This window comes from Brassica napus, chromosome C7 (assembly GCF_020379485.1).
Source record: "Brassica napus cultivar Da-Ae chromosome C7, Da-Ae, whole genome shotgun sequence".
NCBI lineage: Eukaryota > Viridiplantae > Streptophyta > Magnoliopsida > Brassicales > Brassicaceae > Brassica > Brassica napus.
Window position 1 is genome coordinate 10,160,607 of NC_063450.1, and position 72,089 is coordinate 10,232,695.

Sequence of the window (72,089 nt, forward strand, 5' to 3'; positions counted from 1 at the left end):
GGAAATCTATCCATCGGAATTTCGTTAGAATTCTATCCGTCGGAGTTTCGTCGGAATTTTGTCAGAAATATGTCCGTCGGATTTCGTCGGAAATTCGTTAGAAACTTCGAAGAAATTCTGTCGAATTTTTTTATTTCAGACGAGTCATAACCGACGACTGTTTTCGTCGGAAAATTGTCGGAAATGGCTTATTCCGACGGATTTCCGACGAAATCGTCCGTAGAAAACTAGCTGTTTTCTTGTAGTGTATGATAAAGTTTCTCATCAAAATAAATATGCTTATTATTGTGTTGAAATGAACAAAAAACTCATATATTAGAAATATTTTAGAAAATATCTCTATACAAATGTTTGTGCTTGATTAATATTTAATTATAAATTTTTTATATTATTCTTTAACTTTTATAATATAAAATATTATTTCCAGATAAGACACAATATATAAGAAATATCTCAACTTTTTTAAAATATGCTTTTATTTTTGACAATTTATTATATTAATTTATAATCAATTATCTAATATAACACATATATGTTATTTTATTAATATAAATTTCATTTTAATTATATATAAAATTCATTAAGGGTTCAAAATAATTTTGCTTGATTAATATTTAATTATAAATCGTTTTTATCTTTTTTTTTTAACTTTTATAATAGAAAAATATATTTCCAAATAACAACACAATAAATAAGACTTATTTTTTAAAAATATATGTTTTCATTTTTGAAAATTTTACTATATTAATTTATAATCAATTATCTAATATAACATATAAATCTAATGTTATTGATAGAAAATTCACAAATATATTATTTTCAGATAACAACACAATTTATATATTATAATTATCTTATTTTTTAAAAAATATTTTATTTTTTTTAAAATTTTATTATATTAATTTATAATCATTTATTAATAATAAATAAAAATTCATTATGAATTTAAAGATCATCATGATAATTTATTATTTCAAAAATTCAAACCAAACATCAAATTATGTATATATGATTTTGTTTATCAAAAATATATATATACTGGTTATAATTTTTATGACTGGATAACAACACAATATATATATATGAATTATCCTATTATTTGTAAAATATGATTTTATTTTTTAAAATTTCTTTATCATATAATCAATTATCTTACCTATTAAAAATAAATTATTAAAATGTAATTTTTTTATTAATTATATAGATATATAGTTTTATAGCAAATTATATGTAATGATTATTAAAGGTATTAACAATTTTAACTATTATAACTTTTAACCAATCCTGAAAAAATGCTTTTAACCAAATAAATCCCCTATATATTATTTTAGCATTATTTAAAAAATAGTATTATATTTTTTAATATTTACAACTTAAGCTTACTGATGTGTAACTTTTTTATATCTCAATTTTGTTTACATGGAAGCACTAAAATTGATTTGAGAATATGTTAGTCCAACTTAATTTTGCTAGAAAGTTATATTATACACATACAAGTATATAATATATTCAGATTAATGAAATTACAACACATATGACAATGTGTTTTAGAACAATGACGTATAGTTCATATTATAATACTTCTTTTGTCTTCCTACCACATTTATTATTTCTTCCATTGAAAAGCATGCCCATAAAAAAAAGAATATGTCAATCAATCTTATATTAATATATGAACTCAATCATACGTATACTTTATAATCTCAATCTTATAAAGTGTGTTCATAAATCATCTTATCGTTTAAACAAAACGAATAAATTACTAACAAATTATACATCAAAGTCCATTGTTCCTTTCTTCTAATTGTTCACTGAACAACATGGTCAACATTTCCTTTAATCAATATTGCAGACACACCATGACACCAATAACATAGACATGTTCAATTGTTCCATTCTTCTAAAATAGCTGACACAACAATAACCTAAAAATGATGCACGAAGAAAACAGCAAGGTTCATTGTTCCAATTAGTATCTTGAAGAACCAAATCTGTGCTACTTGTTCATGTCTGTTCAAGGTACGTTCTACTATATCATGATCATTAAGAAGAACTAGGTCAAACACCCGCGCAACCGCGCGGGTTAAGATTTCAATTTTATAAACGTAAAAATTCTTTTTACATCATCCATACAAATATTCAAACATAATAATGTTATATTTTACATGTTTGTCATCTAATTTATTGTTTCACCATCACATTTATTTGTAGATTCTTATTATATATTTGTCTCATTGGATTTACGTTTAATTATAAGATGACTAAATATTTTTTTTAAATATGCAAAGTTTAACTGATTGATATACTTTTGTATTGAAATCATATATTATTTAAATATCATATCTAAAAGTATAATTAACAAAAAGTAATAAAAATAATTTATGAATTTAATGATTTATTGCATTTTATGACAATTTTACAATATTCAACTACATCATTTGATGAATAAATATTTTACTATTTTAGATTTTCTGGAAGTTGTAAAGGTAAATCTATATTCAATTTTTTTTTTGTCATCAACTTATACAGACTCATACTGACTCTCTAAATCACATCGGTAAATCTATATTCAATTAGTATGGATAATTAAAGGTTTGGAGTTTTTATTTAATGGAAAATCTAACTTGATTTTGTGTATCAAGATTTTTTAATTAATTATATGGAAACAAAATGAAGATTTTATGGTATTTTAAGATAGCATTTCTTTTATAGGTTAATCAATATTTTCTATGGTATATCATATTTTTCACTTAGGAGTGGACGTTTGGATATCCATTCGGGTTTAGTTAGGGTATATTCTAATTTTGGGTTTTTCGGGGTTAAAACTTTCAGTCTCATTCGAGTATTTATAAATTTTCATTTAGGTTTGGTTCAGGTTTAGATAAACCCATTTAAATTATTTTTTAAAAAATTAAAATTCATATATACTTTTAATTTTTAAAAATTAAAATTAAAATAATATATTACATATAAATGTTAAGAAACTATACTAAAATACCTAAATTTAACTTAAAATTGGTTTACCTTGAATATTTGGATAGAAAATCAATATATATTTCAAGTGTTTTTAGTGTTTTAAGTATTGTTCGACTATTTTAGAAATTTATTTTTGACTATTTATATATACTTTCAAATATTTTGAACAACTTTGAAATATGTTATATATTTTAGATATTTCTTTTATATACTAAATCTAAAAATAATTAATATATTTAAGTAAATACAATTATTTTGGATACCTAAAATATTTATGTTCGGGTCGGGTTTGATTTCAGTTTTCTAAATACCAAAATTTTGAACTCGTTCGGATATTTTGTGGTTTGATTTGGTACTATTTTTTCAGATCAGAATCTGTTCGGTTTTTTGGATTCGGGTATTTAGCCCAACCTTAGTTTCACTGGTATTTTTTTTATGTAAATAGATAAAAGATGTTTGAAGTTGTTATGGGAGATCTAAATTGAGTTCTTGTATCTCATTTTAACTTGTTAAGATTTGTTTTAAAATGTTTTAAATAGGAGATATGAAAGACTGATATTGCTTGATACATATACCAAAATTTTCTTGACTTGTTAACTGAATGTGGGTGACTGTTTTGATATTTTAATATTCTAAATGAAATTTCTATAATATAGTTTTTTATTTTGTTTATTCATCTAATCTGTTTGGTTTGATTTTACATTATTCTCATTTTGGACATGATATGTATACAATATAGTACAAATATGTTGAGCATGTAAGTTTTCCGAGTACTTAAAATAGTCATGATACGATACTGAGTATATAATATAAATAATCTGTACAAAAATATGAGTATGTTAAATCGTTCCCAAAGTTACCTTGAACCGATTTGTTCAGTAAATGAACAAAGGGTTAATAACTGGCATGTTTTTTTACACCGAATGACTTGCATTTTATAATTGTTTATAAACATATCTAATCTAATTTCTTATACTTGGTTTATATGTTTATAATTGTTTAGTTATTTAAGAATAAATCGTTCCCACTTTAGAGCAGTTTTTAATTAATGGTTAGTGACTTATTTAAATACAGTTCAGTGTTAAGGGGAAAAGAATATTATTTAGTATAATGGATAAGATCATAGGATGTTTTTCAGTTAATGATGATAATTATATGATATTTTTAAATTAATGACTTTCTAGTGAGGGTCTATTTTTAAATATCACACATGAAATGAAGTTGTGACTTTTATTTTAATAGATAAGATGAACGAAACAGTAAGACCCAGTGTTCCGTTGTTCAATTTGTTTTTTTTTTGTATTACCACTATACATGAAGGTTCATTCTACTTTTACACTTTTCAACCTAAACAATGTAAACACTAGTATATTTTAGGATATATCATAATAAGAATTTTGTTTTATTTAGGCGTTTGTGGTTTACTCTTGAATTGTATTCCTTTCTACTCGAGACGATAAAAGAAGAGTTTGGGTTCCCTATTTTGTTATTTTATATTATATATCTTTTTAAAAAGAAAAAAAATATAAGTATTTTCCAATTTATATTATGTTTTTTTAAAGTAAGAATAAATAAAAATAGTAGTAGTTGCAAAAAAAACATTAAAAAAAAATTTAACACCGTCAGGAAAACACTTAACCCTAAACCCTAAATACTAAACTTTTAGGTAAACCCTAAATCATTGGATAAATTAAATCCTAAATCATAAATACTAAATCATAAAGATACTAAACCCTTTGGAAAAATCATAAACCTTAGGGTTTATGGTCTACCCAAGGGTTTAGAGTTTAGTGTTTTGCTCAGACAAATTTTTATTATTATTAGTTTCTAAAATAATATAAAACATGAAATAACAAAATACTATTGGTTGGTAAACGTGTTAGTTCAACCTTTTTCCGGGGGATGAACCCAAGAAAATGTCATAAAAGAACGGAGGTAGATGAAGACCATCATAACTGAGTTGTAAATTAAGTTTTTATGGAAATAGTAAATCTTCCACTAAATTGTAATGTTTTTCAATAGTTATTGTAATTTTACATTCGAAGAATGGAACATTATCAAATATGGAAATTTTTATTGTTAAACTTATTTTGCACGTTTAATTCAAACTTTCCCTATTTATATATTCAAGTTTGGTAAGATCTTCGTGTGTGCATCAAGCAATACTTATAGAGTTAGATCATCTATTTTTATATAGAGTTAGAAAAGACATACAATAAAAAGAATTTGGAGAGTACTAATCGGTTAGATCTTCTATTCTTGAACCACCATAATCGATTTTGCAATAGAAACCCTAACCCCCTTTCCTGAAAGTCTCCACTCTCGACATCTTGATGACAAACATTTCTCATTATTCCAACAATTCATGTTCAGATTATTGGGCCCTACCATCAGTGTGTGTTACTGTTTTGTGTTAGCAAAGGATCAATGGTAAAATTATGTCTCGAGCGGCTATATATCCTGTTCAATAGAAGTCCAACCAAAAAGATGAATAGGGGTCTGTCATCTTTATCAAGATGGATTTACATTTTTGGATATTCATTCGAGTATCTGGAGCACAAAATAGATCAAACAGATCACAAAGTTTTCGAACTATGATTCATACTTAATACTCAGACCTCGTAGCCAGACTTCTTTTCGTTCTATCTTATGAATTTTAATAAATCACACTTTTTTTGCTTCTAAATTCTTATTTAGATCAAAGGTCAAACGTTTCTTCGTATTTTATGTTTTTAATCATTATAGATTCTTTTTTTATTGAATAAGTGATCCAGTGGTTCTCACTCAGTAAACTTTGGACTTTGAAGGTTTCATTGAATTTTTGTGGTTCTTGTATGAATTTGAGGTTTCAATTAATAAGTAGGTCTTAACAATAAAATTTCTATCAATAATAAAGAAAACAAGAAGAAATCCGCATTCTCATTCCATACAAATACCAAATAAAAAAAAAGACAATAACAATAGGTAATCTAGAAGATTCAAGAGGCATGTAACAATCAACACAACATAAATACGTATGAGCTGAATAGATGATCATCTTATTTATCCATCATTGGTTTAAAAATTCCAAATGTTTTTTTTTTTTAAGTTCGAAATGTTCATATACAAAATCAACATTTTATCATAGCTATGAGTATGACCCATGAATATGTTAAATGTACATAATTCGCAAGTCAAAGAATACAAAATGTAATATATAAACGTAACAAGCATGTATAATTGAAATAATGTAGCAAAATGTAATAAAATTTGTTTTTACACTTTTACCAACGCAAGTACCTAGTAAACATATAAATGAGGTTGAAACATAATTTGATGTCGGCTCCTAATTGCTATTTTCCGTTTATAAAAACTATGGACTTAAAGGGTTTTTAGTTATTTTGTATCTACGAAAACACCATCCAAGTTATTATTATGGTTTAGTTGAGTTACTAACATTGGTGACTGCGAAGATATTCATATTATAACAAATACCCATGTTTATAATATAAATATCAATTAATAATAATTGAATTATAAGTAAAAAAATTTTAAGGGTATCATTGACTTTAGATATAAGACCCGATCCTGGATTTCTCAATCCAACCAGACCGCAGCCTCACTTATGTTGTTTAATTCTGATTTAAAGTCCAATAGTTTCTAAGTATATTTCATTGATCTAAAGTTCATCTCGTACATACAAACATTCATGCTAAGATAAAGGGAAATCGTCATTGTATAGATATAGACATGTGATCCAATACAAGTCATTCATATCATTCAATTTGCACAATAGACTATCATAAGTTTATTCCTACACAAATCTACCCATACACCACACATCCTTCCACGGCTTGAGTCATCACGGTTCCTTAGCTTTACCATGATCCAAGTCAGATCCTGAAACCACACAATCACATCAATAAACACATATCTGATATCCTAACAAACAGTTCTAGTCATGCATGGTTCGGTTCCTTAGAATTCTACTCCAATCCTATCGTTTATCTATACATATCAATCGGCCATACTTGGCCTCGGGTCTAACCAAACCGTTCCCAAGGATTCCCATAAGTGGTTTACATCTAAAGCGATCCAGTCCATCAGACCGCCCCATAGTGTATCCGATCATGGTTAAGTCAGGCCAAAGGCCAATGACATCATTCCTGAACCGGCCAAGGCTTAGGTTTAGTGTTACCATATCTGATCAGTCAGATTCGATCACAATATAGAAGGAAAAGACGATTCAGTAAGTAAAAGAGAGAATGATGTAACTGTTACTAAACTGGCCTTATGCACAATCGGATCAACCACCGGCTAAGGCCGATGGTTCGCGGTTCACACCACTGACCTTAGGCGTTCGGTCCCCTGGGTTCATGTCCTTCTCCTTCTCTTTCTCCTTATCCTTCTGTCTGATATCCATCTCCACACGCCTTGTCCTCTACGGTCCGGTTCTCGCCGGAACAGATAAAACACCACCACATTCACGGTTTGCCTCCAACCGCCGGTCTCTCTCTCTCTTGCTTTCTCTCTCATGATTTTGTAAGAGTTTTCCCTAAAGGAATTGATGGCCTTGTATTTATAGAAGAAGAAGTCGGAACTGCCCTATGGCCGAACGGGTGCAAGTTGTGGCCGAACGGTTGCAACTTCCTTCCCTTGCATCCTTTCGCCTATAACTGCCCCTAACTACCCTTAACCGCCCCTAACTACCCTTAACCGCCCTTGTTCCTGTCGGACATAAGCCTGGCTCCTTGGCCAAGAGACTTACACTGATTGGCTTAACCCATGGACTCACCATCAAGCCAAGCCATCCCAACCGGTCCGGTAACCGCTCGGACTGTCCAACCATCCGAACACATGAACACTCAGTCCAGCTGAGTTGAGCTGATTGCTAGCTGCTCCAGCTGAGTAAGCTAGTCAATCCAGCTGATCCAGTAGACTTACACTGAGTGAGCTACCTCCGAGTTTCCCCGAGCTGACTCAGCTTCACCATTGCCTCGTCCAGCTACCGTAACACTCGCCCAGCTACCGTAACACTCGCCCAGCTCCTTTGAGCTTGTCCCTTCCTTGTCTTGGTTAAGTCTCAGTTGTCTGATGCCCTTAACCATGCTAATGGACCATGATACGATTGTCTTTCGGTCATGTGACCTGACTGGTGCGTCTCCTCGCACCATGGTCCGTTCGGACGATCCTATCTAGGATCGGGGACATGACAAGTCTGCCCCACTTGGAATGGATTCATCCTCGAATCCGCACTAATTGTTTCATCATTATCGAACTGACTATACCACTCAGGGTACTCAGTCTTCATCCCTGTTTCTGTTTCCCAAGTGATAATATCCTTGCCATTGTAATCCCACACCACCTTGATCATTGGAACTGTTTTCTTTCTTGTTGCCTTCTCTGTCTGATCTACAATTCGAACCAGCCTTGTTTCTAAGATTAGGTTCTTACCCAGATGAGCAGGAATCTCAGGCAACACAATGTCCTAGTCCGTCAAAAATTTACGGAGTTGGGACACATGGAACACGTTATGAAACGCCTACATTGCTGATAGCAAGTTCAACTTGTAAGCCACCGCACCCACTCTTTCTATGATTCTGAACGGACCCAAGTACCTAGGATCCAGTTTCCTCCTTCCAGATATCCTGGTCCTACCCTTGAACGAATCATCTTGAGATAGACCAAGTCATCAACCTCGAACTCAAGATGCTTTCTTCTCTTGTATGCATAGCTCTTTTGGCAATCCTGCGTCTCCTTCATCTTGTCCTTCAAGAACCTTATCTTTTCAGTAGTCTCCTCTACAATCTCAGGATCCAACATGCTACGCTCCCCCACTTGGGTCCAGCATAACGGTGTCCTGCAAGGCCGTCCATACAAAGCCTCATATGGCGACATGCCAATGCTTGTGTGGAAGCTATTGTTGTAGGCGAATTCAACCAGGGGTAAGTGCCTTTCCCAGGAGTCTCCCAGTCCAAGACCACCGCCCTGAGCATATCCTCCAACGTTTGGATTGTCCTCTCTGACTATCCATCCGTCTGAGGATGATAAGATGTGCTCATGTTCACTCTTGTTCCTAAGGCCTTTTGAAAAACCTGCCAGAAGTAAGAAGTGAACCTTGGATCTCTAACTGAAACAATACTGGCTGGCACTCCATGCAAGCGTACTATCTCGTCCAGGTAGATCCGAACGATCTGATCCACCCCATCCCTCTTTCGGATAGGTAGGAAGTGAGCCGATTTCGTCAACCGATCGACTACTACCCGTACTGCGTCCTTTTTTGGTTCCTGGTCGTGGGAAATCCGGTCACAAAATCCATCGTGATGTGATCCCATTTGCACTCCGGTATAGGAAGATTTTGAAGCATCCAACTGGGTACTTGATGTTCAGCCTTTACGAGTTGGCAAGTAGGACACTTAGCCACCCATTCAGCCATGTCCGTTTTAATCCTCACCCAATGGTAGTACCGCTTCAGATCCCTATACATCTTATTCAGCCCTGGGTGAACCGAGAACTTAGAATTATGAGCTTGCCTCATAATCTCTTCCTTGAGTTCCTTGTTGTTCGGAACACTAACTCTCCCATTGAACAAGATGGTACCATTGCTCGTCGTCTGGGACTCAGTCTTGTCACTGAGCGCAACCTTTTGCAGGTTCTCGTCCAACAGTTGCGCATGTTGAATCCTGGTAAGCAAATCGGTCTGATCCACTGCATCCAACCCCAATGGCTCATCTTTTCCATCTAAGGTGTTGAGATGCAAAGACAGAACCATTCCTTCCAGTTCGTCCGCTTCCCTTTCGGCCGATACCTCTGGTCGCCTCCGACTCAACGCATCGGCCACCAGGTTTGCCTTACCCGGATGGTAAGCTATGTCCAGATCATAATCGGCCACAAACTCCATCCACCTTCTTTGTCTTAGATTCAACTCAGGTTGAGTGAAGATGTACTTAAGACTCTTATGGTCAGTGAGGATCTGAACCTTGGCACCATACATGTATGATCTCCATCTATTCATGGTGAACACCACGGCCGCCGTCTCCAGGTCATGGGTCGGGTAATTTCCCTCATGCTTCCTCAACTGTCTTGAAGCATAAGCTATCACATTTCCGTGCTGATTCAGGACGCGTCCCAGTCCGGTAATGGAAGCGTCCGTATATACTACATAAGGCTGATCCGCCTCAGGCAGTACCATGACAGGTGCACAAGTCAACATGTCCTTCAATGCAGAAAAGCTCTTCTCGCATTCTTCCGACCATTCGAACTTCACGTCCTTGCATGTCAGTTGTGTCATAGGTTGCGCCAAACTTGCAAACCCCTTGACAAATTTCCGGTAGTAGCCGCCCAACCCCAAGAAACTTCTAAGCTCCGTAGCATTCTTAGGTTGCGGCTGTTCCCGTATAGACTTGATCTTTTCCGGGTCGACGGACACGCCTTGATCAGACACAATGTGTTCAAGGAACCCAGTGCTCTTCTGCCAAAAGCTGCACTTGCTTAACTTTGCAAAGAGCTGATGTTCCCTCAAGCGTCCCAGCACCGCCCTAAGATGCCTTTCATGGTCGTCCTTGCTTCTGGAGTATACTAAGATGTCATATATGAAGATGATTACAAATTCATCCAGAAAGTCTCGGAAGATACCATTCATCATCTTCATGAACGTTGCTGGTGCGTTGGTCAGACCGAAAGACATAACCACAAACTCATAGTGGCCGTACCTTGTCCGAAACACCGTCTTTCTGATGTCGTTTGGTTCGATCGGGATTTGATGGTATCCTGAAGCCAAATATATCTTGGAGAACCATTGAGCTCCAACCATTGAGCTCCCTTGAGCTGATCCAGTTGGTCATCAATCCGAGGCAATGGGTACTTGTTCTTCACAGTCACCCTATTCAACCCACGGTATTCAATACACAGCCTGAAGCTACCATCCTTTTTCTTTACAAAAAGAACTGGTGCTCCCCAAGACGAAACACTTGGGCATATGACCCCCTTGTCTAACAACTCCTCAAGTTGTTTATTTAGCTCGGCAATCTCAACAGGAGCCATGCAGTAGGGACTTTTTGACATTGGGGCCGTCCCTAGTTCAAGTTCTATTATGAACGGGTCAGCCCTATCAGGGGGAATGTCCTGTAGCTCCCGGAACACATCCTCAAACTCAATGACCAGCGGAATCCCGTCCGGATCACCACCCCTTACGACCTCCTTAGTGGTGATTGTGGCCAAATAAGCCTCACAACCCCTCTTAAGCATCCGTTCCGCATGGATCGTTGATACCACTAAGCATCCAGAGGCCGGTCTAATACCTTGGAACCTGATCGAAGGTCCACACCCACTCTCAAAGTGCACCCTTTCCCGGTGACAGTCCAAGGTGGCCCGATTCTTTCCAAGCCAGTCCATACCTAATATCACCTCATGATTCTTAAGGCGGACTACAACCAGATCCACAGGCATGACCCCGTCCTGGATCATCACTGGAATGTCCTTAACTAGCCCTAGTGAATGCATCACTTGCCCATCGGCAGCAGTCACTATGCACGGATCATCCCATGTTCTCAACTGGAACAATCCCTTTCCGATCAAATATGGACTCACAAAGCTATATGTAGCTCCAGCATCGAAAAGTACGAGTGTTTCTACACCACCAATACTTAAGGTCCCTACACAAGACCCACTCTAAGTATCTAATCCGTTCTAGATTTTGTACCATGCAATTCTACTGAATTGAAAAAGAATAGGTCAAGAATCGTTACCAGTGATCGCCTTCAATGGTCCAGCCCCGTCTCTGTCTTTGGACAGCTCGTACACCCGCAGTGTTGAGGTCTGGCCCTGGTTGTGGCTCGGCTTGCTTTTTTCACCACGACTCTTTCCTTGCTCAGCTTGCAGCTTAGGACACTCCCTACGGAAAGGCCCCGCTTACCACAATGGTGGCAACTCCTGGAATCACCACTCGAGCCCTGCCTTTGGCTCTGGTTCGGCCTTGGACAGTCCCGAGCTGAATGATCCATCTTACCACAACGGGTGCAAGCTCCCATAGCCCTCCAACACTCGCCGCCATGGTGTCTTCCACACTTAGGGCACTCAGGTCTACCACTTAAGGTTCTACCCTCCTCGACCTGATCCCTCTTGCGTTTCCGGTCGCCACCATGACCCGTAGAAGTCGTATGGCTCTTAAACTTCAGCTTGGCCTTCTAAGCGAGGTTAGACTCCAGCATTGCCATCGTCTCAACCAGCTCAGATACGAAGTGAAAGGTACGGACTGAGCAGTAGGTTCGGAGCTCGACCCTTAGGCCTCTGATAAACCGACGAACCTGGACTGTCTCATCCTCTAGCTCCTTTCCGACATAGCGCCTGAGTCGGTTGAACTCTTCCTTATACTCACGAACTGTCTTGCGACCCTGGACCAGGTCCAAGAGCTTAGACTCCAAACCGTCCCATGCTTCAGCTGAAAAGTACTTGTGGTTGAACTCCACTTCGAATTCTGAGAAGCGTTCAATGGAGCCATTGGTACGCTTGTCTAGAGCCAACCACTAGTTGTGCGCGTCACCTTCCAGGAAATGAACCGCAATGTCTTTCTTGTAGTCCTCTGGGCAACGGGTTGAGCTAAAGTTGTCGAACTAACCTGCTCCTCCACTCGTCTGCCTCAATAGGATCAACACTACCTGCGAATTGCTTTGTGACCAGATTGGATATGTGAGCCAGGACACTCAGATAATCCACTCTCCTAGCTGGCCTAGCTGGTGGATCGATCTCGACCACCTCCGCTACTGGCGCAGCTCGTCCATTAGCCGCCTGAGCAGCTGTCTGAACTTGTGTGACCTGACCCACTGAAGAATTCACCAATGGGGTGAACCCTTGAGTCAGTGCAAACATCTGAGTCCCCATCAGCTTCGCTGCTTCCAACACATCATTCATGGATGGCTCAGCTACCTCCCCTTGGTCGGCCTTTCCATTGGTTGCACCAATGGTCAGACCAGCTCGGTCTCCTGCATGGGAGGATTCAGCTTCCTCCTCATGCCTCAGCTCCTGCTGATGCTCAACATCCTCTACACGAACCTCAGTAGGAATGATCGGCTCCATTGGCAATCTGGTTTCATTGTTGACCAACCCCACCCGGGTTGGTAACACTTGGGACAGATTATTCCCATCCGCCTCCACATGTCCGGACGCTCCAGCCGCTTCCTTTCTTTTCCGAGACTTAGTTCTCTTAGTACCCTTAGGTTGAAAACAATATGTTAGTCCATATCATAACACATAAACCTCACACAATCCCTAAGGCTAAGTAATCAATCATACAACCTTACCATGAGACCCAATAGCCGAACGTGTGGTGAACCAACATAGCCCAAACAATCCTAGAATCAAGCATGCTTTGATACCAACTTGTAAGACCCGATCCTGGATTCCTCAATCCAACCAGACCGCGGTCTCACCTATTCACTTATGTTGTTTAATTTCGGTTTTAAGTCCAATAGTTTCTAAGTATATTTCATTGATCTGAGGTTCATCTCATACATACAAACATTCATACTAAGATATAGGGAAATCGTCATTGTATAAATATAAACATGTGATCCAATACAAATGATTCATATCATTCAGTTTGCACAATAGGCTATCATAAGTTCATTCCTACATGAATCTACCCATACACCACACATCCTTCCACGGCTTGAGTCATCACAGTTCCTTAGCTTTACCACGATCCAATTCAGATCCTGAAACCACACAATCACATCAATAAACACATATCCGATATCCTAACAAACGGTTCTAGTCATGCATGGTTCGGTTCCTTAGAATTCTACTCCAATCCTATCATTTATCTATACATATCCATCGGCCATACTTGGCCTCATGTCTAAGCAAACCGTTCCCAAGGATTCCCACAAGCGGTTTACATCTAAAGCGATCCAGTCCATCAGACCCCCCCCCCCATAGTGTATCCGATCATGGTTAAGTCCGGCCAAAGGCCAAGGACATCATTCCTGAACCGGCCAAGGCCTAGGTTCAGTGTTACCATATCTGATCAGTCAGATTCGATCACAATATAGAAGGGAGAAGGCGATTCAGTAAGTAAAAGAGAAAAGGATGTCACAGTTACTAAACCGGCCTTATGCACGATCGGATCAACCGCCGGCTAAGGCCGATGGTTAGCGGTTCACACCACTGACCTCCCCCACTGACCTTAGGCCTTCGGTCTCCTGGGTTCATGTCCTTCTCCTTCTCTTTCTCCTTATCCTTCTGTCTGGTATCCATCTCCACATGCCTTGCCCTCTACGGTCTGGTTCTCGCCAGAACAGATAAAACACCACCGCACTCACGGTTTGCCTCCAACCGCCGGTCTCTCTCTCTTGCTTTCTCTCTCACGATTTTGTCAGAGTTTTCCCTAAAGGAATTGATGGCCAAAACCAACCCCAAGGCCTTGTATTTATAGAAGAAGAAGAAATCGGAACTGCCTTGTGGCAGAACGGGTGCAAGTTGTGGCCGAACTGTTGCAACTTCCTTCCCTTGCATCCTTTCGCCTATAACTGCCCCTAACTACCCTTAACCGCCCTTGTTACTGTCAGACATAAGCCTGGCTCCTTAGCCAAGAGCCTTAGACTGATTGTCTTAACCCACGGACTCACCATCAAGCCAATCCATCCCAACCGGTCCGGTAACCGATCGGACTGTCCAACCGTCCGAACACATGAACACTCAGTCCAGCTGAGTTGAGCTGATTGCTAGTTGCTCCAGCTGAGTGAGCTAGTCTATCAAGCTGATCCATCTGACTTACACTGAGTGAGATACCTCCGAGCTTCCCCGAGCTGACTCAGCTTCACCATTGCCTCGTCCAGCTACCGTAACACTCGCCCAGCTCCTTTGAGCTTGTCCCTTCCTTGTCTTGGTTAAGTCTCAGCTGTTTGATGCCCTTAACCATGTTAATGGACCATGATACGCTTGTCTTTCGGTCATGTGACCAGACTGGTGCGTCTCTTCGCACCATGATCCGTCCGGACGATCCTATCTAGGATCGGAGCTATGACATTAGCCGTTCTAACTTTTGATGTGAGAGTTCGAATGCAAAAATAACTTCGAAAATAATAGTATAGATAACTAAACTATAACCAAAAAGAAACTGAATGGGTACCTAAATATATAAAATATGATTTATAAATATGTTTTAACAAATGTTCTGAATAGTCATTTTAGTTTTGTTCCCTAAATAACCCAAAAAATCAAAGTAACCAAATTATGTTTCATTAAAGGACAAATGATAGTTATATCCACAATTATAAATATAGTAAGTTATTTATTTATATATAAAAATAAATAATTTCTAAAAATTCAAAAAATAATAAAAATCAAAATTATATTTTTCAAACATAGTTTTCTCAAAAAATTTGGGAAACAATTTTTCTTTATAAAAATTTATGAAGACCTTTCTGTACATGTATGATATCATCAAATTTGTAAAAAACAAAACTCCTGAATTCAGGAATGTCTTTTTAAACATGTAACAAAACTTAATCAACTCTTTCAAATAAAATTGTCATAAGAGTATTTAAGGATCGAATCAACATCTTAAGGATCGAATCCACATGGACTAGAGATCACACAATAGTCTTGTGGTTTCATGCTAAGTTAAGCCAAAAAGTAAAATGCAAATAAAATAATCAGTAAATAGATAAGTAGTTTAGCAGATGATAAAGCATTAGATCTAGGGAAATCAAACTGGAGATTCAAATCATAAATAAATAGACGCCAAGTGTTTTGTTAACAACAATCCTAGAATACGAATTCGTAAGTAAGCTTTCCATCTCTCACTGTGATTTCAATCAGATGTCTAAAATATCAAACACCACTTTCGTAATTTCTTTGAGCTTTTTAATACTCAAACTTTTTTGTTCCCCATTTTTAATATCTTAACTAATTATTGTGCTCATTTTAATACACAAACTTTTGAAATTGTGCCCACTTTAATACCCGAGATGTGTTTATTTTAATCATAAATATCAATAAGTTTCAAACGAAATTTAAAAAATCTCTGAAATCTAAGAAACAAATTTAAAAACTTTTTACTTTTATTTTATGTTTTAGGAAGGAAAGTAACTAAATTATGAATACAATTTTAATTTATAAAAAACAATTTTGAAGGATAAACAAATAAATTTGTTTTCGATTTCAGAAAAAAAATTAAATTTGACACTTAAAAATTAAAAAATGTATTACACAGTTTAAGATTTTCAGTAACTTAGTTACTTTTATTCCTAAAATTAGAATAATAAGATTAATTTGGGAATTTTAGAGATTTTTAATATTTTGATTAAAATAAGGGGAATTTACCAAATATGACTCAAAACTTGATTTTTATTGCAAAAGTATACCCAAACTTGAATCAAATGCAAAAGTAACCCAAAAGCCTTGTGAAATTACAGTCAGTCCCTTGTGACCAAACAAAAAAACAGAACTCATTTTTACGAATATAGTCCCGCTAAGTCTTCTGAGTCTTCTGAGATTCTGTTAAGTCTTCTGGACGACGTCCACGTAAGTCGTCTGGTATAGTTGATCTTAAAAATAATTTATAAATTTTGTAAAAAATATTTTGGTAAGCGAAAAATCAAAATCATGTAATTATAAACAGTTTTAAGTGATATAAATTAAGATATAATAAAATTGAATTGTTTTCAACATAGATGAGTGAAAGTAGTGAATAATGATATTCTTTGGTCTAGGGTTTGACAACATATATTGTAGTATTGTATGTATTCTTATGGTTAGATTTTGGAAAGCTTAAATATTTTTTTGAAAAATTAAATTTTTACCTACATGTGATTATTTTTGTGTATAGTAAACACTTTTTAAGTTTAATTTGATTTTATGAAGTGTTTAGTTAGTTAATTTAGTTTAGGGGCTATGTTTAGGGTCTAGATGACTAACATGTAAGTCGTCTGACGATTAGAAGACTTCTCTGTAAGTCTTCTAACTCCCGCTAAAAATATTTTAGTTTCCCGCTAAAAATATATGAGTTTCCCGCTAAAAATATTGAAGTCTTCTGGGCGACTTACAAGTAAGTCGTCTAGTAAGTCTTCTTATCGAAAATATTTAACATTATTGGAATTTTTGTCTCCATATATAAAGAAAAATTTACACATTCTCTCTCCTCCTCTCAAATGGCTGCAACAAAAAAGGCATGTTCCTCATTCTAAAACTCTCCAACCTCTCTATAATCTCTTTGAACTTATAAACACCAAACTTTATTGTTTTTGTCTCATGTCTTTCTCACTAGTTTATCTTGTTCCGCAGGTTTTTCATCACATGGTTCAATTCTTCCAATCAATTAAAGGTAGATTTATTAATTTTATATATGTATTTTTTGTGTGTTCTATAAAGGTAGATCTATCTAATCTTTCACTCATTTTCTCTGTTTTTAAGCCATTTGAACGTTTTTGGAGATGCAGATTTTTCAGATCTGGATTTGGATATGCAGGTTTTTCAGATCTGGATTTGGATATGCAGGTTTTTCAGATCTGGAAGACTTCTCGCCTAGAAGTCTTCCAGACGACTTCCAGGAAGTCTTCTGACGGAGTCTTCTCTCATGTCTCCCTTTCATAATAGATCTGAGCGTTTTGGTAAGTTTTTATATCTGATTTTTCTTCATTTGTTAACCTCCTGTTGCATAAAGTTCATACATTTTACCCAAGCTAAAACTCTCCAAACCCACTCTAATCTCTTTGACTCGAAAACACTAAACTTTATATGAATTTTTCATTTTTGTCTCATGTCTTTCTCACTAATCTATCTTTTTGTTGCAGGTTTTTAATCAGATAGTTCTCATCTTCCACTTGGATATGTACTTTGTGTGTTCTATAAAAGTATGTATATCTAATTTTTCCACTTATTTCCTCTGTTTTTAAGTCATTTCAACGTTTTTTGATATGATATGCAGGTTTTTCAGATCTGGGTTTGATATACATGTTTTCAGATCTGGATCAGACTTTGGAAGACCTATGGGAAGTCTTCTCGGAAGTCTTCTAAAATATAATGCGCTAGAAGAGTTCCAGGAAGTCTTCCAGACGGCTTCAAAGAAGTCTTCCAGACGGCTTCAAAGAAGTCTTCCAGGAAGTCTTCTGACAGGGTCTTCTTCCATATCTAGTGGAGTTTAAGCTTGTCTTTGTAGAAGAATGATCCATAATAGTTTTGTTTGTGGTATGTTTTGTGATTTGCATGTGTACTCCTTTAGTTATGACTTTTTTTTTAATTTGAAAAGATATTAATGAAAAATTTTGGTAAATATGTTCATTTTCCACAATATTATCTTGCAAAAATTACTTGACATAATTAAAATTATTGATACAACTTTAATAGCAAAACACAATAACACAAAAAATTAATCAAATTTATTACAACTAAGGGAGAAGAATTCTCAAGAAAACTTAGTCAAATTCACAAAAGATAAAATATTACATAAGTTTAAAGCTAGAACATTTTCATTAGATACATAAGTAAAAAATATATCTTATGATCTGAAAATACACATTAAACCATGTTACTTGATATTTTTAAAGTTACTTAACAGTTTTGAAAATTAAATAAACATATCTTAAAGTTGCTTAACAAATTTACAAAAACTAACGTAGAAGACTTCCACAGAAGTCTTCTCAATTAGCTAGAAACTTTACTAAGCATGAATGTTGGTAACCTCATAAATATCACCAATTAAGTTATAAATTTCATTCAGTAGCCCTAATATTGACTAATATACATGAATTAACAAAAAAAATTAAAAAGTCTTTATAGTTTTAGAGAAAATGAAAGTTTATTAAACATTGACGCAGACGACTTCCACGGAGGTCGTCTGATAGACTTCTAGGAAGTCGTCCATTTAGGTTAGTTTTGCAATTGATTTTTAACCTAGATGACTTACATGGAAGTCGTCCATCTTTGTTTGTTAAGAAAAAAACTCGAGACGACTTACATGTAAGTCGTCTCGGGAAAACGGATTAGTTTTGCATTTGACCGGATTGTGTCAGAAATTTGACTTTTCCTAGACGACTTACACGTAAGTCGTACAAAAGAAAATTAAAAATCAATATTTTGTTATACCTAGACGACTTACATGAAAGTCGTCTCAGGTTAGTTTTGCAATTGAAAAATAAAACAAAAAAAATATTTTTTTCTAGACGACTTACACGGAAGTCGTCCGTCCGACGACTTACATTGAAGTCGTCCAATATAAGCATGGTTTGACCAGAACCTCGGAATAAAATCATGGACGACTTCAATGTAAGTCGTCGGACGGACGACTTCCGTGTAAGTCGTCTAGAAAAATTTAATTTTTTTTTTGTTTTATTTTTCAATTGCAAAACTAACCTGAGACGACTTCCATGTAAGTCATCTAGGTATAAAAAAATATTGATTTTTTAATTTTCTAAGGAAAAGTCAAATTTCTGACACAACCCGGTCAAATGCAAAACTAATCTGTTTACCCTAGACGACTTACATGGAAGTCGTCTCGAATTTTTTTTTTAACAAACAAAGATGGACGACTTCCATGTAAGTCGTCTATAAAAACACATTTAAAAGTCAATTGCAAAACTAACCTTTGCATTGACCATAAGGCTTCCATGTAAGTCGTCTACAGCCAGACGACTTGGACGAACAGATCTGGGAAAAAAGTTGATTTTGTAATTTCAACCAGTGAGATAACGTTTTTAGCACACATATGTCTTCTCCAAGCACCTAGAATCTCAAACAAAAGTGACCCACCAAGAATCGTAAGCTTCAATGGCTCTATGAGCCATAAAAAAATTTAGAATCAAAATCTTGAGTTTTTTGGATGAATATGGAGAGAAAGTGAAAGAGATGTTGTTTTTTAGTTCATACGAATTGAGAAAGAAAGAGTGTAAATCGATTTTTAGGTGCATTAAAAGCTTCAAATTGGTTGCTCATGGTGGTTGGTGTATTGATGGCAATGACAATATTGTGAATACTTAAGGAAGATGAAGGTGATAGAGTAAAATATGCATTTTCAAAAAAAAAAAAAAAAAAGTGATGGCATTTTCGTGAATAATCTGAATTTTGGGGATGAAAGAGGCAAGTCAAAGATCCAAAAAAAACATGAGTTAGTTTTGTTTTTGACTTCAAATTTTGAGTCATATTTGCAAAAACTCCCTTGCTATTTTGGCAAAATTTATATTATTGGGGTTTTCAGTTTTTTATCACCACATCGTATTTATCCATACTAACTTTGGTGTTTTTTATTTCTATAATCAGATTTTTTATATCATATTTATATTTCCACTTCACAAAAAAAAAAACTTTAATGAGTTTCTATCTTTACAATTTTCTATATATCAAGAAAAGGTTTACAAGATAGAAACTAATAGTGTACTTGTGTGTGGTGATTAATACAATTTTCTTTGTAAGTTCAGTTAAAGAGATAACTTCAACGAAAATATTCTGAAGAAGGAAGTAATTTTTGGGAAAATTAATAATTATTGTGAAAAAATTCTTCTAACACAAGATTAACAAAAAACAATATGTATCAATCAATAGAGAGGGACAAGCGCAACAAATGTGTGGAATTATATGTTATCAGAATAAGGTATGTGAAAGAAAAAAACACAAGCACATGTTTTAGTATTTATACTAGGCTAACACATGTGATTTGCGCAGTGTGAGTTTATTTTTATATATTATCGATAATTTTTTTTATATATATATTTGATCATTTTATTTATATATATACAATCTTTTTTGTAAACATTATATAATTTATTTCCAAAGGACCGGATCAATTGTTATTAAAAATTGGGGAATTTGCCAAATATGACTCAAAACTAGATTTTAAATACAAACCTATACCCAAAAATCAAATGCAAAACTAACTTAAAAGCCTTGTGAAATTACAACCAGAGCCTCTTGTGACCAAACAAATTTATTTTATTTTTATTTATTTATTTTTTTTTTTTGAATAAATGTTAAATTTTATTCATCAAAAAAGCCTTTTTACATCAAGTGTAGACAATAATAAAACTTTACTATCCTTTAGTTAAAGAAACTATTTTTAATCTCTAGTACTAAACCAATATTGTAAACTCCCCTACATTCCTTTTCCTCTTTGTCTACTAAGTAAGCTGAGCTTGTTCTTTACTTCTTTATCAACCAGCTTCTTCATTAATGAAATAGCTTTCGGTTTCTCTCCATGTCTTATGCTATTTCTCTCCCTCCATAAAGAGTAAACAGCCACTTGAAATGAGTATCTGATACAAAATGCTCTTTTCTTCCCCTTGATACTTCCTGAAATCAGCGAAACCATAGCAGACCAGGAGGAAGAGTAAGTACCCCGAAGAATCCCAAGGGTTAGGTGTTTCCAGAGCTGAGCAGAGTAAGAACACTCAAAAAATAAATGATCTCTAGACTCCACTGCAGCATTGCAGAGAACACAAGTCGTATCAACACTTGGATTCCATGAGGATACTCTATCCATAGTAGCCAATTTATTTAACACCGCTAGCCAAGTGATAAACCCAAATTTTGGCGTCCCTTTAGCAAACCAAACTCCTTTTGCCCAGGAGCAATGCGCAAAAGGTTCTCGGAGAAGCAGCCAGGTTTCTTGGGTCGAGAACTTAGCTTCATAACCTCTTCTCCATCTCCAATGGTTTACATCCTTGACAGTATGATTCAGCTTCTCCTTAACTGTACTCATCTCAGTTTCAATGTCATTAAGCACCTCAGACCTGTGCTTACGTTTCCTTCTAGCACCTATAGACACAGCTTCTTCTATAGTGGCTTCTCTTCTTATACCCATACTGATAATCCCCCGATCCCCCAGCAGATCATATAAGATACCTTTGTCAGACCACATATCGAACCAAAAAGAGATACTTCTCCCATTCCCAACCTCCATCTTGAAAAAAGACCTTGCCACCACTCTTAGCTTCAAAATTTTTTTCCACATCCAAGAACCAACTTGAGAAGAAAGCTGTACTTCCCAAAAACTTTTCTTCTTTAGCAGAAACACTTTTATCCATTTCCCCCAAAGTGACTCTCCCAGCAGTAGCCTCCAAATGAGTTTTAATTCATAAACCTTATTCACTTCTTTCAGACTTCTGATACCAAGCCCTCCTTCTTCTTTTGGTTTACAAATACTTTTCCATGCAACCTTAGCTCCAGTAGCTTTTAGAGCTGGACCAGACCAAAGGAAAGCAGCACAAAGTTGTTCAATCTCCTTCATACATTGACTTGGAAGTCTAAACACCGCCGCCCAGTAGTTAACCAAACTCATGAGAACTGCATTGATCAACTGCATACGGCCAGCATATGATAGAAATCTACAGTTCCAAGTGTTGATCCTATTTCGTACACGTTCCACCAGAGGGAGATAATCAGACTTACACATACCTTTGGTCATCAGAGGAAGCCCCAAATAGCGAACAGGAAGATTTACCTCTGCAAAAGGAAAGTTCCTTAAGATTCTACTTCTTTCTTCTTCTATCACTCCAGCCATGAACACCGTTGATTTCTCGATGCTATGTTTAGACCAGACCACTTAGCAAAATCCTCAAAGACTGACAATGCACCTTCAATGGATACTTTAGTTCCTTCCACAAATACCATGAGGTCATCGGCAAAACAAAGGTGGGTGAGGGATAGCTCTTTGCACCGTGGATGGTACTTAAATCTCTTCTCCATCACTGCTTGATCAATCTTATGCGATAAGACATTCATACACAAGACAAAGAGATAAGGGGAGAGGGAACATCCTTGCCTTAATCCTCTTGTACTTTGGAAATAACCTGCTAGCTCACCGTTTACTTGCACCGAGAATGAGGGAGTAGTTATACAAAGCTTTATCCATCGAATAAACGTAGCAGGAATCCCAATTGCTTCCAAACTCTGTAAGACAAATGACCACTGAACCGAGTCGAATGCTTTTGAGATGTCAATCTTCAACACACACCTAGGAGAAACAGCTTCCTTATGATAGTCCTTAACCAGTTCCGAGGCTAGTAATACATTCTCCAGCAGTAGTCTTCCTTTTATGAATGCCGACTGATTCTCAGTAATGACTCTCGGAAGAAGCACCTTAAGTCTGTTTGCTAAGATCTTTGACACCACCTTATACAAGACATTACAGCACGCTATAGGTCTATAGTCTCTCATCTCCATCGAATCAGTTTTCTTAGGAACCAGCGCCAAAATAGTAGAGTTTACTCCCTTAGGTAGAAACCCTAACCTGAAGACAGACTGGATAGCAACCGTAAAATCATGAGCAATAACAGGCCACGCAATCTTAAAGAATTCACACGGGAAACCATCTGGACCAGGAGATTTATTTGCTGGCATAGCAAATAGAACCTTGCGGACATCCTCCTCTGTAACCTCTGCTTCAAGCAATCTACAATCTTCATCTGAACATCTAAAATTCAACAGCTTCTGCAACTCCTCTGTGGTGGTACCATTATAGTTCACAGGGGACTGGTTGAGAAATTCCGAAAAAAATCTCACAGCTTCTTCCTTTATCTCCAACTGCTTTGTGACAACTCTTCCATCTTGACTTCTTATTTCTCGAATAGTATTCTGCGCTTGTCTTGATCGAACCGCATTATGGAATGACTTATTGTTTTGGTCCCCCACCTCTAACCAGTGTAGTTTAGCTTTCTGCTTCAGAAAACCTTCTTCCAAATTAGCAACATGTACCCACCTATCATAAGCTTCTGCTTCCTCTTGTATTGAAGTAGAACACGGATTGGTTAAAGTAACCTGCTGCTTCACACACAGAACGTCGTGAGCTTCTCTTGCTTTTCTAGTAAGATTACCCAATTTAGTTTTACCAATCTCTCTGATCAATGGCTTCAAATTCTTTAGCTTCTTCGAAAATCTATACATTGCAGAGGTTGAATGAAAAAGTCTCGGAGTAGTGTCCCAATATTCCTTAATCCTCGGGAGAAACTCTGGCAAACTACCAATAACATTCACAAACTTGAAAGGTTTTCTCAACTTCTCACTCTCAGGCAGCAGTTGGAGCTTACATCTCAAGTGATCAGAGCAACCACCAGCTTCAAATACAGAATAAGCACTCGAAAATCTCAGTAGGGCAATATCATTCATAAGAACTCTATCCAATTTCTTACATATCACTCCTTCCTCCCTCTTATTACACCAAGTATGCAAAGGACCTTGAAACCCCATATCAGAGAATCTACAGTGAAGAACCATACGCTGAAACTCTCTCATCCCACTCGGTGTTCTTCCCATGTCATCAAATCTAGAACTTTCAGCAGCTTCTAATATCTCATTGAAATCCCCCGCAACAATCCACGATTTATTACGAAACAAATTTGAGTCACTATGATGACAAAAATCCTCCCACAACTCCCTCCTATCTTCTGCCAAATTATTAGCATAGACACAAGTATAAAAGAATTCCTCCTGATCTGGCAACTTGACAGAACAAGTGATTAACTGATCTGTTTTGTAAACCGGAATCATACTCACTTCATCTCTCCATACTAGCCATATTCTCCCTCCCTGACTGTGTTCATAGTTAGTCATAAAAGACCAGTCCTTAAACACCTTCTTTAGAATCCCATCTGCTTTACTCTCTCTTACTCTCGTCTCCAAAATACATCCAAAACTCATATTATTACCCCTTACCCAATCTTGAACTATGGAATGCTTCAATGTTTTGTTGAATCCGCGCACATTCCAAAAGAAGCTCGTCATAATTAATGTTTGCGTCGTGAAGTCCTTGTGCTCTTTGGATTTGCATCCAGAGCCTTAGGCTTCCGACCCCTTCTCTTCTCAACCCTCGCTTCTTCATTCACTTGTTGCTCCAACCCATCATCTTCCATTAACTCACACTCTAACTCTTCCATCTCTTTATAACTCTCTATATTCTCATCTCCAAGGATTTCTCCATCTTCCTTATCTTCCATCAGTACTGAGAATTTAGATGCATAAATTTGAACCTTTATCTCTTCCTGAGCAAGATCCACTACAAATCTCCCTACTTTATCTGGCGAGACCAATGACCATTTACTGGTATTACTCCCCTCTTCTAACCAACCAAACAAAATTACATAACTCATTTTTACGAATATAGCTCCAGAAAGTCGTATGAGTCTTCTGAGATACTGTAAGTCTTCTAGACGAATTCCAAGGAAGTATTCTGGTATAGTTAATCTTAAAAATAATTTAAAAATTATGTAAAAACTATTCTGATAAGCGAAAAATTAAAATTATGTAATTATAAACAGTTTAAGTGATATAAATTAAAATAAAATAAAATTGAATTGTTTTCAACATAGATGAGTGTAAGTAGTGAATCATGGTATTCTTTGGTCTAGGGTTTGACAACATATGTTGTAGTATTGTATGTATTCTTAGGGTTAGATTTTGGATGGCTTAAATGTTTTTTTGAAAAATTAAATTTTTACCTACATGTGATTATTTGTGTGTATAGTAAACACTTTTTAAGTTTATTTTGATTTTATGAAGTGTTTAGTTAGTTAATTTAGTTAATGGGTTATGTTTAGGGTCTAGACGACTTCCATGGAAGTCGTCTGGTGAATAATTTTAGATGGACGACTTACAGGGAAGTCGTCCATACCGGAACGAATCCTTTATTTTACCAATGTACTTTTAAACATAACCGGATCATTTACCGGACATATAAATACTATTTTTTTTCACTTTTTCACAACTTTCCAAACCCCTAGTGCCGTTTCTCTCCAGAGGCGATTATGAAGGCGATTACGCTCTGATTTCTCACCGCCGGTAATCTCTCGTATTCCGTCATTCTCACCGCCGGTAATCTCTCCTCTTACGACGGATCTTGTTTCTCCTTCAAGGTGTAGAGTATTTAGTAGTTTAAACTGACCATCCGCTTCCTTTGTTTCAGATCTGAAACCGCGTCTCGTTGAACTCCGCCGCCGGTAAGTTATTTCTCTTGTCTTAAGGCTTTTAGCCGCCGTAAAACCCTAAAAATTGTAGTCTTGATTCTTCTTTTCCCGTCGATTTTTGCAGATCTATAACCGCTGGTGTCGTTGGAGACCATACCTTCTCAGACCGTAAGTCATCCATCTTTTAAAGAAACAGTTTTTGTATTTATTCAGAAAGACTACTCAGACGACTTCCTAGAAGTCTTCCAGAGTGTAAGACTTCGTAGAAGACTTCCTGGAAGTCTTCCAGAGTGTAAGAAATCGTAGAAGACTTCCTGGAAGTCTTCCAGAGTGTAAGACTTCCTAGAAGTCTTCCAGAGTGTAAGACTTCGTAGAAGACTTTCTGGAAGTCGTCTCAGTAGTCTTCTCACTAAAATTTACATGCAAGTCTTTCAGTATTTGTATTTAGTCTTTGTTATCTAGTTGATATCTTTTATTTGCAGACTAGCGTGATGAACTTCGTTCAGAAGGACTTTGCTCAGATGTTTCCACGATGGGACTTTGATGTAGAGGATCCAGCCGCGGAGAACATAATCAAAGTCATGTTTAATGCGAAAGCTAATTGGAAGTGGACCATGGACTGTTAGGAAGTCACCGGTACTAACCCGAGAGTGAAGAAGGAAGTGAGTGCAGCGGAGAAAGAGAGTGGTGTGAAGGAAGAAAGTTCAAGACCTCGGAAGAAAGCTCGTAAAGAGGTTCGTAAAGAGGCTTCTGTTGAGGCTAGTAAAGTGCCTTCTACTGAGGCACGTGCAGAGGCTCATTCAGAGGCTTCTACGTCTATTGGTGGGATGACCAAGGAGCAGATTGAAAAAAACTTCAGGGACATTGCTGATGCCATGAGGGATGGGTTTGGGATGTGCCTTAAGGAGATCAAGTTTTTGGGGGATAAGATGGAAGCTGTGGAGAAGAAGGTGGGAATCACCAAAAAAGGGACTGCATCTACTGAACTTCAAATCACAACTTCAAGTCCGCCAAAGCGTGGGCACGAACCCAGGGTTAGTACCAAAACCTCTCCCAAAATCACAGATGTGCTTTGTTTCTTGTGTGTGCTTGGATGAATCATTGTATGTTGGAACATGTGTGTTTGTTTCTAGTGTGCTTGGGTCATTGCTTATGTTATTTGGATATTTGGATTTTGTTTGATGTGTGAATTGGATATTTGGTTAATATTTTATAAACACATTTTGTAGAACGAAATTGCAGAGTGAAAGTGTGAATGGGGCGAAAGTAGGACATAATGACCCCCAAGAACCGAGTTCCTCGAAAGACCTGAGTCTTGTGATAGCAAATGAGCCGGAGGAGAAACCTACAGAACAGAGTGGTGAACCTAGCATTCTTGTATTGGACAAAGGAGTACCCACTGATACTGATTTACAGAAGGGGGAAACTAGAAGGCAGAGAAAGAAGGATGATGCTATGGTACTTGTCCGTGGAAAGAGTGCGCGAGCAAAGAAACTTGCTACCTCACAGCAATCTCCTTTTAACGAAAACAGCACTGCCAAAGTGATCATTCCAAACAAAAGGGTTGGCCAAGTCTATGATCCTTTTGCACCCTTTGACAAGAAGATGTCGAAGGTGCTCACTGACTGGGTGAAACTTGATCCGTAAGTGAGAATGTCCCATAATAGCTTCCTTTAGTATACAAAAAATGATTGCTTATCTACATTTTGTGTTTGCGGTTATTTTAAAACACCTATGGACAAAAATTACGTAAATGTCCAAGTCGGTTTTATCACACCCTCCGAACCACCTTAGAATGGCTGAACGACGAAGTAAGTCTTCTTCTATGTCTTCTAGTTTCCCCCTTACCAGTAGTTATGTCTTCTCTAGAAGACTTAACAGACGACTTACCAATTAGTCTTCTATTATGTCTTAAATCGTCTGGTAAGTATTCTCTAGAAGACATAACAGAAGACTTACTAGACGACTTAATCGTAAGTCATCTGATAAGTATCTCTGACTTGTATTGTTTTATATACAGCATATTGATACTTTTATTAATGTACTGAGGCAACGGTGCCAAGATAATCCACATCATTTCAGGAGCGAGAGACTGTGCTTTCTTGATCATGTATTTTCTCGGCAGTGGTCCCACAAGTACCCGGAATTTAAGAGCGACGAGGGCGGCATCAACGGCTTAGGAAGAAGACTCTCTCGTGGGGCGTGAAATTATCATGCAGGCATTGTACCAACATTTTGCCAATCTATGAAGGTTTGGGGGTTGGATGTGGATGATATTTATGCGCCAGTAAACTTCAGGAACGAGCATTGGATTGCTATGTGGATATCGATCTCTAAGAAGCACATAGTCGTTTGGGACAGCATTATATCACATATTAGACCTGCAGAACTCGATGTGGTCATGGAGCCTTTTGTCACAATGGTCCCTTATCTGCTTGTTGAGTGCGCTGGCTCTGACGAAGAACATGTCCAATAGACACTGGAGCCATACACATATGAGAGAGTTACCGTTGGAGTACCTGAGTGCCGAGCTGGTGATTGTGGCGTGTTCGCTCTGAAGTACATCGAATGTTATGCTCTTGGGATGTCATTTCCTCCAGAGTTTTGTAAAAAGAACGCGAAGGCTATAAGGGAGAAGATAGCGTTGGATATATTTAAGGAGACTCTTGAAGGCCATTCAAAAGAAAACGAAGACAATGATGAGAACCTGGGAACTTATGACGAGCAAGGTTAATGATGTTTTATTTGTACTTGAACTTGTGGGATGAAATGTTCTTTTGTATGACAGATTAGGAAGATGTTGTTTTTGTAACATGGTCAGGATAGGATGTAGTTTTTTGTAACCTATCCTCGTACCAAACTATCATTTCGTAGGAAATTAGTTTGGTAGTGTTGTAACCTTTCGGATAATCTAATCTAATGGTGGAGTTGTTGTCTTTTTAAATTGCAATTTCACAATTAAGTTCATAACATATATAAATTCATAACACATAAACCCATAACACATAACAGATAAGCAGATAAATTCTTAATACAGAGAAGTTCATAACAGATAGTCATAACAGATACGCAGATAGATAGTCTTCTGGACGACTAATCAGAAGGTCTTCCAGGAGTTAAGTCTTATGGACGACTAATCAGAAGGTCTTCAAGGAGTTAAGTCTTCTGGACGACTAAGCAGAAGGTCTTCCAGGAGTTAAGTCTTCTGGACGACTAATCAGAAGGTCTTCCAGGAGTTAAGTCTTCTGGACGACTCCTGAGAAGGTCTTCCACGTCAGTTCTTACATTGTGGACGCGTATGGCCAGTTTCTTTGCAGACCGAGCACTTATAAACCTTGTGTTGCTTCCGGGGTGTGCGTCCTCTCATCCTCGATAGCTCCAACCAACATTGCCATCTTGATTTCTTTTGTCTCCTCAGACCACGCTTTACTTTCGGAGGAAAGCATGTACGTGCCTCAACTTGTTGTCCAACACAAGGATATATATTCTCTAAGTATCCTGCAAACAAAGTATCCTTTGAGTAGACCGGGCATACAAGTGTGGAGATATGCTAACGAGCATATGATCCAGCTGCTATAGCATGAGAGCAAGGTATTTTCTCGACACCATAGACACCACAATCACACTTTTGATGTTCCAAATCAATAACACAGTCCTTTTTGCCACCTTGCACAAAGAATCACCATCCATCAATTTGTTGGACATACATTGTATCCGCTATCTCCGATCGAACATCAAGCAAGTATTCAACCCCACGACTATGTTGAGTTGTGAGACTCAAAGCATCTTCTCTCCTTTTCTAAAACCACATTGATAGCTTATCCCTTATGAACTCCAACAGGAAATGAATCGGAAATCCTCTAGCTCGCTTCAGTGCGGAATTAATAGATTCAGCGATGTTGCTAGTTTTTATGTTATACCGGTCTTCCTGACAATGAAGACCATAGGGTCACGTCAGCATTCTCCAAATACGCTGCAAGTTCCGGGTTTGAACTCCTTATCTCATCCATGTACCGGTCAAAATTGTAAAGTGTATGAGCATAAGCAACACCTTTCACCAAGTACAAGAGATGCTTCCCTTTATACTTTTGGACGATGTTCTGTTGAAGGTGATAATAATATATTCCTCGGGTAGCCCAAGGAAACACCTTATCACACGCATTCTTAATGGCCGTGTGCCGGTCGGAAACTATCACCAGAGGATACTCATCAGATACACAACTCGCCAATTTTGTGAAAAACCACTCCCAAGATTCATCATTTTCACCATCAACGATCGCAAAAGCCAATGGAAATATCTGAAAATTACTATCTTGTGCGGCTGCAACTAACATAACACCTTCATACTTCCCACTTAGGTGAGTCCCATCCACCACAATGACCCTTTTCTGATACTGAAAACCTCGGATAAAAGCTCCAAATGAGAGAAATAGATACTTAAATCTATTCAGAGAATCAAGTTTTAGACCAGTGATAGAACCCAGATTTGCTAAGGAGATTTGCTCCAAATATGAAGGCAGTCGCTCATACCCATCTTCCGCTGATCCTCTCACCAATTCTTGCGCATATAACAATGCTCTGTATGAAGTGGTGTAATCAAGTGTCATGCCAAACATGTTCTTCATTGCATCTTTGATATACTGTGGATTCAACCCATCAATGATTCCAACACGATCTATGAAAAGCCTACCAATATACTTCGGAGTATAGTGTTTCCGCTGGGCAATTCTGTCTCCCATAGAACATGTATGAGTTTCCACATACTTGGTTACCCAAAAAGTGTGTGTCCTATGTTTCACACTTGCTATGATCTTCCATCCACAACCATTAACCTGACATGTTGCCACAAGGAGAGTTTTCGCTGACTTGTATATTCTGAAGGAGAACTTACGCCTTACCGTTGTCAACCGCAACTCTGAAACCAATGCATCCTTACTAGCAAAACTCTAGTTGACATAGATCCTGCTACCATACGATCTTCCTCCTTCACTACCATATGTCCCTTTAAAATCTTCAAAACACATATCATCATCTTCTTCCTCATCCTCATCCTCATCTTTAACCTTCTCATACTCACTGTAATCCTCAGCATCATCAACCACGTCAGCAACAACAGGGATATCAGTATCCTCGTCCCCATCATCCTCCTCCCCATCATGATTTTCATCTTCAGTCATATCATCATCATCTTCATCCCCTTCATCAGCTTTATTCCCTTCATCAGCTTCATCCCATTCATCATCCTCTTCCCCTTCCTCTGAAACGGCTCTCATCTTGCTAAGGCTTGATACACAAAGACGTACTTCATGCGTTTTAGCTATCTCGAGCAAGTTCTGAACATGTCTATCACTTGTAACATGAATAGGAGGGGTGTCTGGAGCCATCCGTTGCATCATTGCCTCTGGTAATGAGTAGGCTAACTGCACAGACTATGTGTTCATGTCCAGGTTACAATCTTCTTGAGCCATTGCAACAAGTTAAACATGTGTCGAACCTTCACTCAAAAAGAACAGTCTCGATCCTTTGAACTTATCAACCACAAAATTCCAACAGCCATCTTTCAACAACCATTCTCCATACAGTGCATGTAACTAACGATCCATCTGGAAAAAAAAACAAAAAAAAACACATTAGCAAACATAGAACATGTATGAGTTAAAAGCACATTAGCTATAAACTTTAATTAACATGAATGTTGGTAACTTAATAAATATCACCAATTAAGTTATAAATTTCATTCAGTAGCCCAAATATTCATTAATAAACATGAATTAATAAGAAAATGTTAAAAAATCTTTACAGTTTTAGAGAAAATGCAAGTTTATTAAACATTGACGCATACGACATCGTCTGGTAGACTTCCGGAGAAGTCGTCCATTTAGGTCATTTTTGCAATTAAAATTTTACAAAGGATGACTTCCAGAGAAGTCGTCTCTACATCAGACTTCTTTGGAAGTCTTCCTTTGTAAATATTGGCATACTTTTGTTTAAAAAAAAAATCTCGAGAAAACCAGAGGCGACTTCCATGTAAGTCGTCTGGGATAAACAGGTTAGTTTTTGCATTTGTCAAAGATTCAATATTTTATTATAACGAGATGACTTCCATGTAAGTCGTCTCAGGTTAGTTTTGCAATTGGAAAATAAAACAAAAAAAATTATTTTTCTAGACGACTTACACGGAAGTCGTCCGTCAGACGACTTACATGGAAGTCGTCCAAGATAAGCAAGGTTTGACCAGAATCTCGGAATAAAATCTTGGACGACTTTCGTATAAGTCGTCTAGAGTAAATTAAATATTTAAGTTTTATTTTCTAATTGCAAAACTAACCTGAGACGACTTATATGGAAGTCGTCTCGTTATGATAAAATATTGAATTTTTGGTTTTCTACTGCGTCCAGGGAAAGTCAAATTTCTGGCACAATCCGGTCAATTGCAAAACTAATCTTTTTATCCTAGACGACTTACATGGAAGTCGTCTCTTGTTTTCTCGAGATTTTTTTTTTAACCAAACAAAAATGGACGACTTCAATATAAGTCGTCTCTAGAAATTGATTTAAAAGTCAATTGCAAAATTAACTTCTCCTTTGACCAGGCGACTTCCAGGTGTCTACGCGGAGAAAACTTACCCAGAAGTCTTCTTCGCGAACAGATCTGGATAAAAACTCGATTTAATACCTTAAATTAGTGAGATAACTTACTTAGCACACAGAAGTCTTCTCCAAGCACACAGAAGCTCAAACAAATGTGACCCACCAAGAATCGTAACCTTCAATGCCTCTATGAACCATAAAAATTTTAGAATCAAAATTTTGGGTTTTTTTGGATGGATATGAAGAGAAAGTAAAGAGATGTTGTTTTTATTTCATAAGAATTGAGAAAAGAGGAAGTGTAAATCGATTTTAGGTGCATTAAGAGCTTCAAATTGGTTGTTCATGGTTGTTAGTGTATTGATGGCAATGGTAATATTGTAAATACTTAAAGATGATGAGGTTGAGAGAGTAAAAAGCCCATTTTCGAAGAAAAAAAAATTAATGGTATTTTCGTGAATAATTTGAACTTGTGGGGTGAATAGGAAAAATGAAAATTCCAAAAAAAATCATAGGTTAGTTTTGTGATTGACTTTGAGTTTTGGGTCAATTTTGCAAAAAAACCCTTAAAATAAACATAGGTTGGGTATTAAAATGGGCACAATTAGTGTATTAAAATGAAGAAAATAAATTGTTTAGGTATGAAATTGAGTAGTGAAGAAAAAATGGTTATTAAAAAGCTTAATGAAATTTAGTTGGGGTATGTTATAGAATTTTTCCTAAAATAAACAACTGAGTGATCTAAATAAAGACAACAAACTAAAATTATTAAAATAACTTTTAGTCAGTCATATATATAAATTATAAAATGTCTTCGAATTTCTATACAAATAAAAGTAATACTGAAACAAATTATTATGATTTAATTAGTTGTGAATATTTATAGAATTATATATGTATATGAGTTCTTAAAATACTATTGATTTTATTTTCTAATGCAATCCGCTCATTGACATATTTTCCGTTTTTTTAAGCAACATTTATGAAATTGTATATAATTTATAAAATATATTGACATATCGAAGAAGATATACATAATAAAAAACAATGAAAAGTCATTTTATTTTAACCTAACGAGAACCAAAGAAGGTTCAATTTAGAAAAATATATGTTACTCAATATATTCAAAATGAATTATTATAATTGGTGCGGTTAAGGCTAAACATAATGCTAGTTAACACAATCAATATTTATTTTCATAGAGAAATTATGAAATGATTTAAAACATATAAGTAAATAAAATCGAAACATTAACTATTTATTTCCAGCGTCAAGTGTCTATACAAACATGGACTATCTATTCTGGAGGAAAAAGAATATCATAGCATTAGACCAAGACAGGGATCCTTATCCCTGGATAATATGGTATATATGGAAGGCTCGCAATGATAAGCTCTTCAGGGGAATAGACAGATATCCTTTGGAGCTAGTCCGATATGCAGAAAGCGAATGCCAAGCCTGGTTTAGTGCAAACGAGTTGATACCACCGGTAGTGCAAGACAACAACAATGAGGAAAACCAAGTCTTAAGCTTGGGTAATATTTGCCTCCTGGATGGATCATGGACAGCTTCCGATAGCTTCAGTGGATGCGGATGGGCTTGGATGGATAGCGGGGAGAACATACAACTTATGGGTACACGGAACTTCACTCGATGTGAATCAGCATTGCATTCTGAGATAGAAGCATTGCGCTGGGCGATGGAGAATATGCTTCAACACTCGCCATGTCAGAGCTTTGGAACAGACTGTAAGGAGCTGATTGCTATGATAAATGAACCCCAAAAATGGCCAAGATTTGCGACAGAATTGGAGAAGATAGAGACGTTGCAGATCTGCTTTCCGGACTTCAAAATCATACATGTTCCACGAGTGCGCAATCAGTTTTCGGACTTTTTAGCTAAGACTGCTAGGACATTTCGGAGAGAGTTACTTTTTATTGGTTGTTCTATTCCGGTCTGGTTACCCAGACCACCTCAAGCTTGAGTAATAGAATGGCCGTTCGACGTCAAAAAAAAAAAAAAAAAAAAACCATTTATTTATATCTACATGCACATGATCACGAAAGAATATTAGCAAATAAATCTAAAATTTCAAATGTATATTACTTTTGAAAAGTTTCTTATATATAGTTTCAAAAGTCGTAAATGTATTCAAATTTGAGTCTGGAAAGATGTGAGGACTAATAATTGTAAAAACCCTTTTGATATATAAAATAAAAATGGTTGGTCCAAAAAACCAAAAAAAAAACTGAGTTGATAAATCATAAAAATTAAATTAAATCACAACCCATGAAGTTGGTGAGACTTATAAAGGCAGGGTCTAATTCAATCACCATTCATTCTCTTTCTCTTGATAGAAAGTCAAACTTTTCGTCTGAAAGGGAACACCGTCCAAGAGAAGAGCATCCAAAGAAGAAGAAAACTCCATTAATGGAGAAAGAGGCAGCAGAAATATCAACAGAACTCAATTTCGACAGCACAACTTCATCTCCATACATAACAGCTCCTTCAAGCCCAACCCTATTTGGAAACAACAATGCTTTCTTCTTCAGTGCACCCACAAGCCCTTCTCCTTCGACTTCTTCCAATATACCCTTTGACTGGAGTGACCAACCAAGAACTCCCAAGAAGAGATCAGCCAGCGATATTGATGATGATTTCGAGTTCAATTTCAGTGGACAATTGGATAAATCTTTTTTCTCTGCCGCCGATGAGCTCTTCGACGGAGGAAAAATTCGACCTTTAGGGCCCTCACTCCCTCCTGTTGTTTCTTGTGTTCTTGACAGAGAAGATTATGGTCGAGGAAGAGACAGGTCTCCCGGATCTTCTACGTCTCCGTTGAGGGTTTCAGACATTATGGTTGATGAAGAAGAAGTGCATGAGACAACACAAATGGTTGCTTCTAACACAAGCAACCAGAAATCCTCTGTTTTCTTGTCAGCGATTCTGTTCCCTGGTCGAGCATATAAGAAGTGGAAACTCAAAGATCTGCTGTTATTCAGGAGTGCATCCGATGGTAGACCTGTTCCAACCAAAGAGTCGTTGAGAAGATATGATATACTTACAAAGAAAGAGGCAGAGGAAATAAAAAGTTCGAGTATCCGATCAAGAGAGAGTTGTGAATCGTCAGTGTCTAGGTCAAGGAGAAGGCATGGCACGGTGGTTTCGGCTCATGAGATGCATTACACTGAGAACAGAGCAGTGTCAGAGGAGTTGAAAAGGAAGACGTTCTTGCCGTACAAGCAAGGCTGGTTAGGATGCTTAGGATTTAACCCTGCGGTCCATGAAATTTCAAGAGTTGGGTCCCTGTCACGTGCTGCTTCCTCTTAATCCCTCTTGTGCCTTTTGTTTTATATATATTTTTTTATGGCTTAAATTTTCAGAGGTGGTGGTGAGATTCCATCTAATTCATGGGGTGTATATGATATTGTTTCATTTGTATAACGTTTTGATACAAATGATAAAAGGAAAAAAATGTAAAATCGGCGTATAATATATTTGGATATTTCATTCATTCGATGAAAGTTATGGATGGGAAACTAAATGCTAAACATTATCAAGAAAACACATATTAAACGAAATTGCCCACCATATTGGTGATGAACTAAAATAATTTTAAACAATTAATGTTATGAAGCCAGTATCAGAACTGTAGATCAACACTAGTATATAATGAACATGAATCAATATAATGATTTTCGAATTTATTTCGTAAAGTCATGATTTCTCATATGGTATCAGGGTTCAATAATTTTAAAATTTAAACGGATATAACATCCCTTTCAAAAAAGAGTGAAATTCAATCTCAAATGAAAGAATTGGGGAATTATAAACTTGAAGATGCGGTTTTGAAATCTCACTTCTTAAGTAACCAACATTAGTATATAAGGTTTATTTATAGATCGGTGCCTAACTAAAAACTGCTCTCAGTAATGCAAATTTTGGGTAGATGTTTTCATTACCATGTGAGAGCCAAAAGAAGAATAAAAGCAGAAACAAGTGTGTCAACGATCGATGTCCTTATATTTTAATTTTGCTCGCAATCATAATAGGATACTAGAACTTGCGCGGATATTCTTTTTTTTTTAATTTATCTTATATAAATGGTAATATATATTTATAAAATTTATATGTATTAAATAATTGTTTAATATATTTCTAAACCCATAAATTTTATAATTTATAGTGAATAATTTTGTTTTATTTTTTGATCCGTCAATTATTACACTCATATTTTTAAAATATAATCTGCGTATTGGTGTAAATGTATTTTTTTATGGATCAAAAATATAGGTAAAATAAAAATGTTATCTATGGTTATATTTGATTTATACGATCAAATAATTGAATATATATTATTTATAATTTTGTGTGTTTTATATTATGTATTTTTTATAATATTTTCTATGTTTTTTAGACATAGTTAATATACCAAAATAAAAAATAAACAGTCTGTATAATGAATATTTTGTTATATTTTTGGTATTGATTAAGTGTAATTTATGATTTAGCTTAATTATAGGAAAATTTCTTAAATAAGTAGGACATAATTTGTTGTATTTTATTTTAGAAAAATACATTCATTAAACTATAAAAGACAAAAATACCGAAAGGTAGATAAATTTATTATTTTAGTGGCATTGAGACGTAAATAAATTAAAAACTAAAAGTTAATTTATAAGTGTATTTGTATTTTAATAAGATAGATTTAGTTTACCGATAAAGGCATAAATTACTCTGAATTGTAGTTAATTAAAAAGCGTTGGAGGACGAAGCAAAGATGAGGCCAAGCCGAAAGAGAAATAGTAAAAGAAGAAATGCAGTGCTCCTTAATCATGAGGTTTGTGCAATAACAATGGTAATGATGCTCTTAACAGAATAAAGTCCAAGTCCGTGGGCCACCAATAAAATATTAATAAATGTTATATAGTTAACATTTGATTAAGTAACTAATTACAACCTAATATGAGTTAGTAACTTTATTACTATTTTTTTCTTTTTCTAAACGAGTCTGTTGCATCTAAGCTGTGCAATGATGAACTCCTGGGGCAATGCCTGGCGTTTCCATTTTTTCTTAATGTGTTTTATCAATTTTATAAATAGTGGAATATGTCTTCATATTGTTTTCATAATTATGTTCATGTATTCATAACAAATCTTCTACATGAAGATTATGTACAAGCAAGGTTTAATTAATAAAATTGATGAAGTTAGAAAAAAAAAATAGTGGAATATAGAGAAATGGAATTATTGTAATAACTCCGTACGGTAAATTGAGTATATTTGTGGATGGTTACTTCACTCGTTTAGACATTTATGATCTGAATGAAAAATGAATTGAACAGCGACTGAAAAAATTAAGATAGGATCAGAGAAGTGGGTGACCATTTATTTAGATGTTTGATACAACTTTGATTAGACAGGTTCTGTGACTATCTATCTATAATAATAAACGGAAGTTTTCTCTTACCTCCTGCAGCCACGTCCTTTTTTAAGAGTGGGCATATGTTGCCACGTGTCGGCGCACCAAGCTGTTTCCGATTTTTTTGCTTCATGTCGGGTCTATTAATCCTTTTATTTCATCTGGGCTTTTATTTCATTTGTAGATTAAGCCCAAACCTCAAGTCCAAACTTTAGCACACTTGTTAGAAACTCACATGAGATTAGGTTTCCCCTTCCGTCTTCGTCTTGAGCTGCGACATCCACGATGAAATCCCACAAAAGCTTTAAGTGACGTTCCGGCCTATTCATTGAGTTCCGAAGCGAGGAAGATGTGTTGACTATGTAAGTCATGATCCTTCCCGTCTTTGAGAGAGTTTTAGACATCTCTTTGTTGGCTCAAATGGTAACGTTTTCTACGGGAATTAAGATTGATAACATAAACAAGCTCCATGAGAAACCTATTCATCTAAACAAGATACATTTGTTCCTATATCTTTCGTTATTAAGCATACTATTTATTTACTACGAATTTTTTATGAACTTTTTTTGCAAAAAAAAAATGTTCCTGGGAAATTCTTGCGAGTTTTGGTGCAGAGACGTGTTTAATTACTCCTCTTAGGAGTTTTCTAATATATATTTTTTCTCCTGTTGTAATTGAATTAGAGCTCTCAAGATAGGAAGATCTTTGATCTTGGTACTAATATTTTCATTGAAAACCTTGACCCTGTATGTATATATGTTATCTGGTGGTAACTATATTCTGAAATATTGTTACTTCACTACAATAGCTGATCAGGTTTTGCTTTTACAGGATGTGGATGAAAAGATCGTGTATGATACTTTCAGCACAATTGGTGTCATTGCTTATAATCCTAAGGTAAAATCTTTATTGTTGTTGATAATATATCATCTGTAATCTATGAATAATGTCATTGTGGCCGGCAAAAAGAATGGCTGTACGCTTAAGAATCTGATGCTCCGAAATTCTCATTTCAGATAATTTGAAGTTTACATATATCCGTTCTTGGCTCTAAGTCGTCCCCGGGGTCTCTGAAGCCGTTACACTTGCCCAGTGGATCTCCCAAAGCTACACGTGAGATTTATTTCTTTCATTACATCCCTCGAGCTAACTAATGATGCATGATGTCTTAAGTCTAATGTTTGTTGTTGCAGTCACCACTTAGGCTCGGACTCAGTAAACGATTGACTCTCTTGGAAGCAAGACTCTGTTGAAATTTACATGGAATCACCAAGATGCCATTTTGTGTTGCTCTTTAAAGGTGAGTCAGAGTGTCCATAGGGTAGTTTTATTTTAACCGTGCTTGGTTTAATATAGTCTAGGTTATGTTTGTAGCCTCAACCAGTGGTTATATTCGCGAACCAAGCTGGTTTAAACATGCTAGAGACAATGCTTGTATCCTTACAAGACATTGCACTGGAAAAGATCTTTGATGAATCTGGTCGAAGGGCTCTCTGCTCTGACTTCGCCAAGCTAATGCAACAGGTAAAAAAGAAACAAAACAAACCCTTACGGTCATAAGATAATGCCTGCAACTCATTAGTCTTGTCAATACAGGGATTTGCGTGCTTGCCTTCAGGAATCTGTTTGTCTACAATGGGGAGACATGTCACTTATGAACAAGTTGTTTCTTGGAAAGTGTTTGCTGCATCCAAAACGACAACAATAATAATTGGGCAAATCTCCAAAATAGCACATTTCTAAGTTTATATCACAAAAATAGCACTCCAAAACTAAAATGACCAAAATAGCACCTTTCAAAGTTTATACTTTGAAAATTTTAATTTTTTTATTTTTCAAAATTTGAAATCTTATCTCCAAAACCTCATTTCTCAACTCTAAACCCTAAACCTTACCTTTAAACCCTAAACCCTAAACTCTAAACCCTAAACCCTAAACTCTAAACCCTAAACTCTAAACTCTAAACCCTAAACCCTAAATCCTAAACCTCACCCTTTAACTCTAAACCCTAAGTTTGTGACTTTTGATAAAACATTAAGTGCTATTTTTGTGACTTTTGACCTTGAGTGTTAGTTTGGAAACAAAAACTTGATTTAGTGCTATTTTGTCTTTTTTCTCATAATAATTTGCATTGTCTTGCTTTCTCCTTTGTAAACTGGTCGTTTGTGTAGTCTCGTCTCTTATGAGTGTATTAGTAAAAGCTAATCAAATTTACATTACAGACAACACTTTTTTTGTTGTTGTTATTGTTGTTGTTGTGTAAGTGTCTGTCTCTGTTTTGATCAAATTTGCATTATATTCTCATTTTTATTTAAGCCTTTAATCATATAGTAAAAAGAAACAAATAATCATCCTTTAAAACGGGACTATCTTCAGAACTGCATGCACCTAGCTGGTAAACCTGTCTGATGATTAACAAAAATAATCTCAGACATTGTTGCAACGAAGAACGTCTTGAAGCTTAGCACCTGCAGCTTTAAGACCTTTGAGAGAAACCGGAACGTTAAAGAAGTTGAGTGATGGAAGCTTTGAAGCCGGAGGAAGTTTCAGGTTCAATAAGAAGTTTCTAAAATCATCCATAAGCAAAGGAACTTCGAAGTCTGTTTTGTTGTGTTTCGCCACGTTGTCTTCAGCTGCAATGTGAGCTCCTGACTCCATGTGGTTGGTTGAGAAGCTTTGTTGGTTAGGGAACTTTGGGAAGAGACTAACGTACCTTGAGGTACATCATGTCGATCAAGAACTTCTTCCAAGAAGCTTGCCAACCATTTGTTCTTGATTTGGGTATCTGAACCAGGTTTGCTTTAGCGCTTTCAGTGAATCTCATGTTCATATAGACGTAGAACTCTCTCCACTGCTTTGGGAAGAACACAGCTCCCCGACTGCAAGGTAACGGGTGAAGGTAAGGTGTGTGTAGACGAATCTGTTTAAAGAATTCTGTTGGGTTCCATTTCATTTTTCCAAACCTCACAATCAATGATGTAGGAATTAAACCGAAAATAGAGATGTTTAATAATTTTGACAAATATTTTTTTTAAGTGATAATAAAATTTGATAAATTCACCAAAATACATTTTAATACAATAAAATTTGATAAATTCACTTATATACATTTTAATATCTAAACTATCTATTTAAATTATTATAAAAATCCGGCGCGTAGCGCCGGCAAACCACTAGTTCTTATTATTACTGATGTTTACTTAATTGGATAATATTAATGTACCGAACACTTCAAGACAATTAATGCTAAATAATTTTTTTTATAAAAATAATGGTAAGAGAGTATGAACATCATGAAAATGGGTATAAAAAACAAAACTACGTGATTTTTTAATAAAATGACAATTCATTTGTATTATTGGTATTGATACTTGTTTTAGGCTCAAGGATTTCCAGTTATGATTTATACTTGTAGGAGTTACTAATACTGCCCCTGTTTTTTTTTTAAGAAATTTATGTTTTGTCGGTTGTTCCAAACCACGAGGTTGATTTTCAAATATATACAAAAATCTAATATATGCAAGTATAAATATTCTTAAGTCATAACTGGAAATACTCAGTTATGATTTGATCAACGGTACATTATCTTGCATAGTTGCATATATTAGATTTTTGTATATATTTGAAAATCAACCTCGTGGTTTGGAACAACCGACAAAACATAAATTTCTTCAAAAAAAAACAGGGGCAGTATTAGTAACTCCTTTCGCTCAGTTGAAAACATGTTGTCGGTTTTCGAACCATCGAAAGTAGATCTTTACAGTCTATCCCAAAAATCTAACATATTAAATATTGAAGCAAACTTTCCATAGGCCAAATAAGTGCTTCTAGTTCCAAATTAAAAGTGACAGCCTTTTAAACTCAAAATTTGTTGTTTTCATGATTCCTCTTTGATCATAAACTTTGTGGTCACTTATTTCTCATATAAGGACGCCTCCAATGGTTTACATCATTTTTTCTCTCAAAATGATGTAAATTCAAAATGAGTTTGAGTTTTTCTTCAATTGTTTTTTTTCATTTTTTTCTTCAAAATAGAATATTCCAAGTATATTCTATTATTAATAAATATAATAGTGCTATGTACTTTATAAACTTACAAATTTTACTCAACTATAATATTTATTTTAACTACTTTTTTATTTTGTACATAAATTTAGTTTTTAAAAGAATACACAATGATTTATATGAACTTATAATTATATTAGTGAAAGTATTATTAATTTCAGTAAAGTATAAAACACAAATATTTAATCTTTTAGATATAAAAAAATTGTACAAAAATTCAAGGATCTATTTTTAAATAAAAAGTTCAATAGTAAAATTGAAGTTGTGAATATTGTTCCCTCGAATTTGAGGGGATACTATTCATATTCTCATTTTTTCCATCAAAATAATGCACCGTTGGAGAAAGTTTTCTTTCATATTTTGATGTTTTCCCTCTAAATGATGTACTATTGGAAATAGTCTAAGTCCATGCATTGGAGTTCGTAAAACTTTCAATGCATCACCTAACATCCTTCTTGAATCCACCAAACCTATGATTCTCTATTCTTGAAAGTTTTTCCTTGTTATTCACTTTATCTCCTTAAGTTGTTTTCATTCTGCCAACGATTCTTCACAGCTCACCTTAGGCTCATTCACTTCTGACCTTACTATCAAAGAAAAGTCTTCTTTTCACCTCCTTTAACCGACCTTTCAGCTCCTTTACTCACCTTCTCTTCCTATGACACCTTCACTTCAGCTTAGCAACCTTGCCTTGAAGGTAATAGAAGAATTTGGGATACTTCCATGATATCACATTTCTTTGACCCTGAATTTATGGTTTGTACTTCCATGATATTTAGTTCTTAAGTTTCCTATTTTGTAATTGCACCATGATTTTTCTAACATCCCATAGGAAATCAGGTTTCTACTCACCTTAGACATGTATTTACTCACCTTAGACATGTATTTAACATCACTGAGTATCGCTTATGAACCATCTATATTCTCAATCTGAATTTTTTATATCCCCTTATGTTACCAAATATGTTGTTAGCATTATTACCTTACCACCATCACATTTCTTGAAGTCAAACGAGACTTCATTATTTGTTGTTTTGCGGTATGAACAATCTGAGTCATTAATCCACACAGGGATCGTTACCCGCGCCAAAGCGCGGGGTTTTTGCATTTTAATCTATTTTTGTCTCTTACTTACTAATCTAGCATTCAGTTTTTCAATGCATTTTATCTTCACCATCTCCTCTTATCTTGTTTACATTTGTTTTCACGTTCTGTCGTTTGATTTGTCATAGTTTTGGCTTGTGTAATAACTTAATCCTGTTTATTCTTCTTTCATTCTTTATTGATTGATATTTTTATCTCGCTTAGCTCTGTGTTGCCACTAATTTGCTCTAATCATTTTTCATCATCTGATTCGTATTCTTTTCATATTCATTAACTATTGTCTCCAATCTCTTTAAATCCTAAAAATCCTACATGTTCTTTTGTTTATTAAATCACATATTAAATATTGTTGAAACTGTTTATTTATTCTAATAAATCCTTACGATTATAACTAAGATGATATGAATAAAAGACTGATTATAATTTAGTTGAAATTAAAGGCTAAAGTAAAAGTTATTAAACTTGCAATCCTTCTTTTTGTCATCCAAGATAGCTTTAGTCAAATCAATTATATTGATTTAGAAAATCCATAAACTATTTCAATCCCAAACAACCAAAAAACAGGCGCATTTGTTATTGACGCTGCGGCGGGTTTCCTTTACTATAAACATAATTGCTTGTCACAACTGTTAATAAACCCAAATGTGTTTACAAAAGCTACCCATATAAGAGTTTCATACTCATTTCTCTTTCTCTAGTCATCTCCTATGTTAGTAGCTATCATAATACAATCATCAAACAAAGGACATATCTCTTGGTTCCATATAAAATATGCAAAATGACTGTTTTCTGCAGACTCCATGATCACTGAGTATTATAAATATCAAACTTTGTCTATGGTCTATTTATATGTTGAGGAAATGCCTCGAAATGTAGCTTCCAAATAATGATTTCCAGGTCAACACATTGCATGTTAACCTCCACAATGGGATCAGCGGATCTGCAGATACCGCTACATGTCGAGTCGAACTCAGCTAGACATATGTTCTCTGCTTGTGCCTTTCATTCACAATCTGCAATTCTCCCAAGAACCAGAATCAATGTTAAATGAGGTAAAAGTTTTAGAGTCACAACAGACTTTGTATAGCCAAGCCCAATAAACCAAGCACCCAACGTAACATCCCCACTTGCCTATTTGTGCAGAAAATGACTTGATCATTATATAGTAGCACCGAGAAGTTAGATGGAGAATGAAGTATGAATGCAAAGTAGACAAAACAGTTAAAATCTTACTGATTATGGGAAATATAAGAAATCAATTCTCTTGAAATGGCGTATAACTGTCCAATAGCGTGACAGAAGTACTTGTTCCTGTTCTCACCAAACTTCCAATTCTAAATGTATATATAAATCTATTAGCGTTATTGCCAGCGCTCTGTTGCGATATTTGTTAGCTAAAATAATCCATCCAACATAATAGGAAAAAGAAACCAACGAAATTGTAAAGCTAACCATCAGCTGAGATGCTTTTGCTGTCCTGACACATTGTAAGCTTAGTGATTTCACTGTCAAAAGCAACAAACTAAGCAGTCATATACATCCGAAACATTTATTTACAAATGGTTCCTAGCACAGAAAAAGCATATTATTATGTTACAGATGATAAGTTTGATGCATAAATACAGTTTAGAATTTTTTTCAACTGAACATTTGTGCCCACTGAATTACCTTACAACACCCACTGCATTGTGATTTTGGCATGTTAAAGCTGAGAATCAACATTGGAGCTTGCGTTAGCATTTGGAACATGAAATATAGCACCATCAATTTCCACTGTTAATTCCATTGACAATAGCTGTGCAAAAGAACTCTGCTAGTAAGGTAATCGTGATTAGTAATTCCTTACATCTTAGTGTCGTACAACTTCAAAACGATAGACAGTTACAATCGACGGCTCTCAAAGATGGACCGCAAACCATCTAATGATATGATTACCTCGTCGTATAAGTAATCCATGTCACTTCCCTCCCATGGGTAACTTTGCTGGTGCAGATCAATTCCCTCCACCTCTTCCTCATCATTAGGATGCTCTGCAAATACCCTCTGTAAGGTTCAAATTTATGTCGCTAGAATTATCAGAGAAAGAAATATAAAGTACCCTCCAAATCTTCAGGAGCATCGACATTTTCTTTATTCAATGATCTTCATTCAACCTAACAACCATCAAAATAAAAAGAATGTGAGGCACATAATCTTCAAAATCCAAGTTTAATGAATGGGAGAAAAATCTCAGGAAGACAGAAAATGTCAAACACTCACTGACTTCTTCTTCTTTTACTTCTTGGCTCCCGTGAATGAACTGTCAAAGCCATCATTATTTGCAGGAAAAAAGATTAAACAAAACAACTGATGAAAAGAAACAAATATGTTTCACAGCACATAAACTCTTCTTGAACAATCAGGCAACGGATAGTATGTCTCCCGTGTGACTCAGCTGAGTCCTCGATGGCATCCTGAACGACAAATTTCTTCTTCTTCTTCTTGGTTAGATCAAAGGGTGTAAGCTAAGGATGACCAAAGAAAATTAAAACCACACAATCATGATTTATCAGGCAAAATAAAAGAACCGATGATGAATTTATTAAAGATGAGGAGATGTAGAGAATAAAGAAGAAAAATTGATTCATGAAACTCAAAGAGCCAATCTGTGTTTCTTAGATGAGTCATGAACCGATGATTAAAAATTGAAAGCCCTAAACTTCTATTGAAGAGAACGCTTACAGAACTAAGAGGTTTATTAGGCTTTTTTTAACGAATCTCATTTCAAAACGTGAGTTATAAAGTATTTATTAAATCATTAGATAAAATAAATAAGTGTGGGTCCCACAGAAAAAACCGAAGAAGCAAAGATTTCCAACCTTCATAAATATATATTTGTTTCAGCCATCAATGTACAAAGAATCCTTTAGCTCAGTGGTATAAATGTTGTTGTTTAGATCTCAATAACCCGGGTTCGAGTCACAGACTTGACACTATTTTTACACTTTTTAAAAGTGGGATCCACATATCGCTGACGTGTCGCATCAGAAGTGATGCAACTGCCCTATTATAATGTAGATTTTAAATTCAGTTGTGTCATGATTGCTATAAATTCACACCATTGGTTCTTTATATTCAGTTGCAGTATTTACAGAATTTATATACCTCCTTTCAGGATAATTTATTTCCATTGCCTTTCATCTCCAGAGATAAAAAAAAACCTTTGTTGTTCTTATCAAGTCAAGGCCTTAGATATTCCTTTTTTTCCTTAGACCTTCCTCTCCCATGTTGGTGTCTTTCTTCATCAAACTTTCAATCTGATGATCTCCCTCTTGTATCAACATAGAGGCCTTCAATACTCGGTATAGACAGGCTTCCAATTTCAGCTAACTATCTCTCCTTGGACTTTGCAGCTCGAAGTACTTCATGCAGGCTGTAACTGTCTCTTCTATACTTGGGAGTTTCCTTAAACCGATCATACATGTGAGATAATGAACTTTAGAAGCAAAATACATTGACTTTCTCTAACACATATACATCTAAATTGTTTAGGTTTGTTACCAGCTTGAAAAAGGCATCCACATTTTTGTAACGCCTTGATCCGCCAACGGCTAATAGGCCTCCTATGCCGGCTCACTCGGTCTGTGAGCCCCATTTTGTGCGACGGACAGTGTGTTAATTTTTCTAAAGCTCAAAAGTCTTGTTTACTGACCCTGCAATCATCACATGACATTTTTCCGTACTTTGCCTTCACTCTCATGATATGCGAATTACTTCCCGATAGGTCACCCATCATTTTACAACTCCAGCTCAAGCATGCTTAACTCTGGAATTTTAAAAGGATGTGTGCCCGGAAAGGTAAGCGCACTTTGGTGACATGGGTAACCAAATCAGTTCTCTTGAGTCTTTCCATATATACCAGAAATCATGATATTACAATTCATATGTATTTTTCATCATTCATGTTAAAAGTATATCACTTTAATTTTATGTAGATGCAATTTGGAAATAAATTCTCCATTTACAATATGTACAACTTGACCACATGGCTTGATTCCTCAAATTCAAGACAATCAAATCTTTTGCATTTTCTTATTTCTCAAATTTTACTAGGTCGGTGCTTGGATCGGCAGCAGAGACCCTTGTTAACCCCTTCTCTAGATCCTCCACAGCATATTCCAACTCGTCTCTTGCACTAGGTGGATCTTTCAACAACTACTCATATGCTAAAATCCCTTTTAACCTTAAAACACCAAAGTGAGTTAACATACGAGAGGAGAAACCCTCTTTTACATCTTTCCATCTCTTTCATTGTATTTCCATTGAATCTTCAAGAGAACCTTTTAACACTTCTTCTCTTAACATGGAACTCGGATACCACTTTCTTGTGAAAATATATCACAAAAAGCTATCTCACATATAAGTTATATACCACTTGTTAGGTTTATCTGTAACCTAACTTTCCTATCTTTTATAGTGTAAACCTTGGTTCTTTGTGATGAAAACATAATCTTAAAGATTCAAAACTTTGATCACTGAGTTTCCAGATAAGATATCTCTCGAGTGGGGTCCTTCTCCCACAACTTCCACTAACCATAAAAGGTTAAAAGTTCTGTTTTTTTTTTTCACTTCCTTGAGAATGACAAATGAAATTAGAGAAAAGAGTATTACACCAAAACCATTCTAAGAACACAAAGCCTCAAACTTTGTTTCTTCTCTTACTCTTGGTAGCTACTCACTCTCTGACTATTTCTCTCTCTTTCTCCTTCTTGTTCATTCCCTTCATACAGCTCTTTTTCTTCGGTTGCCTTTGAGTTTTTGCTTGCCTTTCTCTCCATATATATGGATTTTATGTGTGATTTTGAGGATGTATGTCAAGAAACTAGGTTTAGGAATTTCTACCATAATCCTTGGATCAAACACAAATCATTGTAATTGCATTATTGGTCTAAATATCACAACACTGATATTTTTTCCCTGTGACCTACGGGATTGGTCGATCTAGAGTTGGGATCTATCGATTGGTTCTTTGAATTTCTCCGAGAATCACACAACAATTGATTCAACACTCTCAGTGTTATATGCCTTGGATCGATTGATTCCAAACTCACGGACGATCGCTTACCAAACGCCCATTTCCAATAACCAGTTTAATGTTTTTATAAGATGTAAACATCGTTCTTTCTTAACTTGATTCCTACTTAAAAATAGATTTCTACTAAAGATAAAGAATAAAGATAAAGGAGACAAAGTATATCCTTGACAAATTATAAAGATAATGAATAAAGATAAAGAAGACATATATCCGTGCAAAGAATAAAGATAAAAGAGACAAAGTATATCTTTGACGTAATCGTCTTTTAGGTACAATATTACATATGGGCTAACCATTCAAAAGAACAAAAATATTTGACAAAATTTTTGCATCGCATTATCTAGTCAATCCAGGCTACCGAGAACTCCATCTTCCGCATGCCAACTTTGATAAAATCTCATTCTATCTGATGAGTTTCATAACATATATGATGATATCTTCCATCATCCACTATTTTATCAAACACTCAATACTTTGAGCTACTAGCAACATTAGAGTCATTCTTTGTCTTATAATCTCTGAGCAATGACTCACTCTCAACATGGATGTCAGCTACTTTTTTCTCACATGATTACAACTCATGTGAGATGAGTCCACAATAGGAGAACTGTTTGAAGAGCCGGTCATACTTAATATATAGTATTCTCTTCCCCATCCTTAGACCTGATTTTCCTTGAGAATTTTAGTGGTTTTTGGTTATCCATATCAATTTGAATTTCCCCTCAGCGACATCGACCACCTGATCTATGCCAAGCTTATCTCCAATACTGTGCAGATTGAGTTGTCCAGAGTTGAATGAGATTCCTGTTAACTGAATACAAAAAGGAATTTCCCAAGGGTTCCTCATTGAGAATCAGCTCCAACAGAAAACAACAAGCGTACGAAAGTTATAATGGAAAGGTCCAAGCTTGAGTACAGTTTTCAAGTCATCTTCATTATCAAAATTAAATAAGAATCGATTGATTTCCCATATCATTTGCCGTGATCTTATCCTGGATTGACCAATGGTGGGGTGTAAATCCCATAATTTTTTCAACGTTTTGTTTCTTCGAATTCAGTATCTTGACAATAAGAGACAATGCATATTCTCGAATTAGATTATCATTATCTTGGTCCGGAAGCTGAATAGTTTCATCATCATTCACAATGTAAATTCCTTTTCCCTTATAACCTGCCATTGTTGAATCATATGACCATAATATGTCTCATGATGATATTTACCAGCGAAGCCTCGAGTCCTACGTTTCTGAAAGGTACTAAGGATACGAATCAATGGTGGATATTGGTTAAACTAATGGTTTATCCATAATAGAGCCAAAGTTGATGATGACGAGGCTTGGTTGAGACAGAGCAGAGAGTAAAGCGCAAAGACCATGAACAAAGGCAAGCAAAGATCTAAAGTTGGAATAGAGAAACACGACTTGACGTTGCAGAAGAAACTGATCAACATGCAAGCGCCAGATGATCTATCACCACTTGATAATGAGATCAAAGGACAATCAAAATCTCAAAAGATATTTTGAATCTTCATAGCCACCATCGATAGTCGTCAACTATATAAAAATTGTTCAATGTTAGATTGCATGATGTTTGGAATGAAACTATATTTCAACTTATAGTTTACGGAAGAATTTCGAATTTTGGTCTAATTGAAATTTGATGAATTTAGAAAGTTTTTGAAAAGACACAACTTGTGTATTGTATATCATTTTCCACACTAAATTTCATTTAATTCAAAGAAGGATAAATGATAAGGTACGATCTTTAAATAAATATGATGGCAGGGTCTAAGCAAACCCCGATCACCGAGAGCCAAAATAACATAAACAGAGATACAAGATCAGAGAGAAAGTTCATTGACTTGGCACCAAAAACCCACTTTAAGACGACCAAAACACACAGTCTAAAATCAGGAATAAATTTGAGAGTAGGAAAAACACCAAAACAAATAAGGATATTAAACAATCCTTGCCAAAGGACCGTCAAAGAGCCTCACTATATTGCTCCAGCGAAAAGAACCCATAGGCGACAATGACAGATCCAAAGCTTGAGACCTATTTATACTGCTCCGTAGAAGCGGAGCCACATAGATTGCATGGATGAACCGGCTCTTGAGATGCAATCTATCCGTCCTAACTTAAGAGAATAAGAAGAAAATTGACGATGTGGACGACTTCTACATCTGAGGCAGATAAGGAACAGGTTGATGAACCACCTGCCAAAATGAAAAATGACCAGATGTGTATCAAGAACAAACCAAACAAGTAACAAAACCAAACCTGAGAGAATTGAGAGAATTTTTGTCCAAAAAAATAGAAAAACAGAGAAAAGATCGAGAGAATCCAGATCTACACCAAAGAGGTCCAAACAAAGAGACTCATCCTTAGCTCTGTCTCTAGGCCCTTACTTTTCGGATTATGTTATCAATGTAACATATCGTCGGATTGCACCAAAACTAGAAGGAAAGAGACCACTACCAAAGGAAACAAAACTATAAAACAAGACAGATCTCAAAAGAAAAAGTCAATGACAACTACAAACAAATGAAAAGCACAGATCCGACGCTATGGAAACCGCCTAATCATATTTATCTTAAATTTGCATTACATCAGAGGTCCACAACTATTCTATATTGACTATTAATTTTTTAATTAAAAAATTACTATCATTTGATATTCAATACATGTCATCTAAATAAATCAATTTTTTCTTTTTTCCTAAAAGTTTCTCATATCTGCAGTTTTTGATTTTTAATAAGAAAGTGATTTCTAAACGAAGTACGAGATAAGAATTTTGGTTAAAACACTGAAAAAAATATTATCAAATTCTAGAAGCTTCTTCTCAACTTCATAACTATATTTTACTTGGCATAGATTGATAAAATTTTCACTCTCTCGTGGCCGCTGAGAAAGAAAAATTGAAGTTGCAAACAAAATCTGGTACGGTTGGGAACTTAATATTTTTGTTGGTTTAAAGATTGGTTTACGTCTATTATTTTGATGGACTAAACCAGTTTGGTCTTCAGCTTCTCAAAACTTTAGGGAGATGGGCTGGATAAGTTTTAATGAAGCCCATCAAATACAAATTAGCGGACAAAACCACGGACTATCTTGTTAGCCAGATAAAATACAAACTAGAGCTGGATCCGCCCGGATGGATGTTTTTTTTGTTTACGTAATGTAACTAAATATTTTTATACTATTATATAATCTATAAAAATTATAATAAAATGGGGACAAAAATACATCACATAATACATATATTGCTGTTATATAATTCCACTAATAGTAAAAGTAAAATGATTTATATAACTGTAAATGTAAATATCACGCGAATATTTGTTTTTATTTAACCGATATCATTTTTTTTACCTGATATCGAGTTGGCTAGTGGTAAAGGAAATGCTAGTAGCCTTTCATTGCCGGGTTAGATACGCGTTGGAAAGAATTATTTACCACATTTGGGTTCCTAGTAAAAAAAGAAACCACTTTTTCATTTTTTAGGAATATACTTTTGTTTTCTATATATATATATATATTCACGTATTATGTATTTTTTATTATGAAATTATGCATAATAATTAAAAAATATTTTTTTAGTTTATTTTTAGTTTATGTGTGTGTTTTCCGTAAAGTAACATATTATGCGAAAATAATATTTGAGATGTTTTGATAGGTTTTTGGTCATAAATGATAACTATATTTAAATTTCCAACCCGTTATATAAGTAGTCTTAATTTTTAATTTCTCAACCCGATATATAAATATTCGTCATGCATTTTTAGTAAAATATTTATATTATACTTATTAAAATGAGTAATTTGTTAGAATGAGTAATTGCATTTCTTGTATTTATATTATTATCAAATTAATTTTATTTTAACTTATTGACTTTAACATTTTATTATATGTAGGATTTTTATTTTATTTGAACCTTTTTTTAGAATATTGTTATCTTGTCTAAATGTTTTTCTTTACATACAAAACTTGAAGAATATTTTTTTGAAACTTTCCCTATTACAATTTTCTCATACGAAAAATCTTAGGACTTTTTAATTTTTTTAATACTAATACTTAAATGTACATGTTATTACCAAATCTAATATTTCAAATCCTTATTAAAGAAAAATAATTTAAGGTAAAATTCAATAGAACATATGTAATATCATACATAATTTAAAAATAATTTTTTAATAGCATTTTAGTTATATATATCTTAAACAATATCGTCAATTAAATAGATTAGTCAAATTGGTTATTTGAAAAATTGAATTAGGTACAAATTTAGAAATGTCAAGTAAAATAGATCTTTTTAAATATGTTCTCATTATTAAGTTTTTATTCTCAAATACGGCATATCTTTTTAATTTTTTAAATATTGTTAATTGATTTCATTAACAATAAAATTTTGAAAAATGTAATAAACATTATTTAATAGAGGATAATATCCACGAATTTATGGAAAGAGGTTTTCTACTTTATATATTAATGTTTATAGTATTAATGTGCATTAAGTGTAATAGTTATCATCAATTTGTTGTGGAATAGATTTAGAAAAAAAATAATTTAGATTTAAGTTTATTAATTACTTCAGTGGCATTGTATTGTAATTAAGTTGTAATTCTTAGGGTTATTTCTTATTTGTACTTCTATTTTAGTAAAGTAGATGTGTCTGTTGATCAGGCAAAAGTATACGAGGACAAAATCAACATTAGTTGTATAACTTGTATTCCAAAACTGTTACAAGAAAAAAAAGATCAAGCGAGAGTATCATTGGATGTTGCGAGAAGGAAATCTATATTATAATAGTTGGTTTTTTGCTCATTCCTCAGCACCACGTCAGCGTTTTGTGGACTCCACTTTTTAAAAGTGTGAAAAAGTGTCAAGCCCATGCTCGAACCCGGGTTATTGAGATATAAACACCAACATTTATACCACTAAGCTAAATGATACTTTGTACACTGATTGGCTGAACCTAATATATATTTATGAAGGTCGGAAGCCCTTGCTTCTTTGGCTTCCTCTAAAGGTCGGACCTAGAAGTGTATTATGAGTTTCATTTTTAAATGATATTCATCACGTTATATGAGAAAAAAGCTCAAGTTTGCAAGAATTATAATTTTCCCACATTATAAAATGTTGTCGTTTAAAATGAGTTTGGGTTCTTTTCATTATTGTCTCAAACAAGTCTGAGTTACAGAGTTGCGCCGTGTGTCTGTTCGTAATCTATTTTTTCACTGGTGAACTCTTCATGTCTCCATCTTAAATCGCTTGATCATAAATGTTCCTGATTTGTAGCCCCTCTGTAAACCCTATATATATGATTCTCATCTTTAATGAACCCAATCTGCATCTCCACAAAACTCATTCTCAAATCTTTATTTTACAGCTTAAAAGAAACCACAATAACCCAAACAATAAAAACACCAAAAACTAGAATCCCCAAAAAGACGAATCATTAATGATCACCTCTCTTTTTGTCTAATCTTACAAATAAACATCAAAACAAATATATACCAAACCAATCAACTCAACTAAAACTCAACGACACATACATTGAGCCAGCTAAACAAATACAAACTACGCGACCAACTATTTAACAATTTACAAACTTACTTTCGCAGATGCTTACGAAGAAGACAAAGACGACAACCAAGATCAATGAAATTACCTAAACAAAAAAGCAGAGTAAGTTACAAACTCTGATAAATACAACTAACAATGATTTTTGTTTACATATTACCCATCAAATAAAAGAGAAACAAACACGGCCACACCAGGAGATACAAGAGACAATCCCAACAGACACAAAGGCGGCAACAATATCTCCACCTGCTCACTCCTCTTGTCTTATGAAAATAGCTTACATACTCAATGTCAACAGGTCAATGCTATTGTCTTCTTATGAGAAATACATATATTCGTTTAAAACCCATTAAGATTCAAATACTAATTGTCACTCATTTTATAGTTATTTCTACAAGTCTTCATGTATTTGTTTAAAGATCTGGTAAAAGCAACAAGTTAAAAAAATATATATAACCAACATAATAAGAATAAAAAAAATTATTACTTAATACACACGACTTACACAACTAAACTGGAGAAAAAAATATCCAGAAACAAAATATACTCTCAATAACCTTAATATAATTTATATAATCTCAACAGTACAAGTAACAAATTAAAAAGACAAAAAAACAATAAGTCTCAGTGACACAGCAAGCAACACCACGAACTATATCAATCACATTACTAACACAGTTTAGTCTTTCATGAGTGGAGAACAGTGCATACACAGTTCATCATCACAACTCTAACCTTATAACAATAAAAAACTTGAAAAACAATGACCAACCCAAAACGCAAAATTCACAGCTACAATAACCTTAACAAATATTGAGATGAAACAAGAAATCTTTCCACAACCCCGCGCACGCAATGCCCCTAGTGCCATTAAGATTCCCCCATCTTTGAATTTGGATCATTTGGTCTAAACCGCATGTTTCTTTGGTGAAGAAGTAAAATAAAAGGAAACATGCATGGGCTATCTTAGATCTTCTCCAAAAGTAAATTTGAAGTTTCAAGGTGTTTTTCTAAAAAAAAAAAATTTGAAATTTAACTTCAAAATTATTTGTAATTTACATTAAGATTCTTATATTTGTCATAATTAATATAAATTCATAATTTTTTTATAGATCACTAGCACATATATATAAATAATACAGTAATATTACTTAATAAAATCTTACACTAAAATATAAAATTATAAATAGTAATACATAATTATTTATTAAAGTACAAGCAAAATATCACATTATTCCATAAAAGTATTTCCGTAATGATCTACTTTCGATTACAAAAAAAATTGTTTAGACAATATTTTAGAGGTTCCAGAGCAAATTTACTAGACTATTAGTGTTGTAATATTTAAATTTGTACAATAATTACGTCTTCATGTATCTTTTCAAAAAACTTATTTTATTAAGTTTTTTTGTAATATTTTTGTTATCTAATTCTAGTTTTACAATATTATAATTTTTTTAATTATTTAATTTTACGTGTAAATTTTGAATTTAGAAAAATAAATTTGAAATATTTATGATATAAAAAAATTTTAAAGATTAAAACGATAAATGAGAAAATACTTAAGAATCATATATGTGATATGTAATTAAGTATAAGAACCAAAATGCAAATAAAAAAGTTGAAACTTCAAATTTGTAGTTTTGAGTAGTGAAACTTCAAATAGAGTTTAAATATGAAGTTTCGTTTCTTAAAACTCTAAATTTGAAGTTTTAAAGTTCTTTTTTGGAGAATAAAAAATTTTATATTTGAAGTTATAAAGTTTCGTTTTGAGATGCTCTTATGGAACCGTGTCCAATACTGAGAGTGGAGAAAAAGAAGATGTGTAACAGGTCGGAGTGATACTACTTGAGATCATTACATGAAAAAGTAGCAGCTGCAGAAATGGAAAGTTTGAAGCTTCAGGTCTGTTTTGTTTCAGTCAGAACCTTTTTTATCTTTGTTAATCCCATATAGCTCACAGGTTCTTTTGCAGCTGGAGAATTGCTTAGTTTCAGGTCAGATGAAGCAGCAACACTGTTAGATCATATATGCTCACGTGGGTCGCTGAGCAAGGAAGACAAAAGAGTTTGCCTTCTACTGCTGTCTTTGTGTAGATCAGGGCAAGCGACCAATCTAACACAGTTGTAAGGAATCTACAATACACATAGTGGGAATCATGAAGCTTCCGCGAGTGCAATATAAAAACGAAAAATCCTCAGGAGAATGTAGCTAACAGAGAGATAAAACTGTAGAAACAGATGGACAATGACGTAAGACTTGAAGTCGAGATATGAACTAACAAGTCAATATGTAACTTTCAGTTTCATTAAAAGTGAATAATTGGAATGAGCAGAACAAAATATCAAGTTTTATATTAAAAGTTACAGAGAAAACTATCGAATGAAAAATTAAAACCTTAGGGCTTATAACAAAACTTGTACTACAAGTTACAAACGTCCCAACCTATAACTCGTACGGAGCTCTCCTGCACAGAGGACACGAGTTTTGCCGACGCAGCCACTCAAAGAGACAATCTTGATGAAAAACATGCAAACACTGAGGCAGTTCAATGATGTTCTCACGAGTCTTGGACAAGTCATCAATACAAATCGAACACTGAGTCTCGTTTTTCCCAACCAAATCTCTGGATTTAACTCTCTGTTCTTGAGACAACCTCTGAAAAACTTCACTAGAAGCACCTCTCGACGACGACGGAGGAGTGTGAAGAAAATCAGGCGGCGGCAGTGGAGGCATAAGCGTCCTCTCTCTGATCAGTTTGACATTGACCGATACGAAAACAGGTTGTTGTTGTTGAAGAGAAGAATCAAAAGCAAATTGCTGATTGATATCAAGAGCGATTTTTCTGCCCAAGTATGGAGACTCAGGAACATGTTCGTCACGAAGGAGCCCAGCGAGCTGACGTGGCGTGAAGCCGCGGCCACGTGGCCTCAAGCGGATGCGACGTGATCCTAAAACAGTTACCGCTCCAGTTTCGTGTTGGATCAATTCGTCTAGATTAATCTGGACTGTGTTGGTAACCCACATCAAGTGTCTCGGTAGGTTCGACACCCTCGTGTAGACTTCAGCTCTATGAATTTCGATTTCCATGGCCGAACACGAAGCAGAGGAATTAAAGACAAGAATAAACTGGGATTTTGAAGATGATTTGAAACGGGATTGATGCAAAAGAAACAAGAAAAATTTGATTGAAAGTAAACCCTAAATTTGAGAGACGAACACGATGAAGATTGTTGTTGCTCTCTGCAAAGAGAGTGTGGTTTATATAGAGAGAGTGTGATGTTGTGAAGCTTAATGCAGTTTTTTCAATGTTTCCTTTTTTTTTTTTTTTTTTTCTTGTCAACTACGTTACAAACTCATATTGAACTATAAACCACGCTGGGAAATGTTGATCCATGTGAACGACGAAAGACGTTTGTGTCCTGACACTGCGTGCTAGGTTATCCACCTTTGTATTTTGCGTTCTTCGTACATGAATAATCTCTGATCGTATGAAATTCTATTTCAGACTCTTGATATCTTCCAAATAACTTGCAAAAGCTGGTTCGTTCGCCAATGTTTCCTTTTCAAAAACTAGATTATTGGGTTTTACCGTTTTGCCATTGGTTAATTTCCTTTTTTCTAATTCGGTCATTTAATGATGATCCTTTTGGTTATTTTCTTTTTTAGTTTTTTTTTTTAAAATCTGACCGTTAAAATAATAAGGAGATAATGAAAGAGATTTGGTTTATGTTCTTTCCTTTCTGTAGAGAAATAATTTTATTTTGGCTGACCGAGTAAGAGAGAGATTTTGTAATAAAAGTTGTGTAACCTAGTTTTTTTCTGACTAAAGTGTAACCTAGTTTCAGGCTCCTATTGGTGACCTGTTGTATTAGAATTGAGTCAGAATAAAAGTTACGACTTTATGTAAAAGTCGCTGTAAAAATTACGTGGTAGAAACTTTAGATTTATGCAGTGAATTCGCTGTAAAAATATAAATTATTATAATTTTTAAATTATTGATTGGTAATATTTTTGATGTATAAGTTGCAACATATATAATTTTTAAAAATAACGAATACAATAATAATAATAATATTTATTATAAATATAATCAAATAATTGTTTATAAACATCTTTGACTAATGAGTAAATAGGTATTTAAGTTATTTGAAAACATTTTATGAATTCCAAAAGCTAAACGTGAGATAGTGGGCGTATTGAAAAATATAAAATTGTTAAAAACTAAAATATAACGTAGGATAACTAACATAATACAAAAAAAAAGTAACTCAACCTCTGATACATTGAATTTTGCTTGATGTTGAGTTAAGAGTTGAGTTATCGATTTTTTAAAAGGAATAATTCAATGATAATACATTATAACTCAAACATTAACTCAAAAAATTAAAACAAACTTATGGTTGGTAACATTTTTGAGTTATGCTCCTAACTCAAACTTAATCAAGTCTAACTCATATCACCAATCAAAATCTCATAGTGTAAATTTGAGCATTGAATGTGTCTTTGATGTATGTATTCACGAGAACCGAAGAAATCATAAATCAATTTATGCAAGTTAGATTTATTAGGCCGTGGGCAAACTACCCAGGCCAGAATCAAAAGAATGAACCAAATCAAATCAAATTAGAAAATATCAAACTGAATCTAATAATCAAACAATTTTTAATGGTTTTATTTCCATATCTGAATATTTGAACCGAATCAACAATGTGATGGGTATTTGAATATATAAAATACAGTTTTTATATTTAAAAGTATTAATTATACTTAAATTTTAATAAACCAAATCTGTAAAAAATAATGTATGATCAGATATTTGTATCAAAAAATGTTTGGAAATAAATAAATTTTGATTATCTAAAATTGTTCAAAATTATTATGATATATTCTTTAAAATATCCAACATAATTTGTATTACCCGATATTTTATCAAACCACGTAAACTAGATGTGTTTTACATTAATTACCTAAAATTATCAAAAAAACAATCGAACTAAGATTGAAATAAACCCAATTTTCTTTTGGGTATTGATCAGTTTTTAGATTTTGTATGTAAACCAAACACTATTCAAACCAATTTTCACTGATTTGTCAGTTTTTGAATGGATCCTAAACACCTCTACATGACTATCCAATAACGGGATCGAGTGAAACGACTTTGTCACTTGCTAATAGAGCACAAAATCATGATCAATCCCAATACCAATTATGGGGAGAAAATCAACTTGGATTGGAGCTACTCGTTGTAAAATTAAAATTAGGTATTTCAGTCCGTCGTGGTTTTCAATTACGAAAAAGAAAACCTCGTGCTAAAAAGCGTTGCAGGCCTCAGCCCCCATACATGGCCTTACGACTTAGCAATAACCTAACTTAGCGGTGACATGTGTTTTTAACCCTACCCAACCGCATGCATTACGCCTAGTTTTGAACATTAAATTTTAGTAAAAAGTCACCATATTTTGAATTTGAACAAGAGACCTCGTCCGTGAAAGAAATGAAATATAACCAAGGTATATTTTTTTGATCAGAGGTTGAATCGACCAAGAGTAAGGGATTTCTGAGGTTTATATGGAGGAAAGTAGTATCATGGCCGTTTTGGCTTTATACCATTTTGATGACAAGGAAAGAGCAATCTTATCTTTTCAAATCTAAGATCAACACAAGGATAGATCAGGTTCTCTGAGTTTGTAGAAAAGCTTAAATCTGAGATCAAGAATGGCGCGCCTATTCAAAGGAAATTTGAACTAGACAAGCTCAATAGGAAAGGAAATTTCAGTCTATGGAAGCACAATCTACTAGCTCAACCAGAGCTCATATTAAGTTCTTGAACCAGCCTCAAAGCAAGTTCAGTAGTCTGAATGTACTGCGGTAAAAGAAACAGAGTGGAAACCTAATAGTAAGGCTATATAAAGGCACACTGCTGAGATCAAGAAAGTTTTGAATAGCAGAAATAGAATCAACTAGAACTTTAGGGATGGACACATATTTCAGAGACGAGGTCAAAGGCACATTGATCTTGTCTCTAGTCAAGTATAATCATCAAGGTTTTTGCAAAGTTTTGACACAAGTTAAGCCAATTCATACTCCAGCAGATTCTCATTTTAAGCTTAAGAGTCTGTGGCTAATGAAGAAAGAAACAGCTTTTGCTCTTGTTTGGTTCGTCTGATCTCCTTTGATCAAGTTATGCAACAAGTTTTCATAACGAGATGATTTAATCATTATAAGCAAATTCAGAGGATGAACCAGATCAGTCTTTTCCGATTAAAATAGAACACTCTTAGTTCCTGATAAAAGAATGAATAAAATATAAAATCTATCAACTTGATTAAGACAGAAAACTAAAAGATAAAAAGATTTTGCAAAACCTGTTCGTGGCACTAGCAAAACTTTCCTACAAGTTGATGATTCTCTGAGAGAGATTTATGTACATCACTCTCTCCTAAGTCTTTAATTCATTCACTTACGGTAATCTTCAAGTAGAAAGTTCTCATAATCTGTCCCTTTCAGTGTCGTCTGAACCTCGTTCCAATTCTGCACGTGCTGTGACAAAGGACCGTGATGAATCTTTACTTGTCGACTCTTTAAATTGAGTTTAGGAACCTTTAGAAACTCTTGCACATCGTCTAGTCTCTGCAAAAGCGATAAAAAGGGACAGTCAGTCTAAGAAGAATGCATTGAAACTAGTTAGGAAACTTGTGTAACAAAGATGTTCTCACGGTTCGATTCTTGACAACATCTTCGTAATAGAGGAAGATATGGCGGGTGGTATTGAAGTAAGAAAGTGCGTTTGTAGTCATCTCTTGAACCTTCTTCAGATCACCTATTAAAAGGGTTGTGTTGATTACTGGTTTGTAGCGCGCCAATATCTCAGCCTGAAACCAGTTTGTTTCACACGTTTAGTTTTCACAGAACCAAATGTGCAAGACATAAGAGAGAGAGAGAAAAACCTCTTTAGGGGAATGAGTGTGGGACTTGTGAGTACCGTTCAATAGCTTAGCATCCCTATCGTAAGAGTTTGCCAGAACTGAAATCATCCGGCGCAAGAGGTTCCTCCTAAAGAGGAATATAGCTGAGACGCCTCTGGTTTTAAAGTATTCTACTATCTCTTCATGGTGTTTCATTAGACCCTATACACACGTTTCATCACCAACCACATTACAACATAAAAAAAAAAAAACATAACAGAGAAATCACACTGAAGACTATTGGGACTCAATTCCCCTTTTAAGAAGACCAGAAACATCAAAAATCAACCAAACACATATTTCAAGGAGACAAGTATAAACATAAATCAATCAAAACCAGAACCTTATCATTCCCTGAGACAAGTTCCCTACAAAAACTTTATCAGCTTAGAGTCAATCACAATGCAGTTCTTCCCTGAAGCAATGAAATCTCATTTCAGGATCTACCAGAAAGATTGTAGCTCAGCTCATATCTTCTAGATTCTAGACATAAAAAAAGGAACCACAGCACAAAGCATCTCATAGTTTAGGTTCTATCCTAAGGACATCAAAAATATACACTTCCAGCATTTAAACTATACCAAAACAGTAAGTAAACATTCTGTATAAAGCACAGGATAGAGTAGTAGCAAACAGATCTTTATCTTTTATTGCAATAAATGATTAAACATTTATAGACAGTTACCTGATTAAGCATCCACTTCAAGCCAACGGCAGAAGTACACTCATTCTTAGAAGCACTAGTCAACCAATCTAGATTATATACTTTGTCCAAGGTCTCGAAAATGGTCGACACATTAGCCCTCCTATCTTTAACCGAAAAGATCTCCCCGTTGGAGCTTATGTTAGTATGGTTGTTTAGTAAAGTCTCAAACCAGCCGCTACCAGATCTCTGCATGGAGAGAATCGCAAAATACCTAACCGGATTGCAAGAACACTCCTCCCTAACACACAAATCAACACACACCCCATTAGAACCAAGAACCAAAAGAAAGCTAATGAACACTCTCATTTTACCTGCTATATGTCTTGGGTTTAGGATAATGAACATATGGAATGTCCCATGGTTCGATGTTAGGCTCAGGACAAGGCCTCTCAAACACTTCAACGTTCAAGAAACCAGCACTGGGAACGACGCCGATTTGCTTAAGACAGATTGAGCAAATGTAGACAGCACAGACCATCACAAAGGAGAGGACGACCATCCTCAACACAAGTGGAGATTTTTTAGGGAGCTTGAAGACAAAACTATCCTGCGATAAACAATACATTTACGAGCTTCTGTCAAGTGAGTTCTTTTTTTTTGTTTTCTTTTGCTTGTTTTAGAAACAAAATTAAAGGGCAAACACACAACATGGGGCACCACAAAATTCAAAATTACGCAAGACCCAGATGCCGAAAGATTCGATTTTTACAGAAACCCATATCGAATCATATGAAATTCCTCAAAAATCAGCTACTGATTACTCCAGAAAAAAACCCTAATCCAGACTAGAAGAAGCTTAAAAGGAGGAAAAGCTTCAATACACGTTAAGCAAAAAGGTACCTTGGGGCTGAGAGAGTGTTCGTCGCCCATGGCTGCTTCCGTTTAGTGAGAGAAAGAGAGAGGAAGGAGAGAGAGAGAGATTTAGAAAGGAAGAGAAGAGAAAGGCAATGAATTATTATTCAGACACACTTACAGCTAAAGAATAAACACAATAATGTAAAATCGAAAACACAAAGTGGCTTTTCTCTGATTTGTTTTTGAAAAGAAACAATTTTTCTAAGAAAAACGAAGAAAAAACAGAGAAAATTTTCGATTAGAAGAAAAAACAATGATTAGAGAGGCCCGATAAACGTTGTTTGTGGAGCTTTTCTCTCTGTTTCCGTTGGTTGCTTCGAATTTACGGAGATGTTAATGGCACTTGCACTGGAGAAAAGAAAAACTTTGGAGAACCAAAAAAATAAAAATATTGAAAGCGCAAAGTTCGAGAGGAAAGTCTATTGAGCCCGAACACGACATCGTTTAGTGCGTTTCTGACATGCACACCATGGCATCTTCCATTTTTATATTCTTTTATATGATACTTAATTCTCATTTAATAAACGTATAAATTAGATTATAGTATTAGTTCAAGTAACGTGTGACCCATTCCATTTTTTTAGGTTTTTAGTTATTGGAATCTCGGATTCTGGGGTTAAAAGTTTGACTTTATCTACCTGATTAGCTTTCTTCCCTCTTCGTTTAGTTTAGGTTTCTCTTCTCTGTTGCAGTTCTCGTGTATAAGTAACTCCACAACCGACATACATTTTTCTTTTTGAAAAAGATTAATTAAAAATGCAAGAGAGAAAAGAAAATGTTTTACAGCGCCATGGCTATAGTTAAACCAATCAATTTTTTAACCCCATAATTTTAATTCCATATTATAGATCAGAAGGAGTCTTGTGCACACACAAAAAAAAAAAAAAAGATCAGAAAGAGTCCATTTGGTGATACGAGTCAAGCAGTTAAAAGCAAAAATTAAAAAGTGTCTTCAGATCGTTTCACTATCCCCGATTATTTGTGGTGAGCCTAATTTGCATGAGTTTCGAAAGGTTTATCAGAGACTTTTATATGTAGCTGAGGATGAGATCTGTTATCTACCAAGTGGCAAAAAAGGAGAGCATCTTGGGATCGAAATTGGTAATGATGGAACCTCTTGTTCATCTCTTACCAAAGCCAATAGATCACACCGACTGCCAATGTAAGCCGGTTTTTAAATTGTCTCCTCCGAATCCTTATACTTGAATCACAATATCTTTCTATTATTTTAGAGGTTGAAGTGAGCATTGTCGAGAGATCTCAGCCAAATCGTCCATGCAAAAGGACATTCGTAGTGCAGATGGTCTCTTGATTCTGGAGCCAAATTATAAACAAGAATCAGTTTGACCTACCCAATTTAGTACCGGTCGCGAGTAGGGCTTTAATTGAGGATGAACAGCCGAGTTAGAAAACTTTGCTTCGGAATATGATATGCTCAAACTAATCCTATGAGCTACTCTGAATTTCACATGTGCATAGTGATCAAATTCACAGAGACTCTATGGACCACTCAATATCTATAAGTATTTGAATTAAGATAAACAATATTAGATTTAATGCAATAAAAGACGAAAAATGTGAAGGAGGTTGTAAACGATTAGAGAAAGCGCTAGATATCAAACAATTGCTAAAGATTTATGAAGTACATTTCTTGAACTCAAATCAATCCCTTCGTTGCACAAATAATCTATGTATAGATCTAGAATTCCAAATCTCTTTGCAAATTAGATCGATTCATACAAGTATTAAGAATTTTTTTGATAAGTTTACAAAATACTTAAAACTAATCACTTTGCATATATGTATTTTTCTCATCTAAGACTAATTCAAAGAATCAATTACATTTTCACATCTACCAATTATCATAAGATCTATATTTCAAGTTGTCAAGTTACATCTAGCATTAAGAACAATCCAAATGAAGAATATAAGATAACCTTATCAGTTATATCATTCTAACAATTCATCAGTCCTTTGAAGAACCCTAAATCTAACATATGTTTTGATCAGACATGATATCATAAACACAAATCATATTTTGAATAAACTGCATAAATAAATCAAAGAGGGAATTAAGGGAGCTTGAAATCTTATCTCTGTTGAGTTATGATATGTCTCTCCAAAAACTCTCTAAAGTAAAATAAAGCATAACCTAAACAATAACTTTGAATAGGTATAAAACATGTTAGGACCTTGATTGCAAATACGAGACTTTTAGGCCAAGCTGAGATTCTTGATACTTGATAAAACTCGCCGGGTTTGCATGTGCTCAATGGGTGTTGACTAACACCAATGATGGGTGTCGGTCGATACCATGCATCTCCAAATACGTGCTCCGACTTGGTCATTTCAGTTGTCATTCTCTCAATACTCGAAGGTGCTCCAAAATTTCCAATCTTGTCCAAAGTGTACCTAAACCTGCAATGGCTCTAAAACGATTTGAAACAAAAATTAAATACTCGAAAATAGAGCTTATATCATGGTGAAAATCCATAAAAACTATAATATATCAACTTCCCCATACTAATCTTTTGATCATTTTACAACATCTTCTCCTTTGTCCTTCAACTCTGAGGTGAGAACATCTTGAACCTTTACAAAAGGTTGTGAGAGACCTCTGCTTTGAATTAATGTCAAGGAATCAATGTCAAGTGAGGATCACACTTGATCCTTTCGTACTACAAATTCTTCTTACAATTTCCCCTAGACTTATGTGATGCACTAATCATGGCTTCTTTGACATTGTTCTTGTCACTTATGTCTTCCTAAGAAACATTTAGAGGCAAAGGAACATCAGTTACATCAACGCAGGAAGTTAGATGCATACCTCAGTTTTGTGGCCGAGCTTTGTAGAAGATATTCTCATCAATGTTTGCGAAGGATATTATGCCCTTTGACATGTCTAACTACTGCCCATATTGTAGCTAGAAAATCTCTTCACAAAATGAGAGGCATACTTGATCCACTACCCATCTCCAAAACCTGAAAGTAAACATGAATAATGCAGTTTCCAACTCCCACTTCTAGATTGTTGACAATACCATATGGAGATTTGGTGGAGAAACTTGCAAAGGTCATTGTTATCTTCGCAGCTTCCGTAGCAATACCTAATCTCTCAAAATATCCTCGGACATGAGACTAACTGTAGATCCTATATCGCAGAGGAATTCAACTCCTAATATAATGTAGAGAACTACAAACTTCCTTGGATCTTCCAACTTTTTCAGCTTCTTAACCTTTAAAAGTGCACTTCTAGCTTCATCAAACAGTGATTTGATCTCTTCCATAGATTCTATGGTGTTCTTGAAAAACTGCGTCAAGCAAAAATTATTCCAAACTTCCTCAAAGGAGACAGTATCATGAATCTCTTCACCCTCTTGTGGAAACCATCCAGTTCTTTTGCACTGATAGGCTCTTTCAGATGATTTGGCATGGCATGGCATTGCAAGGTATGACACCTTAGGTTAGTAGACCCTCTCCTCAATCGGTTTTGGCGTTTCAGAAATAACATGGTAGGCTCGTCAAGGAGTCGACCGACAGTATATTGGAGGTATCGCATGGCTCTGGATTGGATCAATAATTTGGTGTAGGTTTTTCTCATCTAAGATTAATTCAAGAAATCAATACCACTAGTATGACTTCTTCAACCATCTCTGCATATTTTTTTTTGCTTTCCGATTGGTTCGTTCTAAAGTTAACAACTCATGATTTGAGAGATTCAAAAGATGTATTTCCTTGTTGCTTCTAGTATTGATGTGCTCACATTCTGACAACAAAAGATACACCGCTTCTGATGAATAAATAGAAATTTCTATTTGTTAAATTGCGGATATAGTCCAAGCCATTGACATGCATCTAGTAGAGTTGAGCCTACAAATTCGCCAATTATGAGTTAGGAGTATGCACCTGAAAAAGAAAAAAAAAAGAACTATATGTAAACAGAAAAGTCCTGTTAGCCAGCATATTCTTCATGAACTATGTCTAGTCTCTGAACGGTCAACTTTATTTGAAAGAGACAAAAGTAATAAAAGAAAAGAACACTCGTGGATCATAAGAGAAGCCACCAATCTTAAATACTACTTCCTCCGTTTCCGAAAATAAGATGTTTTAGATTTTTTTACTTGTTCCACAAAGATAGATTTTCTATATGTTTATTTTAAGATACTTTTTATACTTTTAAAAACCATTAAATGAAAATATTTGAATTGATTAAATTTCATTGGTGAAAAGTTATTGGAAAGTGTATAATAAAGTAAAAAAAAAATTAAATTATAAATATTTATTGAATTCTTAATAAGCATGAACACTTTAGAAAATTTTACCTTCGGAAACAAGGATGGGGGGTGCATCTCATTAACCACAATTATAATTAACTACAATTATAATTAAAGAAATTTTAGTTGACTGGGACTCCTATATTTTACAGGTAGCGTGGGAAGCTAAGACAATTGTGTTTGTACTGATGGTGAATATGAATGTATTATGGTGGATGATAAGCATATGGATAGAACATATACGATCAATTTCACAGAAATTTCATCCTACTTCCATTATAAGATAGGTTGCAAGATATGATCATGTATATAACCATTTATGTTTTGAAAGAAAAAACTCCCATTGAATTTTAGTCATTCACTACATCTCTATTGCTGGTTTATTGAATAATTTAGATACACGTAAATCTTATGTGATTAGGAATTTGTGAAGATCGTGAGCTTGCTCTTCAAATCCAACTTTCAAATCTGTACAATTTTCACTCCTTTACTGCCAAAAGTGAATTGGTCTTTTTGCTTGTTAATAGAACCAGTTTATTAGTCAAATTCATGTGTTGTTGACGTTGTATCTAATCTAAATGCTGTTGGTTTGACATTCCACAGAAAGAGAACTTTGCAATTCTTGGTATATAGTTTTGGTCTGTCTAGAGACGAGGCGCCGAGGAAGAAACACAAAGCCTACTTAAACGTATTTGACCGTTGCTTCCACGGTAAACACATGACGTGGCAAATGACGACGTACAAAAAGGCGCATAATAAACCGAGTTAACTAAAATACGCCGGAGGTGATCTGACGTGGGTGATAACAACAACCATCAGCGCAATCTCAAAGATCTCAAACTTTTTCGAGTGGTTCATAAAAAAATCACCAAATCTCTCTCAGAGTTTGTAATAAGGGAAAATGATGGGCGGGGGAAGGGTATACTGGGGGAAGAAGGCGGATAAGGAGATGGACGACGGAGGATGTAACGGCGGCGTGGTTGTGATGTTCGCTTGGAGTTCGATTAGCGAGAACCACCTCGCGAGTTTCGTTCATCTCTACTCTTCTCTTGGATGGAATTCGCTTGTTTGTCGCGCTGATTTTCTCACTGCGTAAGCGTTCCTTTTCGAATTCGATTCTCTCTATGAGTTTCAATTCCCCACAACTAGCAGATCGGGAATTTCCAATAGAGGAAGATGAATTGATTTGACCGATTAGATAAAGTGGAGAGAAGATTGTTGAAATTGAAAAAAAAATGATGAGAATTCGTTTTTGGATTGTTATCATTTGCAAATTTTGAAAGATTCCGTAGATAGCTTTTTGGATATTCCCATTTTGATTCCTTTTTATCGATTGAGATTCTCTTTAATTAGGTTTGCTCTTTTGTCTCTGTTTTTTTTTTTTTTTTTGTTTTGTTTTTCAGGTTTTACCCAGAAATGGCTCTCTCTCTAGCATTCCACCTTCTTTCTGACCTTGTTGAGGTTAGATTCGGACCAAACTTGTCTGTGTTTTAATTTCCTATTTAGATTGGAACTGTTTGTCACAATTATTTGCTTATGTTTGCGGTTTTCTTACTGGTTGCTGTGTTTATTAATTATTATTGTTCAGGAGCTAAGGACCAGACCATGTCCTGTTATCTTTCTAGCTTTATCTGGAGCTCCAAAAGCCTGCATGTACAAAGTCTTACAGGCATGTTTTAAAAGGATTAAATTTTCAGCTAATTTGTCTTCATCTTTATTTTATTTTTTCCCAATGTTATCTAAAAATGGTATACAATGCAGGTGATCATGGGTGATTGTGAAGCTCAGATTCATCCGGTGAGAAATTGTCTCCTATACAGTTTTAATTAAGTCATTAAATTTCATACTTATAGTGATGTTTGTTTCTTCTTGAGTTCGATTTCAACTCATCCATTGTTTTCTTATTTTTGAAGGATGATAGCCAGTTGGTTAGAAACTGTCTTTCTGGACATGTCTACGACTCTGGCCCATTGGATTTCACTAGTGATTTGAATGCGAAATTCGCACTTCACCCCACCATACGGCAAATGTCTGTGCCTTCAAGACTAGTATCTTGGGTGGCCAAAGGGGTTTCTTCTGGGCTTGATGGTTTATATCTTACAAGATTTGAATCCCAACGTAGTGAGTATTGGCAGGCCCTCTACTCATCTGTTGTAAGTATACCTTCTCTAATTATTGCTTCTCAAGTTGGTAGCTTCAAAATATTTAATTTCCCTTCTGCGTTTTCCAGGAAATTGGAGCTCCATATCTCATTTTATGCTCCGATAATGACGAACTTGCTCCTCACCAAGTAATTTCAAGCTTCACCCATCAGTTGCAGGAACTGGGAGGAGAAGTTAAAGTTGTCAAGTGGAAAAACTCTCCTCATGCAGGTTAGTAGTCCGGGCATGTAACATGTTATGTGTCTCTTATGGCAAAATCTGAGTTTTGTTTATTATGTTTCTTTAGGACACTATAGGCATAACCCTATACAATACCGAGCTGTTATCTCCAACTTTCTAGAGAAAGCCATATCTGTTCACTCACAGAAAATCCGACAGCTTGGAGAAAGAGCTCACACGCAGGATGAGATCTCTGACCTAATATGCGACCTTCAGAAAGTAGCTGTGAACTCTAACCAAAGCCTAAGAAGAGTAGCAACTGGGCCAAGTGATCACTTTTTCTTACCAAGCTCAGCACCGTATCAAAGCAACAACAACAATGATGCATCGTCTTCACTAGAAGAACAGAGAGATAGATCTTCCTTCCGCCCGCTCCAACCAACGAGCATAAACGCTCACAGTGTTCTCGGGCAGTTCCTATTTGACTCGTGTGTTCCAAAAAACATCGAAGGCTGGGATATCAGATTTGGTGGTTCTCTCAACGGGCAACCGTATGCCACTTCAACTTCCCGTAAAAGCTCGAATCTTGGTTTCAAGAAACGCGTCCTCCGTTCAAGACTATGATGAACTTGGGTGGGAAACTGAGTAAGGTACATGCGTTAAAGTGAACCACGTGGGACGTAGTAGAGATATGTTTAGATGAAGGAGAGGGTTGTATAGAATGCGGCAAGATGTAAAATAGAGTGACGGTTACTACGACCTATCATACCTGAGAGTGAATCTTTGAAATGGTGCGAGTACAAGTATCAGAATAAGTCTGTAGATGGACATATCTTGTACTTGTGTTAATAAAACAACACTGTAAAATGTAAAAGTACACTAGTGTATGTTATTGTAAAGATTATAATGACTACTTACCTTATTTGTAGCGGAGAAATCTACCAAAATAACCTTGAACTTTAAAAAAAGCCAAAAAATCAGAATTGTATATAAGAAATTTAAATTTTTAACTTTTGAAATTTAAGCATTTTAATTTAACACCACGCGAGGGATAATTTTTAGTTGAAAACTTTATTTAATTGCATTTTCTCTTTATTTAAAGCAGGCGTGGACGTAAAATTCGTAACTCAAAGTCCGAACTGAATCCAAACAAAAACTCAATCAGTATCTGGTCCGAAATATTATAAATACCAGAGTGGGTCACGTAGGGTGTTACAAAACATATCCAAACTGAAAGTATTATTACCCGAATGTATAACCCAAAAATTAAAGTCCAAAATGATCATAAATATAAATATTTGATACATAAATATGCACTTCAAATATTTAATTCTATATTTATTTTCAATGATAACTAAAAATAAGTATTTAAATTTTAAATAAGTACCTTAAATATTCAATTTTATATAAATAAGTTTGTTTTTTATGTTTTGCTTTTAAATTTTGGATTTAACTTCTGATATATCAAAACCAAACCAATATAACCCGAATCCGAACGATATAAAGTTACTTTATGGGTTTTAGGATGTGATACAAATTAGAACCAAACCGATGTGTTATAGCCGAACCTGATCCGTATTTACAAATTTTCCAGAATGAGACCTATGATGTGATATAAATTAGAAACAAAAGTTCAAATAAGGATACATGAACGAAGCAAACTTAAAATGTGGTTTATGTATTGTTCACTTAATTTATATTTTATAAATATTGTACATGTTTGCTGGAATAACCCGTAAAACTATACTCATATAAATATCAATAATAACGTGTTTCATCATATCATTAAATATTAATAGTAACTAACTATTCATATTTATTTTATCAAATATATATATATATATATATATATATATATCTGATTAACTATATGTTATTCAACATGTCTTTAAAGCGCAATATTATTTTTTACTAGGAGCATAACCCCCGCGCAAGCGCGGGGCCGGGTACCTTATTGATGCGTTGTATAATTTTGTGTACGATGAGACAACTTCTGAGTCACATATCATGATTACGTTGATATAAGAATGACCGGCGAATTCAAATATGTTGATATTTTCATATCTTATCTTCGTAATGATTTGATCTACCATTAGCGTTATTAGCGATTTCATATTCAAAAGCTGAGGTTTATGAAGTTGGTTAGTGTTTACTTAAGTACTTTTTAGTATATAGATAAAATTGTGTAATGAAAAAGATATAGAATTTGGATTTAAAATTTTAACAATTTATACGAACAATAAATTAATTTTTTTCTTATATTACCCAAAATTAATTTCAAAAATATAGAATTGTAATAAACTCTTTTTTAAATAAATTTAGAAAATTATATAGTTACAAAATTATTATTATATTTTTTTTTTTACTCGACTTTTTTTAAAAATGATTTGTGGTGGAAAAAAAATCTAAAATAGGTCGATCAACAAATAAAATTTGGTATAGTTTTATAGCCCAATATAATAATTAAGTAAAAATTGGATTTTAAAATGTTTGGGCTTCAAAAGAACTGAGCCTTGAATATAAGTTTTGTATGATTCTGAGTAAATTGTTAGGTCGTTAACTCCTATTTTTTTCGTGTTGGGAAAGTCGGTACAATTTCTTCGCTTGCTGTCGGTATTTAACGTTTTAAGTTTGTGAGATTGAAAAATGAAAATAGTTTTTAAACGTGATTGATGAGAGATTTGCTTAAATCAACCATCCACCCTCACAGAAAATTCTGGTCCTTAGCTTTTATTTACTGTTATTACATAACAAACCCGGATTAGAAACTGGCATCGTGTATAGGTAAATGGATGGTTGGATTCTGGTGGTGACAGTATGATCCGTGGTAGCATAGTATGATCCGTGGTAGCATGATAGGATCCGTCTTGGTTGTAGTTGTAAGCAGTTAGGTTTTAATAACTACTTGTTTTGTTCCATTATATTTTGGTTTAACATTTGTTCTTAGTTTAAATGATTTTATTTTATGCATAGGATGTTATTTTTTGTTAATTTTTACCAAGATTGCATTAGGTGTGAAAATAGTTTATTACAAAGGGATCAAATCATATAAAGCTATCTCTCCTAGGATTAAAACAATAAGAAGAATCAAAGGGACTTACATATCCCAAGATAAAACACTTTATTACGGTATTTATGCATACCTCTGAATTTCTCTCTTTAGTCTAGCAATCAATCATCTAAGTAGTATGATCCTGCAAGCTTTTGCTCTCTGTCCTTGGTGGACTCTAACTTGTTGATCCTTGGCCTGAAGTTACCAGTATCCGGATGAATATTGTTTTCCCAG

The 72,089-nt window shown here is 34.9% G+C and overlaps 4 protein-coding genes, 1 long non-coding RNA gene and 1 pseudogene across 6 annotated transcripts; 3 read left to right on the forward strand and 3 right to left on the reverse strand.

Annotated features, from left to right (window-relative positions):
* The first annotated feature begins 34,667 nt into the window (after positions 1-34,667).
* Positions 34,668-35,943, forward strand: BNAC07G05230D. The gene has a single exon (XM_013891128.3). It carries the CDS (start codon positions 34,719-34,721, stop codon positions 35,757-35,759), a length of 1,041 nt encoding a protein of 346 aa, XP_013746582.1. The 5' UTR covers positions 34,668-34,718; the 3' UTR covers positions 35,760-35,943.
* A 2,009-nt stretch (positions 35,944-37,952) lies between these two features.
* On the forward strand, positions 37,953-40,161 carry LOC106449355. Of its 2 annotated transcripts, none has more exons than XR_002660241.2 (6): positions 37,953-38,213; positions 38,683-38,748; positions 38,868-38,964; positions 39,045-39,151; positions 39,213-39,375; positions 39,448-40,161. It is a non-coding gene; the product is annotated as an uncharacterized LOC106449355 (long non-coding RNA). The 2 variants fall into 2 exon arrangements; XR_001289134.3 differs by having other exon boundaries at positions 38,044-38,213; positions 39,226-39,375.
* A 15,963-nt stretch (positions 40,162-56,124) lies between these two features.
* Positions 56,125-56,769, reverse strand: LOC106449356 (probable E3 ubiquitin-protein ligase RHA4A). The gene has a single exon (XM_013891129.3). It carries the CDS (start codon positions 56,767-56,769, stop codon positions 56,125-56,127), a length of 645 nt encoding a protein of 214 aa, XP_013746583.1.
* A 3,146-nt stretch (positions 56,770-59,915) lies between these two features.
* LOC106445629 (nodulation protein H) lies at positions 59,916-62,609 on the reverse strand. The gene is made up of 6 exons (XM_013887216.3): positions 62,194-62,609; positions 61,665-61,900; positions 61,333-61,591; positions 60,630-60,809; positions 60,399-60,554; positions 59,916-60,312 (listed from the first exon to the last, which is right to left on the reverse strand). Exons 1-6 carry the CDS (start codon positions 62,221-62,223, stop codon positions 60,139-60,141), a joined length of 1,035 nt encoding a protein of 344 aa, XP_013742670.1. The 5' UTR covers positions 62,224-62,609; the 3' UTR covers positions 59,916-60,138.
* Positions 62,610-67,312: 4,703 nt separating this feature from the next.
* LOC106445630 lies at positions 67,313-69,731 on the forward strand. Its single transcript, XM_013887217.3, has 7 exons — positions 67,313-67,574; positions 67,886-67,943; positions 68,071-68,151; positions 68,244-68,279; positions 68,396-68,635; positions 68,713-68,854; positions 68,931-69,731. Exons 1-7 carry the CDS (start codon positions 67,384-67,386, stop codon positions 69,425-69,427), a joined length of 1,245 nt encoding a protein of 414 aa, XP_013742671.1. The 5' UTR covers positions 67,313-67,383; the 3' UTR covers positions 69,428-69,731.
* Positions 69,732-71,847: 2,116 nt separating this feature from the next.
* Positions 71,848-72,089, reverse strand: part of LOC106448053 — a 970-nt pseudogene continuing 728 nt past the window's right edge.

Excerpts from the sequence above, each read along its gene's own strand:
- LOC106445629 (XM_013887216.3), bottom strand. The coding sequence starts at position 62,223 with ATGGGCGACGAACACTCTCTCAGCCCCAAG. Across the intron at positions 61,901-62,193 it reads AACACTCTCTCAGCCCCAAG|GATAGTTTTGTCTTCAAGCT; the intron begins GTACCTTTTTGC and ends TGTTTATCGCAG. Across the intron at positions 61,592-61,664 it reads AAACCCAAGACATATAGCAG|GGAGGAGTGTTCTTGCAATC; the intron begins GTAAAATGAGAG and ends TTTGTGTGTTAG.
- BNAC07G05230D (XM_013891128.3), top strand. The coding sequence starts at position 34,719 with ATGAAGTTGGTGAGACTTATAAAGGCAGGGTCTAATTCAATCACCATT.
- LOC106445630 (XM_013887217.3), top strand. The coding sequence starts at position 67,384 with ATGATGGGCGGGGGAAGGGTATACTGGGGGAAGAAGGCGGATAAGGAG. Across the intron at positions 67,575-67,885 it reads CGCGCTGATTTTCTCACTGC|GTTTTACCCAGAAATGGCTC; the intron begins GTAAGCGTTCCT and ends TTTGTTTTTCAG. Across the intron at positions 68,636-68,712 it reads AGGCCCTCTACTCATCTGTT|GAAATTGGAGCTCCATATCT; the intron begins GTAAGTATACCT and ends TGCGTTTTCCAG.
- LOC106449356 (XM_013891129.3), bottom strand. The coding sequence starts at position 56,769 with ATGGAAATCGAAATTCATAGAGCTGAAGTCTACACGAGGGTGTCGAAC.